The sequence below is a fragment of the Nicotiana tomentosiformis genome, chromosome 8, assembly GCF_000390325.3.
Source record: "Nicotiana tomentosiformis chromosome 8, ASM39032v3, whole genome shotgun sequence".
In the NCBI taxonomy this organism is placed as follows: Eukaryota; Viridiplantae; Streptophyta; class Magnoliopsida; order Solanales; family Solanaceae; genus Nicotiana; species Nicotiana tomentosiformis.
This window is the reverse complement of record NC_090819.1, coordinates 123,393,129-123,465,217: the sequence shown is the minus strand read 5'-3', so window position 1 is coordinate 123,465,217 and position 72,089 is coordinate 123,393,129. Positions and strand designations below refer to the sequence as shown.

The window sequence follows — 72,089 nt, the reverse complement described above, 5'->3', positions numbered from 1 at the left end:
TATCTATATGTACAGCTCCTGAAAAGAGACAGCGAGTCCCCTCTGCTTACAACCGATTCATCAAGTAATAATCATAAGCTTCTGCTTCTCTTTTACCAAGCAAACTTGTTAGACATTCTTCTTTTATTTAATAAAATACATATACTTAGATATCAAATACTAAAAATTATTTATTGTATTTATCTTGTCATATGAAGCTAGATATTGGTCTTTGAAAATTTCTGCAGGGAAGAGATCCAACGTATAAAAGCAGGGAATCCTGACATTAGCCACAGAGAAGCTTTTAGCGCCGCTGCAAAAAATGTATTACTGCGCTACTCACCGATTAATTTTCTAGACTAGGGTTCCTCCTCTTTTGTTTTTCATTTTATATTTGGTACGATATTCTATTATATTTTAAAAACAAGTTTTATTTTGGTCAAATCCGGTCAAATTATATAGCTAAACAGAAAAATTTGTCTCTAGTCCTATTTAGAGACGAATTAGTATCAGATTATCAAGAAATTATGTTAGCTACGAGCAATTTTGCAACAAGCTATAGCAACGAAGTTCGTAGCTAATTCCAGTTTTTTTTAATCCGATATACGAAGTTATTTATGGTTCTTTTCACATTGATTTAAGACATTTTTGGGTTGAATTTAATTCTATATTAATTCAACATCAAATCTTGATAACTAAGAACTAGGGTTTCTATGTTACTTGCATCAGAGTTTTCACATTATTCTTTTGTTAATGACGCAGTGGGCCCACTTTCCACACATTCAATTTGGTCTCATGCCTGATCAGACTGTTAAGAGGGCCAATGTGCGCCAACAGGTATGTTAACATGCAACTTCTTCATTTTTTTAGCTTTTTTTCCAATTGTATATTCAGTGAATTATGTTCACATTCTTTTTTTTTTTCCTTTTGGTTTTTGGTTTTTTGTTTTGTTCATAGGATGGAGAAGATGTTCTTATGAAAGATGGTTTGTTTACTTCAGCCAACGTTAGTGTCTCACCTTACTGATATCAGAATCAAAGGGAATAGGTTTTGAGATGCAGAAGCTATACCTATAGCAGCTAGAGCCAAGTCTAACCCTTTTGGTTTCGTTGTAGCCTACCAATTAATGTGACTCTCTACTAGCGAGTTGAATGTGTATTTCTAGACTTTCTTTCTCTTATCTTTTTGTTGAAGTGTACTTTTGGCTTCAATATCTCAACTTTTGCTTGAACAGTATGCTCTTTCTTTCTTAATAATCACTTTTTGCTTTTGCACTATACGTTTGCACAGCCTAGAAATTAATGCTCCATTTCTGAAATAGTTCTATCCAATAAGTTTGTATTCTTGTGTTGTATTAAAGGATAATCACAAAAGATCAAAGAAAAACAAACTTGGGAAATAGTAGCATATAGCTAGAATAAACTTTAAACGAACGTTTTTCATTTTAAGCACTACTACTGTACGTGTTGTTTTAGATATTCAATGAAAATGTCGAACTCAATCAGATGATTGTGGTTAATAGTATTGAGATACCAAAGAGATAGCTATCAGATTCTGTAGGTTTAAATTCAAACTTTAGTTGCTGCATATTGTAATTTGAAGTTATTATTAATTGTGAGAGGATAGACATAGCTCATATAATAATCCTCGTTGGACTCAACATAAATGAAGTAATTCTTGTGAAAACGTTTTAGAAAATCCGTTAAAGACTTGTTAAATAAAATAAATGTTAATCTTAAATTAAATAAACAAATAAAGACCCCTCCCTAAGCCGTGCTTGTATTTTTTATTGCACACGATTTTTCCTATTGTATTTTCGTTGTATGAGGATAGGCAATTTTTTATTGCAACGGCGCCAAAATTTGATCACGCCCAACTATGCATTATAAAAAGGACTAAGCGGTCGTTGCAAATATATTCCGGCTAATAAGTCTGTAGTCGAATCCCACAGGGAATTAACCTATCAAACACAACTACTAGCCTCGCACGAACTCACGCAATCAATCTTCATAAATATTTAAGTAACAATTTGGATGTTTACTAACTAATTATTACGTAATGAAAATGCAACAATTAATAACTAACTACTAACGGGTTGTAGACAAGTTGTGGAATGATCTAAGGTTGTGAATTCTCCTATTGTCGGAATCTTTTCCGCTACGTTTTCTATAAATTTGCTTAAGTCTTCTCTATCGATCATGAGCACTCTGACTGTTGTAACTCTCTTCCGAGTAATTACCATAATTTACTAGACATATTATCCCGAATTACGCTAGCTGGCATTAAGTATGGCTCACTTGGATCGCACCAAGGTTTCGTTATCCCTAATCCCACCTTTAAACCCTTCGTATTGATCCCTCATATACGTTAGGAGTGATGTTGTTCAATAATTACCTAAATATGCACTCTCTTCCGAGTAATACACACTAAATAGGCACAGTTGATTGAGGGGCCTTCAATCAACAACAATAATAATATAGTTGAACAAATAGAGAAAATACTACGGCAAATCTATATTAACGTAACAGGAAAATCATCCTCCAATAGGTTCCATCAAAACCCTAGATTAGAAGATTAGCTACTCATACTCATAGTAACAATATCTCAGATGTTTTGTATAATCAAGTTACAAAGTAAAGATGAAACGATGTAGAAATCAATGATTCTAACTCCCAACGGTTGTTTCACGGGCTATCCTTGCCTCCGGTTGCCAAAACTCGTCCAAAGTGGCGTTTTTAGGTCTATTTATATGTGTTCGAAAAAACTTAAATGACATAGGCCAATTCCTTGTCAAACTAGGAGACGAAATAAGCCTTCAAAGTTCGGAGTGTGCGCGCCTCGGACCTCGCCTCGCAAGTCTTCACGCGAGCATGACCTCGCATCAGACCTGGCGTCACCAGCCTTAACGCGAGGTGGACCTCGCCTCCTGCCTCGCCTAGCCTGCTCCCATGCAAGCTAAAAGCCTCGCCCATCCAGCTCCCATGCGAGCTATGAAGCTTGCTTCGCCAGCCTTCTCATTTATCCGTTGCTCACTTCTTTCTTTCTTCTTTTCAACTATTTTCGAGCACGCTTTAGACTTTAATTATTCCTTTTGCTCTACTTTCATCTCCAATTCACATATATATAAAATAGACTCCATTACGCGTAAATAAAGTGTAGTTTATCATTAAAGCATACAAAATGCAAGGCAAATAATGTACTAAAATATAGAATTATAGCCACATATCAATACCCCACACTTAAACATTGCTCGTCCTCGAGCAATCAAACTATACTTATAGACACAATCTTTTAAGCAATTCCCTTAACCCATCACACCAATAATCTTTAAAATAGTCTAAGCACAAAGGTGTAACATCCTCACCTCAAGATTTGACTCATAAATACCATGCCTTATTCACAATTCACTTACTTACTCTAACATAGAGGTCAATGACATTTCCTTTCCTTTATGAATCACATTCCCTCACCCAACAAAAAGCTTAGTTCCACACACAATGAATTTTAAGAACGTAGGAACTCAATATAGAAAAAATTTACTTGCTCTCAGAAATAATATTCATATGCCACAAATGATGCACCATAGGCTTGCCCGTAGTGAAATACTCTACTAATCGAGCTCATTTAGTCTAGGATCAAGTAGGACTTTAATTGGTTGTACTGTAGGCTGCGGGTCGGGTAGGATACATTTGGATATGAGTACCTACACCTCCCTTAAGCACTTTAATACATATACTTTAATACTACAGCCCATACTTATGTTAAACCAAAATTCCACCATCACTTCAATTTATATTACCCCATACTTCTTTAAGCACAAGTATATCACTAGCCACCACCATCAAGAATTATTTTTTTCATACAATACAGCTATTTATTTTTCTTTTTCTTTCAATTCAAGTGGCTTTTATTGACATATTTTTTTTTCTTTTCAAACGGTGCACCTTTCTCCTTATTTTATTTGTTTCACTCAAAAGCCAAATCACCACCCCACACTTTAAATTTTACATAATTCATCACAATTCAAGTGCTCATGAGAGGTGACAAGGTTCAAATATATGGTCGATTCACACAAAGAGGTACGGCTTGTAATGTGGTTACCAAAGAAACAGAATTATAGGCTCAAAGGGGTTAACTACGTTATATGACATTCAGGCGGGTAAACTCTATATATCTAGCTCAACAAAGAAATACCTATATCACTTTCCAGACTGAACAAGACTACCATCTCGCTTTGCACATACGCGGAGAAAGTTCTAGACATCAAATGTAATGCACTTAATACATACAAACCTCACACAGATATGGCACATAACTCACTCATGATTGATTTTATCACGACACTCCAGTTAGAGCAATCAAGCAAATTTAAGAATCTACGATTTAAGGTGCTTATACCAGAGTCAAAAATTGAGCATAAGCGTCACAACTAGAGTACTAACTATTCTCAAGGCATAACAAAGTTAAGAGATATCGCTGCAATTCAATTCATAGCCCAGTGATTTCTACTCCTAAAAATTAAAACTAACTACACCTAGTTCAACGAAAAGCCCTTGGAAAAGAACCGCGGCCCAAAATATACCAAGGGGTAATTACTATACTACCTACAAGAAAATTTTTTTGGTTTGTTTTTCTTTAGACTTAGTTCCCTCAAGAAAACTGTCTAGGAGATCCATCGTCGGGAAGAGTCCAATTTTTCTATTTTTTTCCTATATATTGTTTTTTTTTCTTCTTCTAACTAACAACAAATAACTAAAAATAAATAACTAAAACAATTAACTAAACTACTAACTAAAACAATTAACTAACACAAAGACAACACTTACTAAAAACAAATTACAAAAACAAAACTAATATTTACAAGTCCCCACCCCACACTTAATACATGCAATGTCCTCCGTGCATACACAACTGACAAAACAAGAAAAACAAATTAGTAGGGTGTAGGAAAAACTCACTGGTCAAGGTGCGTCATCGCCCTCATCCTCTGAGGCTGCCCACTCTTCATCTTATGCTTCCTCCTCCTCCTCATCATCATCCTCATCATCTGACTGCTCTGGCTCGGCCTCGGACTGCTCAGGTATGTTGACATCCTCATCATCTGGGAGTTTGTGTCCATCACCTAGCCCAACCAAATGCTAAGCATGAGCGTTGAGCGGGAACCGCTCCTCCAATATGTCAATCTCCGCTATAGTGGCCGGTCGTTCCCCTATCCGCAGCTGCAAATCCATCATCCCATATAGATGGGCCATAAAACTATCATCACGAGCATTGCTCCCGGCACCTGTCAATGATGGCATGGCTGTCTCATCCTTCACCCGGATGCTAGTAATATCCATTTGTCGTAGGGGCTGATCAATGATTTGGTCGAACGCTGGCTCCTCCTCAGCCTCTTCATGTCTTAAGAATTGAGTCAACATATTTGCAAAAGGCATTCGATCAATCTTCTTGCTCGTTCTTACTAGAGACATCTGGTAGCAGATCAAATGACCCACATTTACCCTCTAACCCGTCATGAGGAAATATAGCACACACGTCCTCTCACGGCTAATGAGCTTGTCATGATTGCACGGTAAGAGCGGTGCATTAATCAATTTCAACCAAACTTGAGCCTCCGCCCTCATCTTCTTTTTGGAGAACTTCCTGTGCCGATTTATTTTCTTATCACGGATCCACGTTGTCGTAGAATTGACACCACATAACGTGTGTCTCAGCTCTCTATATGTAGGACGGCGAATAAAGTAGTCCAATGGCTCCACGGGAACATTCGGAGTACCTAAAAAGTTACATATGGTTGTGGCTGAAAAGTTTATCAACCGTCCACGAATCGGCACCAGTTGTTCAGTATCCTTTGGATCAAACCCAGCATACAATTCCCGAACCAGATTGAGATTTATATCCCTTGTATTTTTGAACACATAACTCAACCCCAACTCCTTGATGCCTCTCCAAATCGCTTGGTACTTGGCTTGCAGTCGACGCTCATGAATAGCAGCTTCTGGATGTACATGTTTTGGCCTACAACGCCTGTACCAATCCTTAGTATGTGGGGGTATGTTGTTGAATCAAAACTCCCATTGTCCTTGAGGTTGTGGATGAGTGGATTCTATAGATGCCATGGCTTGCAGTCCTTCACCTTGACTGGAAGTAGCTTCCCCATCTTTTCTATTCTTCGGGGGAGGCACAGAGGTAGCCTTAGCTTTAGACGAAGCAGTGGATGTGGCTTTGCCTTTACCGGTGTCTTTTCTTGGAGGCATATTCATTCCTACACAAGTAAGCATTAATCAGTTTAAGTTGTATTGCAACATTGCACACATGGTCTTGCTACCCCACACTTAAGAGTTTAACATATGATTTTCAACAATTTCCGAGGTTACTCAAATTTCACCTCATATTTACTTAGCATAAGAAATCAAGCAAGGACACATGGGTACTACTTCCAATTTCGAAGCATTAGGCTACCGGTGAGCCACCCCACACTTAAGATTTTAAAGTGATGCACAACTACATAGCACTGGTCTTACAATCCCGGAGACTCGGGCTCCCATAGGGACAGAGAATGCCTTTGAGGAATACTGACAAACACTTAGCATGCACTAGTGCCATGGGAGTTCTTGTAGGGATGAGGGATTGCCTCACCCTCTCAACTCGGCTTGGGAGTTCCGTCCTACCAATTTTTCACACAAAAACAACACCATTCCTATGGGATTCATGGGGTTGGGACACACAAACACATTGTTACAATGAAGAACAACCCCATAATTTGTGCCTAATGTCATGCATTCACCCACTCGAAATTGCCAAAGAATAGAGATAGAAATCATACCTTAGATGTTAAGATGAGGGATTTCCCTTGAATTGATGTTGTAGGTGAAGGAAAGAGCAGAAGATTGCTTGTCTTCAATGGTTTTGTGAGGGATGGGGCTTTGTAGTGTTCTTTTTGCGTGAGTGTGTGAGCAGTGAATCTTTGGGCAGTGAAGTTTTGAGCGCGTGTATGTAATGAGGTTTTGGGCTTTAGGTTAGGTTTTAAGGGAGGGGGTTAAAAGAAACAAATGAACGAGGATTAAAATAAACTAAGCTTTTCACTTACCTAGCGACGCGAGGTCACTGCTTCGACGTACCCCTCGAGAGGCGAGCTCAAACGCTAGATACACCTCGATGTACCCCTCGCGAGGTGAGCTCCACCGTGATCTTGGGGGCTTGCGGCGCGAGGTATGCCGCTTGGTCCATCAGGACTTATCCCTTGCGACACCAGATGTAACGTGAGCTGCAACTCGCAAAGCCCATGCGAGGCGAGCTATTTCGCCAGCTACATGTCGACTTAACCCTTATGAGGCGAGCCCCCCGCCAGGTTTCCTTCAGGCGACGATTAATGTCCTTCTCGACTTGCCCAAAATCACCTGCAACTTGTTAGTACCTAAAAACGAAAAGAAAATTCTAACTACACTAAAAATCAACTACGAATTGGGTTGCCTCCCAACGAGCGCCTTAGTTAACATCGCGGCATGACGAATACAACATTACAAAGGGTTGCCTCCCATGAAGCGCATGATTTAACATTGCGGCATGACGCAGGTAATTGTACTTAAGGCTCGCTCAACCTTAGTGGCTCGAGCAGATGAGTCACCGACACTACTTTCGCATCATCCATGCCCAAATAATGTTTTAACCTGTGCCCATTGACTCTAAACGTGCAAGAGTCATTTTCCGCAGCAATCTCTACGGCACCAGTGGTGAGAATCTCTACCACACGAAATGGTCCTGACCATCTTCACTTTAATTTGCCCGGAAATAACCTCAATCTTGAATTGTATAGCAATACCATTTCTCTGGGTTTAAAACTCCGCTCAAGAATATTTTTATCATTCATCATCTTCATTCTCTCCTTGTATAGTCTTGTGCTCTCAAAAGTGTGGTAGCGAAACTTATCAAGCTCGTGCAACTCTGTGACTCTACTTATACCCGCATCTTCTATATCGAGATTCAGCTGCCTCAATGCCCATAAAGCTCTATGCTCCAGACTGAACAAGACTACCATTTCGCTTTGCACACACGCGGGGCAAATTCTAGACATCAAATGCAATGCACTGAATATATATAAACCTCACACAGACATGGCACATAACTCACTCATGATGGGTTTTATCACGACACTCCAGTCAGAGCAGTCAAACAAATTTAAGAATCTACGATTTAAGGTGCTTATACCAGAGTCAAAAATTGAGCCTAAGCGTCACAACTAGAGTACTAACTATTCTCAAGGCATAACTAAGTTAATAGATATCGCTGTAATTCAATTCATAGCCCAGTGATTTTTACTCCTAAAAATTAAAACTAACTACACCCGGTTCAACGAAAATCCCTTGGAAAAGAATCGCGACCCAAAAAACAACAAGGGGGAATTACTACACTACCTATAAGAAAATCATTTTGGTTTGTTTTTCTTTTGACTTACTTCCCTCAAAAAAACTGTCTAAGAGATCCATCATCGGGAAGAGTCCAATTTTCCTATTATTTTTTCTATATATTGTTTTTTTTTTTCTAACTAACAACAAATAACTAAAAATAAATAACTAAAACAATTAACTAAACTACTAACTAAAACAATTAACTAAAACAAAGACAACACTTACTAAAAACAAATTACAAAAACAAAACTAATATTTACAAGTCCCCACCCCACACTTATTGCATGCAATGTCCTTAGTGTATACACAACTAACAAAATAAGAAAAACAAATGAGTAGGGTGTATGAAAAACTCCCTGGTCAAGTTGCGTCATCGCCCTCATCCTCTGAGGCTGGCCACTCTTCATCTTGTGCTTCCTCCTCATCATCATAATCATCCTCATCATCTGACTGCTCTGGCTCGGCCTCTGACTGCTCAGGTATGTTGACATCCTCGTCATCTGGGAGTCTGTGTCCATCTCTGTCACGACCCAACTGGAGGGTCATGACTAGCACCCGGGCCATACTTGCCGAGCACCAACGTATATTTTATCTAACCTTCCTTATTATCTTTAAGGGCCGACAAGATCAATATAAATAGTAGACATGGATCATGAACATACAACAATGAAAGATAATGTCATGAACATACATAACATGGGATGACAAGACTGTCAAGAAACTATATATAAGGTACGAGCTATCATGATGCCATGAAAGACTATACAACAAAAATCAGTCGAAAAGGCATTCTAAACCATACATAAGTCGACACCTGTCTATGAGCCTCTAAAGGAACATAAGTGCTACAACATTGCTAGAACAGGGCCCCGACATACCCATAATGTCTATAACAAAAATGCATACCAAGACCACGGCAAGTCCGGAGAAGGGATCTCGCCAATAACCGCTGAACTGGACAGCCTACTGTGGTGGGGGAGCTACGTCTACCTATCTATCAGGACCTGCAGCACGACATGCAGCGTCCACAAATAAAAAGGACGTCAGTACGAATAAAGTACTGAGTATGTGAGGCAAGAAAGCATAAGTAAGAACAGTAATATAAACAGGGATAGAGAATATACAACCTGTGACATCTGGGTACCTCTGAGGGCTACTGACATGAAATACATGATACATACATATATATACATAAACTTTTAAAACATATGCCTTTGTGGGCATCACCATCATCATATCGTACCCGGCCATAATAGGCTCGGTAAAATGTACCCGGCCATCATAGGGCTCGGTAGAATCGTACCCGGCCACGTGGAGCTCGGTAAAACCCAACTGATCAGTGGTTGCACAATAGGTGCCGTACCCGGCCGACTATAGCGCAGCTCGGTAGAGTAAAATAGATACATATATATATATGATGCATGCTGGACTCATTGGAATCACATTTTGAACCTTTCCCATGTCATTTCTTCTATATTCTTGTTCCTCCATAATACTTTCACGGAAGCTACATCCTTTGTTCTCAGCTTGCGGACTTGTCGATCTAATATAGCCACTGGCACTTCATCATATGATAGATCCTTTGTAACTTGTACATCTTTGATAGGGACGACCCGAGAAGGGTCTCCAATACATTTCCTCAACATAGATACATGGAATACCGGGTGGACAAATTCCAATTCAGATGGCAATTCTAACTCGTAAGCAACCTGTCCAATTCGTCGAAGAATTTTGTACGGCCCAATATACCGCGGACTCAACTTACCCTTCTTCCCAAAATGCATAACACCCTTCATCGGCGAGATCTTCAGGAAAACCCAATCACCAACCTCAAATTCCAGATCACGACGTCGGACGTCGAAATAAGACTTTTGCCTGCTTTGTGCCGTCCTCAATCGCTCTTGTATCACTTTCACCTTCTCAATGGCTTGGTGAATCAAATCTGGCCCATATAATTCTGTCTCACCGACTTCGAACCATCCAACTGGTGATCTACATCTCCTCCCGTACAGTGCCTCATACGGGGCCATTTTAATACTGGAATGGTAGCTATTATTGTAGGCAAATTCTATAAGTGCCAGATGGTCATCCCAATTCCCCTTGAAATCTAGAACACATGCTCGTAGCATATCTTCAAGCGTCTGGATGGTACGTTCAGCCTGTCCGTCAGTCTGCGGATGGAATGCAGTGCTGAGATTTACTTGTGTGCCTAAACCCTTCTGAAAAGACCTCCAAAAGTTAGCCGTAAATTGAGCTCCTCGGTCTGATATAATAGATACCGGCACACCATGAAGCCTAACAATCTCCTTGATATACAACTTCGCATAATCTTCAGCCGTGTAAGTTGTCTTAACTGGCAGAAAATGGGCAGATTTTGTAAGTCGATCAACTATCACCCAGATGGAGTCAAACTTATGATAAGAGCGAGGTAATCCAATAATGAAGTCCATATTAATCACCTCCCATTTCCAGGTCGGAATCTCTATATTCTGAATCAATCCACTAGGTTTCTGATGCTCGATCTTTACTTGTTGACAATTAGGACACTGGGCTACAAATTCTGCAATAGACTTCTTCATGTTATCCCACCAATACTGCTCCTTAACGTCATGATACATCTTTGTCGAGCCAGGATGGATAGAATATCGGGACTGGTGAATCTCAATCATAATCTTCTCTCGCAACCCTGCCACACTAGGTACACATAATCGGCCCTGGTATCTCAGTGTCCCATCTCCTCCGATCTTGAAAGCTGTAATCTTACACTGCTGAATTCCCTCTCTCAATCTTACTAAGGTAGGATCTTCATATTGCCGTGCTTTTACCTCGGCTACCAAAGATGATTCTGCTGTATTCTATACAGTAACACCTCCGTCATCAGAGTCCAACAATCTGATTCTCATATTGGCCAGCTGGTGAAGCTCTTTGGTCAACCCTTGTCTACCTGCCTCAATATGTATTAAGCTTCCCATTGACTTACGGCTGAGAGCGTCTGCCACAACATTAGCTTTACCGGGATGGTACAATATCTCGACATCGTAGTCTTTCAGTAATTCAAGCCACCTACGCTGCCTCAAATTCAACTCCTTCTGCTTGAAGATGTATTGTAAACTCTTGTGATCTGTGTAGATGTCAACATGGACGCCGTATAAGTAGTGCCGCCATATCTTCAAAGCATATATTACTGCAGCCAATTCCAAATCATGAGTCGGGTAATTCTTTTCATGCTTCTTCAATTGTCTTGATGCATAAGCAATCACCTTCCCACGTTGCATCAATACGCACCCCAAACCTATACCTGAGGCATCACAATATACCACATAACCTTCTGTTCCTTCTGGGAGAGTGAGCACTGGCGCGGATGTCAATCGATTCTTTAGCTCCTGAAAACTATGTTCACAAGCATCAGACCACTGGAACTTGGTAGCTTTCTGTGTTAACTTAGTCAATGGTGCTGATATAGAGGAAAACCCTTCTACAAACCGCCTATAATATCCTGCTAGCCCCAGGAAGCTGCGGACTTCTGACGGTGTTGTAGGTCTCGGCCAATTCTTCACTGCATCGATCTTCTGAGTGTCGACACTAATACCCTCATCAGATATCACATGGCCAAGGAATGCTACTGAGTTCAGCCAGAATTCACATTTAGAGAGCTTAGCATATAACTTATGATCCTGAAGGGTCTGTAATACTATCCGCAAGTGGCCCGCATGTTCTGCCTCCGAACGAGAATACACCAGAATGTCATCAATGAATACGATCACGAACACATCAAGATAGGGCCTGAATACACTATTCATGAGATCCATAAAAGCTGCTGGGGCATTTGTTAGCCCGAACGACATCACCAAGAACTCAAAATGCCCATATCTTGTCCGGAAGGCCGTCTTTGGAATATCCTTCTCCTTAACCCTCACCTGATGATACCCTGAACGCAAGTCAATCTTGGAGAAATACTTGGCACCCTGGAGTTGGTCAAACAGGTCATCAATTCTTGGAAGTGGATACTTGTTCTTTATTGTAAACTTATTCAACTGTCGATAATCGATACACATCCTTAACGACCCATCTTTCTTCCGCACGAACAAGACTGGCGCACCCCAAGGTGAAGTGCTAGGCCTAATGAAACCCTTATCCAGCAAGTCCTTCAACTGTGCCTTCAACTCTCGCAACTCTGCCGGGGCCATCCTGTATGGAGGGATAGAGATCGGTTGAGTGTCAGGCAATGCATCAATGCTAAACTCAATCTCCCTTTCAGGAGGAAGGCCTGGGAGTTCATCTGGGAAAACATCTGGAAATTCATTGACCACGGGGATTAATTGTAGAGTAGGCGGCTTCGCCTCCGCATCCCTAACGCGAACAAGATGATAAATGTAACCTTTTGAGATCATCTTCCTTGCCTTAAGATAGGAAATAAACCTACCTTTCGGCGTAGCAATGTTCCCCTTCCATTCAATGGCGGGTTCACAAGGAAACTGAAACCTAACCATCTTCGTACGACAGTCAACATTTGCATAGCATGAGGCCAACCAGTCCATTCCCATTATCACATCGAAATCAACCATTTCTAACTCAAATAAATTTGCCGAGGTTTGACGACTACAAATCATCACAGTGCAACCTTTATATACCCTTCTAGCAATCACAGAATCTCCTATCGGAGTGGATACCGCAAGTGGTTTACTTATCAATTCAGGTTCAATGCCAAACTTATTAGCCACAAAGGGTGTAACATATGATAAGGTAGATCCTGGATCAATTAGCGCATATACATCATAAGAAAACACAGACAATATACCTGTAACAACATCCGGAGATGACTCGAGATCTTGTCGACCTATTAGAGCATAGGTTCGATTTTGAGCACCACTCGAACTCGGCACTGAACCTCTACCTCTACCACGACCTGTCGACTGTTGAAAACCTTGTGCTGGAGGTCGAACTGATGAGGAAGAACCAGACATAGATCCAGTCGGTTGAGCAATACCACCACCTCCTCTGTTAGGACAATCCTGCATCATCTGGCCACGCTGTCCGCAAGAATAGCACGCATCGGAACCTCGACGGCACAGTCCAAAGTGGGCCTTGCCGTACTGATCACAACGAGGTGTTGGGGGTCTCGTCTGACTAGTATCTCTATGAAATTGTGAGCCCGATGCCCTCAAACTCTGACCTAAACCAGAATAGGTAAATCGATCATACCGAGGCCTCTGAAACTTTGGAGGAGCACTAGCTACAGGTGGCGCCGAACTCCTCGAAGATTGGGGCCTGATACTGCCTCTGAACTCATCAGAATACCCTGCAAATCTCGCCCTCTTATGCTGGCCCCTATCCTGCTCCCTATCTGCCCTTTGCTGGCGCTTACGATCCTCTAGGGTCTGGGCATAAGCCTGAATACGGGAAATATCCATGCCCTCTACCAAGGAGGCTGTTGTGCACTCATTTATCAGATGTGGTCCCAACCCGTTCACGAACAGATGTACCCTATCACTCATCTCGGCCACCATATGGGGAGCATACCTTGCTAAAGAATCAAACTGTATACTATACTCTCGTACACTCATATTACCCTGTCGAAGGTTTAAGAACTTATCAGCTCAAGCTCGTCGTATCTCAACTGGCAAGTAGTGACGAAGAAAGGCCTCAGAAAATTCCTTCCACACGGCTGGAGGAGCGTTCGGACCCCTAGATCTCTCCCAACTATCATACCAGAAAACCGCTAAATCCTGTAACCGATAAGAAGCCAACTCTACTGCCTCCGTATCACTAGCATGCATAACCCGCAATGTACGATGAATCTGATCAATAAATGTTTGTGGGTCCTCCTTGGGGTCTGATCCGGTAAACACTGGAGGGTCTAGATTAATAAAATCACGAACTCTCGCACTAACCGGTTTATCAGCAGCACCGGTATTCTGCCTCTGAGCCTGAGCAGCTACCAAGCTAGTCAACAATTGCACCGCACTGCGCATATCGTGGTCTGTAGTGCTAGACGGAGGAACTGGATGTACTGGGTGCCTCCTAATATCCTCTGGAGGAGACGGAGAGGTATGAGACGGCATCTCACTCTGAGCCTCACTTTGGCCTGCTCTGGCTGGAGGCACCTGAATGTTACCCTCTCCCACAGCTGTATCAAGCCGTTTACTAATTGCTTGCTTCCTAGTCGAAGGCATCGCTGAAAGAAAACAAGGTGAATATTAGATATGAACACTTACTACTCAACTCTACGCACGATCTAGATTCAGGAAGAAGGTAACAACCCTAGATGTCACGTAGCCTCCTGATTATAAATGTGGCGCGCTACACATCCATAATCAAAACTCTACTAGACACGGCTCATAGACATCCCCTAGGACAGACTTGCTCTGATACCAAGTTTGTCACGACCCAACTGGAGGGTCATGACTAGCACCCGGGCCATACTTGCCGAGCACCAACGTACATTTTATCTAACCTTCCTTATTATCTTTAAGGGCCGACAAGATCAATATAAATAGTAGACATGGATCATGAACATCCAACAATGAAAGATAATGTCATGAACATACATAACATGGGACGACAAGACTGTCAAGAAACTATATATAAGGTACGAGCTATCATGATGCCATGAAAGACTATACAACAAAAATCAGCCGAAAAGGCATTCTAAACCATACATAAGTCGACACCTGTCTATGAGCCTCTAAAGGAACATAAGTGCTACAACATTGCTGGAACAGGGCCCCGACATACCCATATTGTCTATAACAAAAATGCATACCAAGACCACGACAAGTCCGGAGAAGGGATCTCGCCAATAACCGCTGAACTGGACAGCCTACTGTGGTGGGGGAGCTACGTCTACCTATCTATCAGGACCTGCAGCACGACATGCAGCGTCCACAAATAAAAAGGATGTCAGTACGAATAAAGTACTGAGTATGTGAGGCAAGAAAGCATAAGTAAGAACAGTAATGCAAACAGGGATAGAGAATATACAACTTGTGACATCTGGGTACCTCTGAGGGCTACTGACATGAAATACATGATACATACATATATATACATAAACTTTTAAAACATACGCCTTTGTGGGCATCACCATCATCATATCGTACCCAGCCATAATAGGCTCGGTAAAATGTACCCAGCCATCATAGGGCTCGGTAGAATCGTACCCGGCCACGTGGAGCTCGGTAAAACCCAACTGATCAGTGGTTGCACAATAGGTGCCGTACCCGGCCGACTATAGCGCAGCTCGGTAGAGTAAAATAGATACATATATATATGATGCATGCTGGACTCATTGGAATCACATTTTGAACCTTTCGGAGTGACATAAGGTTGGTATCCTTCGTACACGTTATTAGGATTAACTCTTCATCAAGAATCTTATAAGAATCAGGAGCTACCAACAACATTGATAATATAAGAATAAGAGAAGTAACATCAATATCAATCGTTTCATAAGAAGGGCAGCAATGTAAGTACTGCTAGCTTCTAAGAGTAGAGTATCTTTGGGAGCTCGTTCATTACATTTTGTACAATCGGAGTCGTGCAAAAGAATGAAGGGGATAGCCTCACATACCTTGTATATACTGCCCAACCTCAAGATATGCAAATGTCACGACTCCTTAGTCTACAATAAGACAAATGACACTATCATTATCGTTTAAGCGTCGTAACTATTATGTATCGACCACAACCTATTTTACGATGAAACGGACAGCACCTCCCCTATTTATATGACTTCCCACAAGTCAATACAATCACCAAACAGCCCAAACAACATCATTAATAATCATATTGAGCCTCCAAAACAGTCCACCAACCAACAACATTACTACCAAGCCTTTCGATATATATTTCACAAGTTCTAGCTTCAACGACTTAGCTGCAACTTGGATAATCTTAAATATATATAGAGTAAGAGGTTCCTTACCTTTAAACATAAAGAAAAACTCCAATTTGACCTTAATTTTCCACGAAATATCCCTTCAATTCTGCCACAAGAACAAGGAAGCGAAACTAGCAATTAATTCGGGTTTTTCGGCACTAGAATTACTTTAGAAGACTTGAAATCACCTAGGGTTGATAGTAAAAACTTGAAGGTGTATTTACAGGACATAAAACACTTAAAACAACCTCCCACACGAGCTGGAACAACACAAAAATCAGCAACAACAAGAAGAACAAGAAACTTACTAGCGCCACGGGATTCCCGACATTTGATTTGTGTTGTTTGCCCTTTGTTTGGGTCTTGGATCATGAGAGAACCTTGAGAGACTGTTTTTAGGGTTATAAGGTCTGAATATACTGAAAAATAATGACTTAAAACGGGGTTGAGGTATCTTATATATGTCCATATGTCTTAAACCGCCTTTGTGGGCCCCATAGAGAGCAGCTTGGCGCACTCTCGCAAAAACGCGAATATCTCTCTATTCCGAGATCGTATCAACGAACGGTTTATTGCGTTGGAAACTAGACTCATAGATCTTCAATTTGATAGGTATATCACCCCATAATTCCAAGCACATTGGGAGAAAAATGCAGTAACATTTGACCTAAAGTTTAAGTAAAATTATAAACCTAAGTTGCGACAACTTTTATCGACTTTTGTTTCATAACTCGCTTGACTTCAAGACTTATGATGCGGATATTATATGATTCAAATACATTAAAACAAGACCTCTTGGGACAATTAATCACCTCTAGTGTTACCCGAAAATACGGGTTACAACATCCTTGATTCGTTTAACTTCAAATACTTGTTAACCACTCTTATACACCCTTGTATCATTTAAGACCAATAGGATTAACTTCTTATCATCTCAAAGATAATCTCTTCTTGGATTTACGTCGACTAACTTATGGCGTGATCTATGGTATGCGAATTTGGGTTGTAACAATCTCCTAGCCTAACCAGTTGCTGAGCATGAGCGTTGAGCGGGAACCGCTCCTCCAATATGTCCATCTCCGCTATAGTGGCCGGACACCTATCCACAGCTGCAAATCTATCATCCCTTATAGATGGGCCATAAAACTATCATCATGAGCATTGCGCCCGACACCTATCAATGATGGCATGGCAGTCTCATCCTTCACCCGAATACTAGTAACGTCTGTTTGTCGTAGGGGCTGATCAATGATGTGGTCGAATGCTGGCTCCTCCTCTACCTCTTCATGTCTTAAGAACTGAGTCAACATATTTGCAAAAGGCATTTGATCAATCTTCTTACTCGTTCTTACTAGACACATCTAGTAGCGGATAAAATGACCCACATTCACCCTCTGACCCGTTATGAGGAAATATAGTACACACGTCCTCTCACGGTTAATGAGCTTGTCATTATTGCACGGTAGGAGACGTGCATTAATAAGTTTCAACCAAACTTGAGCCTCCGCCCTCATCTTCTTTTTGGGGAACTTCCTGTGCCGATTTGTTTTCTTATCAAGGATCCACGCTGCTGTAGAATTGACACCACATAATGTGTGTCTCATCTCTCTTTATGTAAGACGGAGAATGAAGTAGTCCAATGGCTCCACAGGAACATCCAGAGTACCTAAAAAGTTACATATGGTTGTGGCTGAAAATTTTATCAATCGTCCACGAATCAGCACCAGCTGTTCAGTATCCTTTGGATCAAACCCAACATAAAATTCCCAAACCAGATTGAGATTTATATCCCCTATATTTTTTAACACATAACTCAACCCCAACTCCTTGATGCCTCTCCAAATCGCTTAGTACTTGGCTTGCAGGCAACGCTCATGAATAGCAGCTTCTGGATGTGCATGTTTTGGCCTACAGCGCATGTACCAATCCTTAGTGTGTGGGGGTATGTTGTTGAGTCCAAACTCTCACTGTCCTTGAGGTTGTGGACGAGGGGATTCTATAGCTGCCACAGCTTGCAGTCCTTCACCTTGACTGGAATTAGCTTCCCCCTCTTTTCTATTCTTCGGGGGAGGCACAGAGGTAGCTTTAGCTTTAGACGAAGCAGTGGATGTGGATTTGCCTTTACCGGTGTCTTTTCTTGGAGGCATATTTGTTCATACACAAGTAAGCATTAATCAGTTTAAGTTGTATTGCAACATTGCACACATGGTCTTGCCACCCCACACTTAAGAGTTTAACACATGATTTTCAATAATTTTCGAGGTTACTCAGACTTCACCTCATATTTACTTAGCATGAGAATCAAGCAAGTACACATGGGAACTTCCTCCAATTTCGAATCATTAGGCTACCGGTGAGCCACCCCACACTTCAGATTTTAATATGGTGCACGACTACATAGCACTAGTCTTATAATCCCGGAGACTCGGGCTCCCATGGGGACAGAGAATGCCTTTGAGGCATACTGACAAACACTTAGCATGAACTAGTGCCATGGGAGTCCATATAGGGATGAGGGATTGCCTCATCCTCCCAACTCGGCTTGGGAGTTCCGTGCTACCACTTTTTCACACAAAAATAACACCATTCCTATGGGATTCATGGGGTTGGGACACACAAACACATTGTTACAATGAAGAACAGCCCCACAATTTGTGCCCAATGTCATGCATTCACCCACTCGAAATTGCCAAAGAATAGAGATAGAAATCATACCTTAGATGTTTAAGATGAGAGATTGCCCTTGAATTGATGTTGCAGGCGAAGGAAAGAGCAGAAGATTTCTTGTCTTCAATGGGTTTGTGAGGGAGGGGGCTTTGTAGTGTTCTTCTTGCGTGAGTGTGTGAGCAGTGAATCTTTGGGCAGTGAAGTTTTGAGCGTGTGTGTGTAATAAGGTTTTGGGATTTAGGTTAGGTTTTAAGGGAGGGGGTTAAAAGAAATAAAGGAATGGGGATTAAAATAAAACCAAGTTTTTCACTTACCTGGCGATGCGAGCTCGCTGCTTTGACTTACCCCTCGCGAGGCGAGCTCAAACGCCAGATACACATTGTTGTACCCCTCGCGAGGCGAGATCCACCGCGATCCTGGGGGCTTCCGGCGTGAGGTATGTCGCTTGGTCCATCAGGCCTTATCCCTTGCGATGCCAGATGTAACACGAGCTGTAACTCGCCCAAGCCCATGCGAGGTGAGCTATTTCGCCAGCTACACCTCTACTTAACCTTCGCGAGGCGAGCTCCCCCGCCAGGTTTCCTTCAGGCGACGATTAATGTCCTGCTCGACTTGCCCAAAATCACCTGCAACTTGTTAGTACCTAAAAACGAAAGGAAAATTCTAACTACACTAAAAATCAACTATGAATTGGGTTTCCTCCCAACGAGTGCCTTAGTTAACATCGCGGCATGACGAATACAACAGTACAATGGGTTGCCTCCCATGAAGTTCCTGATTTAACATCGCGGAACGACGCAGGTAATTGTACTTAAGGCTCGCTCAACCTTGGTGGCTCGAGCAGATGAGTCACCGACACTACTTTTGTATCATCCATGCCCAAATAATATTTTAACTTGTGCCCATTGACTCTAAACATGCGAGAGTCATTTTCCGCAGCAGTCTCTGCGGCACCAGTGGTGTGAATCTCTACCACACGAAATGGTCCTGACCATCTTGACCTTAATTTGCAAGGAAATAACCTCAATCTTGAATTGTATAGCAATACCATATCTCCGGGTTTAAAACTCCGCTCAAGAATATTTTTATCATGCATCATCTTCATTCTCTCCTTGTATAGTCTTGTGCTCTCAAAAGCGTGGTAGCGAAACTCATCAAGCTCATGCAACTCTGTGACTCTACTTGTACCCGCATCTTCTATATCGAGATTCAGCTGCCTCAATTCCCATAAAGCTCTATGCTAAAACTTCACTGGTAAGTAACACGCCTTCCCAAACACCAATTTATACGGCGACATGCCAATTGGAGTTTTGAAAGCGGTACGATAGGCCCAGAGTGCATCATCTAACTTTCTCGCCCAATCCGTTCTTGTAGCATTCACAGTCTTTGTCAAAATGCTCTTTATCTCTCTGTTCGAAACTTCCACTTGCCCACTCGTTTGTGGATGATATGGGATGGCAACCTTGTGGCGTACATCATACTTTTCTAACAACTTTGCAAAGACTCGATTACAGAAGTGAGTGCCTCCGTCACTGATTATTGCCCCTGGAATGCCAAATCGGGTGAATATATTCTTTCTCAAAAAACCAATTACCCCTTTTGCATCATGTATAGGGAGCGATGCAGCCTCCACCCATTTTGACACGTAATCCACAGCTACGAGTATGTACTTGTTGCCATATGAGCTGACGAAAGGCCCCATGAAATCGATTCCCTATACATCAAACACGTATACCTCCTGAATTGGGTTCAGAGGCATCTCATGTCGGTGGGAAATATTCTTGGTTCGTTGGCATTCATCACAACCCTTCACCCATAAGTGTGCATATTTGAACAATGTCGGCTAGTAGAAGCCCGACTCCAGCACTTTCGCAGATGTCCTTACTCCCCCGAAATGGCCACCATATGGTGACACGTGACAAGCCTGCAAAAAAAGAAGATTGGTCTATCTCGGGAATAGATCTCTGGATCATGTTATTAACACAAATCCTGAACAGATAAGGCTCATCCCAATAATATATGTGACAGTCACGAAAGAACTTTTTCTTTTGAACAGAGGAAAGGTCATAGGGAACAATACCGCTTGCCAGGTAGTTTGTAATGTCTGCATACCATGGCGCTACCTCAAGACTCGTGGATAGTAGTTGTTCATCTGGGAAAGTCTCCACAATCTCTTCCACCTCAACCTTCTTTTCGGCTCCTTCCAGCCTAGATAAGTGATCAGCCACTTGGTTCTCCGTTCCCTTTCGGTCACGGATTTCCAAGTCAAATTCTTGCAGCAGTAGCACCCATCGAATCATGCGCGGCTTTGACTCCTTCTTATCAATTAGGTACCTGAGAGCAGCATAGTTAGTATAAACAATTACCTTCGAGCCTATCAGGTATGACCTGAATTTGTCAAATGCGAACACCACTGCTAGCATCTCCTTCTCAGTCACTGTGTAATTTAGTTGGGCACAACTCAAAGTTCTACTTGAGTAATATATTGGATGCATGACTTTGCCTTTGCGTTGCCCAAGCACTGCTCCCATAGCATAGTCGTTTGCATCACACATCAACTCAAATGGTTGCTCCCAGTCAGGTGCAACTATGATAGGTATTGTCACCATCCTCCTCTTCAATTCCTCAAAAGCGACCCTGCAATCATCAGAAAACACAAAAAGGTAATATTTTTCAAGCAATTTACACAAGGGGTTAGCAATTTTGGAAAAATCATTTATAAACCGTCTATAGAACCTGGCATGGCCAAGGAAACTTCTTATTGCTTTGACGGAAGTGGGTGGTGGAAGCTTTTCTATCACATCAACCTTTGCACGATCTACCTCAATGCCCTTACTCAACACTAGGTGCCCCAAAACTATACCTTGATGTACAATGAAATGGCACTTTTCCCAGTTGAGCACCAGATTAGTCTCCACACATCTTTTCAGTACTCTTTTCAAATTCTTTAGGCAATCATCGAATGAGTCTCCCATCACTGAGAAATCATCCATAAAGACCTTCATTATGTCCTCTACCATATCTGTGAAGATGGCCATCATGCACCTTTGGAATATGGCGGGTGCATTGCATAGGCCGAACGGCATTCTTCGGAAAGCGTAGACGCCATATGGACAGGTGAATAACATTTTCTCTCTATATTCTGGAGCAATGGAGATCTGATTATAACCCGAGTATCCATCCAAAAAGTAAAAGTGGGACCTCCCGGCTAGTCTATCTAGCATTTGATCAATGAACGGCAAGGGAAAGTGGTCTTTTCGGGTGGACTTGTTCAATCTTCTATAGTCCATACAAATTCATCATCCCGTGGTTGTTCTTGTTGATATCAACTCGTTGTTCTCGTTTTGTACTACAGTCAACCCACCTTTCTTAGGCACACATTGGACTGGGCTGATCCAGTTGCTGTCGAAGATGGGGAAAATGATCCCCGCATCTAACCACGTTATCACCTCCTTTTTCACAACTTCCTTCATGTTGGGGTTCAGCCTTCTTTGATGTTCTCTGGAAGGTTTGTGGCCATCTTCCAGTAGAATCTTATGCATATAGAAGGCTGGGCTGATACCCTTAATGTCTGTAATGGTCCAACTAATTGCAGTTTTGAACTCACTCAATACCTGCAAAAGCTGTTCTTTCTGCACATCTAACAAACCAGATGAGATAATAATAGGTAAAGTTGAGTTAGGTTCCAAGAAATCATACTTGAGGTGAGGTGGTAGCGGCTTTATTTCCAACTTTGGTGGCTCTTCTATCGATGGCTTAGCTGGAGGAATTTTTCTTTCTTCTAAGTGCAAAGGCTCAAATTCGAGCTCTCTTTTCCAAAACCCTTGGCCTTCAAGAGCCAGCACCCAGTCCGCCAAATCCTTTCCATTTACTTCATCTAAGTTCATGAGACAGGCTGCTAGAGGGTCTTTAGCATTCAAGGTCTCATCTTCCTCCTCCAAAATTATATCCACGACTTCTATTAGAGAGCAGTTAGCAAATTTACTTGGTCGTCGCATATATTTCTGCACGTTGAATATTATTTCTTCATCATTTAGTCTCATTTATAGCTCTCCAGTTTCACAATCAATTAAAGCTCTCTTAGTGGTCAAGAATGGTCTTCCCAAAATTATGGGAATCTCTTCGTCAACCCAGCAGTCTAGAATGACAAAATCTGTTGGGAACACAAACTTCCCAACCTATACTAATACATCATCAAGGATACTAGAGGGCCTCTTCACTGTCCGGTCAGCTAGCTGTAGTAACATGGACATGGGTCTAGCTCTTCCAATGCCTAACTTTTTGTAGATAGCCAAGGGAATCAAGTTTATGCTTGCCCCCAAATCACCCAATGCTTTAGCAAAAGCATAATTGCCTATCGTGCATGGGATTGTGAAACTCTCTGGGTCTAACAACTTCTCAGCTATGGGTCTCGTCATGACTACACTATCAGTCTGTCAATGTAACAGTGGACAGGTCTTGGAAGTTGATTTTGCGAGACATTAAATCTTTCATCATTTTGGCATACCCAGGCATCTCCCGCAACGCATCAATAAGTGGAATGTTCACCTGTATTTGTTTCAACATCTTCATGTTGCTCGTCCTTTTTATATTTGGCCAATCTCTACGGGAATGGTGATGGAGGTCACTTCTGTCCTGTGATTTGAGTTTTATCTTGATCAGGCACTACTTCTACTATCGTTTCTTGTGCTACCTCAGTCTCCTTCGCAACCTCTTTTCCTTTGCTTGTGCTCTCTTGTGCATGTTGTACCGTCACCTCAGTTAACCCTGTTGAATCATCTATCTCAATGGGTACTGGCACAAGTGTTTCAGTAGGTCAGTTTTTGCGAACAATCTCTTGCTCCAAATCTAGGTCTCTACCATTTCGTAGACTCACTGCAATAAGTTGTTTCGGGCCCTGATATTTTGGATTGACTTGTGTGTCTGCAGGTAACGTCCCTTGGGGATGATTGTTTAGAGCCATAGAAATCTGTCCTAATTGAATCTCAATACCCTTTGTCGCTGATTCATGGGAGTCTACTCTCTCTTGCATTTTTCCAGTGGACCCAATCAGTTGTTGCAGCATTCTATTGCTGCTGTACAGCATTCCCTTAAGTTCAGTAAACCCATCATCTTGTCTTATAATCTATTGTTGTTGAGGCTGTTGATAATCCAGCTGCTGATTTTGCTGGTTGTAACCATGTTGCCTTTGGTAAGGCACTACTTGACCCCATGGTCGCATAGCTCCATGATTGTTGTTGTTATTGTACTGCTGTTGTGCTGGCTTATAATGTTGATTTTTTTGTTATTGTACTGCTGTTGTGCTGGCTTATAATGTTGATTTTGCTGCCCCTAATTCTGACCACCTTGCCTCTGTCCCCCACAATTGGCCACATTGTTCATATCTTCCTAGTAGTGCTGGTTGTCACCTTCCGCACTTCACGAGCATAAATAAGGTTGGTTAATGCATGGTGTACATAATCCCCCATTAGTTGTGCCAACTATGTGTACCTGCTGCTTCTGGCCTGATTCATCGATCTTTTTGGTGAGGATATTAATTTGCGTCATTAGAGTGGCCATATTTTCAGCTATGGAGTTGTTTGGGTCCAAAGCCATTGAGTGAGCTACAGGAGTGATCATAGAGTCTCTTGTCATCCATCTTGAGTTTTGGGCCATCTTATCAAGTAGGATCATGCATTCTCTGAATGGTTTGCTCAAAAATGCTCCACCTGCTGAAGCATCAACATTGGCCTTTAAGCCGTCTGCCAGTCCCATGTAAAACCTCTACCCCAACATCTGATCTGGAATGCCATGATAAGGATATTTAACCAGTATACCCTTGAACCTCTCCCACGTTTCTTGTAGTGTTTCTGTTGGTTTCTGCCTGAAGCTCAATATATCATCAATTTGTTTGGTAGTCTTATTGGGTGGGTAGAACTTATTCAAAACTTGCTTGACTAATTCCTCCCAAGTAGTGATGGAGTTAATGGGGAGTGAATTAAGCCAAGTCTGAGCTTCTTCTGTCACCGAGAATGAGAACAACAACAACTTTATTGCTTCCGGTATCACATTAGGTTACATTTGCGTGACACATATCGACAGAAAATTCTTCAGATGTTGCTGAGGATCTTCAATGTATGACCCTAAGAACAGTCCCTTGTTCTGCAACAAATGTAGCATGTTGTTTGTGATTTGAAATGATTCTGCTTGTATCTGAGGGACTGCAATTGCGGTTGCCAGATTGTCGGCGGTGGGTTGTGCCCAATCATATAATGTTGCTTCTGGTACAAGAGGCAACACACCCTGATTGTTTGGGTCATTCTCATTGTTTCTGTTGTTTGGAATTTCTACTCCATCATCCATGTCTGGTTTGATTTGTTCTGTTAAGTTTTGTTGTTGTTTTCCCTTCTTGTTTGCACGATTCAGTGCCTTGAAAACTTTCTCAGGATCTGATAATGCTTCAAACAATTCACCAGTTCTTGAGGAGTTTTTAGGCATGCACATGTAGCACCCAAGACTACAAATGTTAGAATTTCAATGTATTTGGTTTAACATGAAGAAAATTGACTACACTAAGAATTCTAGCAATTCTTTTAGCTGCAATTAATAACATTGTTAAGTCCCCGATAACGGCGCCAAAATTTGATCACGCCCAACTATGCCTTATAAAAGGGACTAAGCGGTCGTTGTAAATATATTCCGGATAATAAGTCCGGAGTCGAATCCCACAGGGAATTAACGTATCAAACATAGCTACTAGCCTCGCACGAACTCACGCAATCAATCTTCATAAATATTTAAGTAACAATTTGGATGTTTACTAACTAATTATTACGTAATGAAAATGCAACAATTAATAACTAACTACTAACGGTTTGTAGACAAGTTGTGGGATGATCTAAGGTTGTTATTTCCCCTATTGTCGGAATCCTTTCCGCTATATTTTCTATAAATTTTCCTAAGTCTTCTCTATCGATCATGAGCACTCTACTTTCGTAACTCTCTCCCGAGTAATTACCACAATTTACTAGAAATATTCTCCCGAATTATGCTAGTTGGCATTAAGTATGGCTCACTCAGATCGAACCAAGGTTTCGTTATCCCTAATCCTACCTTTAAACCTTTCGTATTGATCCGTCATATACGTTAGGAGTGATGTTGTTCAACAATTACCTAAATATGCATTCTCTCCCGAGTAATACATACTAAATAGGCACAGTTGATTGAGGGCCCTTCAATCAACAATAATAATAATATAGTTGAATAAATAGAGAAAATACTATGGCAAATATATATTAACATAACAGGAAAATCATCCTCCAATAGGTTCTATCAAAACCCAAGATTAGCTACTCATACTCATAGTAACAATATCCCAGATGTTTTGCATAATTAAATTACAAAGTAAAGATGAAAGGATGTAGAAATCAATGACTCTAACTCCCAACGGTTGTTTCACGAGCTATCCTTGCCTCCGGTTGCCAAAACTCGTCCAAAGTGGCATTTTTAGGTCTATTTATATGTGTAGGAAAAAATCTAAACGACATAGGCCAATTCCTAGTCAAACCAGGAGACGAAATAAGCCTTCAAAGTTCGGAGTGTGCGCGCCTCGGACCTCGCCTCGCGAGGCTTCACTCTAGCATGACCTCGCGTCAGACCTGGCGTCGCCAGCCTTAACGCGAGGTGGACCTCGCCTCCTGCCTCGCCTAGCCTACTCCCACGCGATCTAAAAGCCTCGCCCAGCCAGCTCCCATGCGAGCTATTAAGCTTGCTTCGCCAGCCTTCTCATTTATCCGTTGCTCACTTCTTTCTTTCTTCTTTTCAACTGTTTTTGAGCACGCTTTAGACTTTAATTATTCCTTTTGCTCTACTTTCATATTCAATTCATCTACATATAGAATAGACTCCATTACGCGCAAATAAAGTGAAGTTTATCATTAAAGCATAAAAAATACAAGGCAAAAAATAATGTACTAAAATATAGAATTATAGCCACACATCACATGTGTATACTTCAGTTCCTTTCTTATAGAAGTTAGAAAGACTTTAATATATTGATTCACAATTTTTTGAACCGTATGCATCAAAAGGCTCATGTACGGTTCCTAAAGAATACTATTTTACCCTAATCAACCGATTTGTTGAAAAATATTACATTTTTAGGCCAAGATATTGCTAGCAAGCGGTCTATCAATGATGTGCACATGACCATTGCTATTATTTAGTGAGGTTCCAAAAGTGTTTTGTTATATTATTAGTCAATAGGATTTGCGAGCGTAAATTGTTATCTTATATGCATGATATTTTGCTCTCTTTAAAGCTTACAATGATCTATCCATGTCTCATGAAAGTGATCCAATGATTAACTCATATATATTGTTTGATGGAGTCTTCTCGAATGGATTCATCTGAATCTGATATTTTCGACATGAAACAAACATACATAGATTAATAAATAAATAGTAAAAAATTTAACAACTTGGTATTGTATTTTGTACCCATAAGTTTTGAAAGTACAATGAATTCAATGGTGAGAACCTAGAGGTTAAATACCTTAAATTTAAATTTCATATCTGTCACTAAGGTTTATTGTTCCAAAATGCGTGACACTTTCTATTGGTTTTCAAAATTCAAATTCAACTCTTTGCTGTGTTGAGCCACTTTGGTCTTCTCACGAAATTAAGCAAGTCATAAAATTAAATAAATAGGCAAAAGGGAAGTTCAGTCCGAATCTAAATCCTAAAGTTGAGCTAAGGTTGCTGGGTGATTCAAAAAATATATAATGTCTCGGATATAAAATATGTAAGTACATACAAAAGAGGTTTATAAAATTATTAAAATATACTGTACAATACTTAGTGTTAGAAAACGAAGGGGTATTATCACTTTTAGCCAGCACCAGAAACTATTTATATTTGGTAGCCGAAAAAGTGTATAAAATTTGTATAATTTTTGTATATAACATATAGAATATATATATCGTTTATTATTTTGAGAGCGGCTATACAATATCATTTTCCCGAAAGCAAACGAACTCGGTTTTATTCCCATGCAGTTGTTGCTTGGATTGTTGCTTTAGTGGACCCGGCTTTTGACAATAATGCTGGAACAGACTTCGTGGCCCAGTTATCCATATTTTTTGAATAGGGAAACTACTAGCTATGTCCAATTATAAGTATCTCATTATAAAAATTGGCCAATTTATAAAATATTACTAATATTAGCCAATTAGCTATTTGTAGCTAAAAAGGTCAAATATTTGCTTTCTTTTGAGTGGGTATTATTAGAATAGATTGGGTACATCTTAAGGAGCTTGAATATCAGTTTTGGGATGATTTGGTCGAGTTTTGAGCTGGTTTGAATTGAAAATTCGAAGTAAAAAATGAACATGAAAAAAAATAATATGTGTATCATTTGTGTATCACATATGTATCATATTTGTATCAATTGTGTATCACATGTATATCCAAGTATACCTGTGTGTGAGATACATGTTTGTTACATGTATCGCAGAAGAATTTTTTGAACTCGATTTAATTACGAATTTTGATACCAAACCACTCAAATTCACCTCCAATCTTCCTCAAATTTTGTATATTGACTTATCTATATATTTTCAATGAATTTCAACTATACCCATTGAAAAGGTCCCCTTTTTGCTTAGATTTTTGGAATATAGTATATATTTTTTTTTTGTATTTCATCACCATATTTGCTACCTCATCCATGAAATTTTCTTTCCGTCTTGCATCTAATGTTGCTAATCACGCTTTAAAATATGCAAGGAGATTTTTGCGTGTAATGTTTTGAGAGAAAGAACCTTATTTATTTGGTTTTTTAAATTTTATATGTTTTTGACTAGTTTTGGTAAGTCTATGACTAATGACTAGAGGTTGGTAAGTTGAGACTTATTTGGGACATTTCTGTAAGTTTTCCTTTTGAATAACCAACTAGTTACTCTCTTGGCCCAATGTCTACTGCACTCCTACAAACAGAAATGGGCAAAATACAATATTGGTCGGTTAGTCGGTCAGAATAATTACATTCGCTAGTCAAAAAGTATATACAATATATATATATATATATATATATATATATATATATATATATATATATATATATATATATATATATATATATATATATTATCGGCTATTATTTTTGGAAGTGACTAAAAATATACATTTCTCAACAAGAATTCGGACTAAAAAGTGTCCATCTCTATGACTATAGCTAGAGTGTAAACAGATAAATTATTTATTGGGGACTTCCCACTTAAAACCCTTGTGGTTTTTGCATTTGGTGGACAAATCCCTTATCATAAAATGTCAAAAGACATATCTGTGATAACATCTCCCATATCCCAAAAGAAGAAAGATAATTGTGTACGGGTAAAATCGGGGGCAATGTCCACCTCGATTTCCCGATGAAAGAACGAGGGGGGAACACGGACCCAAGTGATTGTAATCGAGACAAAGTTGTAATTGGATGCGGTAAAGCAACGCACTCTGGACCGAGTACGACTTCTGGACCTCGGGAGACGCGGTGGACGATTATGCACGAGTTATAGGGGTCGCAATATTCGCTCTCAACCGGATATCACGACGCGAATCTCGCTCGATGTTGATTATGGATCAACAATTACCGGGAGAAGAATATTTTTACCTTTTTAAGACTTGTACTAGGACTTAAGCTCCCCTACTCTATAAAGGGAAACTTTTTCTTTAGTTTGATACATTGTAACACATAATTCAAGGAAATAAAAGCTTATTTTTATCTTCTACTACTGTTAAGAACTTTGCTCTCTTATACTGATCTTCATTCATGTCATGACCCGAAATTCTCACTTTCGGAACCGTGATGGCGCCTAATATTTCACTTGCTAGGCAAGCCAACGTTAGAGAACCGTTAAGTCAATTATTATTCAATTCAATAGATACAGTCAATTAAACCAAAATAAAATAAAATCGAGTGCGGAATAACATAAAGATCATAATATCTGATACAATTCGGATCTGGAGTCACAACTCACGAGCTTTTAAGATTTTCTACAAACAGAGTCGGAACGAAATACAAATGTTCTGAATGAAAAAAACATTAAAATAAGGAAACTAGAAAGGGACTCTAAGGTCTGCGGAGGCCAGCAAATCTACCTTGTGTCTCCGATAAGCAAGTCCGGACTGCCGAGTTTCGCGATCAGCTAGGGCCAATACCAAAATCTGCACAAGAAGTGCAGAGTGTAGTATGAGTACAACCGACCCCATGTACTCATAAGTGTCGAGCCTAATTTCGACGAAATAGTGACGAGGCTATGACAAGACACCCACAAAATAAACATATGCAGATAACAGTATATGTACAAGAAAACCACAATAACAGCTAAACATGTACTATTGGGAGGGGGCATGCTAAAGGGGATACAAAATACGAGAAATACAATGAAAATGATAACTAGAACAGACAATATGCCTTTAACTAGTAAAAACAATGAAGCACAATGAAGAAAATCTCACGGCATCATCATTCGTGCTTTTAATCTCAACCTCACAATGTAAATCAATGGATACGGCACGGCATCACCCTTCGTGCATTAACACTCACAATATGGCACGGCATCACCCTTCGTGCATTAACACTCACAATATGGCACGGCATCAACCTTCGTGCATTAATACTCTCCCTTACCACATTACGATGAACAGGTAAGAGCAGGGAGATAGAATCAACAAGAACAAGCCTTATTTCAACAATGGTTCCATAATACCAATCTCAACTTTGGAATCAATACTCAATTATCACAAAAGCCTGTAAACACGATAAGAATGGTCAATTTAGTAAGTAACTAGTCTAAGAATGGATAACAAGATCAAAGTAAGCAATAAACTACAAAAAATAAGTCCTACCTGCATGCTTTAACCCGACAACAACGCATAACTACTCGTCGCCTCACATATACGTTGTACCCAACATCTAAACATGTAGCAAATAGACAATTAAGTCCTAATCCCTCAAGTCAATGTTAACCACGACACTTACCTGGCTCCAAAGGTCTACTCAAAGCTCAATCATAGCTTTGCCTTTCAAACAAGCCTCCGAACCAATAGAATCTAGCAAATTACCAACCAAACAATTCAAATTAAGCCTTAGGAACTACCCACGATTGCAAAGAATTCAGTTTAGGTCATTATTGAAAAAGTCAACAAAAGTCAACTCTCGGGCCCGCTTGGTCCAAACCCAAAATTCGGACCAAAACCCGTTTACCCATTCACCCCCGATCCCGGTTATGTAATTTATTTTCGAATCCGGCCTCAATTTGAGGTCTAAATCCCCATTTTATAAAAATCCTTAATTCTATCCAAACCCCCAATTTCTACCATGAAAACACTAGATTTTAGGTTAAAAACTTATGAAATGTAATGAAAGGTTGAAGGAAAATAGGTTAGAATCACTTACCAATGGATTGGGGAAGAGGAGTTCTTTGAAAAATCGCCTCTAGGGTTTTCTAGCTTTGAAAACTTGAAGAATGAACAAAAATCCTGTCTAACTCCTATTTGTTTAGTTGCAGATGTCGCATTTGCGACCAGTGGTTCGCAATTGCGAACCCCCGCAAATGCGAAGAACACCACGCAAATGCGAAGTCTGCGCAACTCTGCTTTTATTGCATTTGCGATGAAATATTCGCAAATGTGAACTCTGGCCTCCCTGCAATTGCGACCTCCTGATCGCAAATGCGAACTCTTGCTGACCCAGGTACTCTTCGCAAATGTGAAGAATTTGCTCTCAAATGCGAGCGTGACAAGATTTAGGATGTTCGCAATTGCGATTGCGAGATCAGAGACCAGTACCAGAAATTGCAGAACACCAGCTGAGTTCTAAGTCTAAACTACTCTGTAGCCTATTCGAAACTCACCCAAGCACTCGGGATTCTAAACCAAATATGCACACAAGTCTAAAAACATCATACGAACTTGCTCGCGTGATCAAATCGCCAAAATAACACCTAGAACTACGAATTTAGCATCAAATCAAATAAAATTTTCAAGAAAACTCATGAACTTCTAATTTCACAACCGGACGTACGAATCACGTCAAACCAACTCCGTTTCTCACCAAATTTGACAAACAAGTCATAAATATAATATTGGACCTATACCGGGTTCCGAATCCAAAATTTTGACCCGATATTTAAAAAGTAAAATATTGGTAAAACATTTCAAAGTCATTAAGCCTTTAACTTTCAAATTTCAACAAAGTGCGATAACTCGAGATAGGGACTTCCGAATTCGATTCCGGGCGTACGTCCAAGTCCCAAATCATGATACGAACCCACCGGGACCATCAAAACATGAATACGGATCCGTTTGCTCAAAACGTTGACCAAAGTCAACTCAAATAGATTTTAAGGAAATATTTCATATTTTCTCAGTTTTTAACATAAAAGCTTTTTGGAAAAACACTCTGACTGCACACGCAAATCAAGGAAGGCTAAAATGAGGAATTTAAGGCTTCAAAGCGCAGAATTAGGTTCTAAATCATAAGATGGCCTATCGAGTCATCACATTCTTCACCTTTAAAATAATTATTCGTCCTCGAACGGACATAGAAAGGTACCTGGGCTGGTGAAAAGGTAGGGATATCTACTCCACGTGTCCAACTCGGACTCCCAACTAGCTTCCTCAACGGGATGACCTCTCCACTGCACTCGAACTGAAGGATAACTCTTCGGCCTCAATTGACGAGCCTGCCGGGCTAGAATAGCCACTAGCTCCTCCTCATAAGTCAAATCCTTGTCCAACTAGACAGAGCTGAAATCTAACACGTGGGACAGATCGCCGTGATACTTCCAGAGAATGGACACATGGAATACAGAATGAACTGTTAATAAGCTGGGTGGCAATGCGAGCTTGTAAGCCACCTCACCCATTCTCTGAAGAATCTCAAAAATTTTGATATACCTAGGGTTCAACTTGCCCTTCTTTCCGAATCTTATTACACCCTTCATGGGTGATACCCGGAGAATACTCTCTCTCCGACCATGAATGCAATGTCACGAACTCTACGGTCGACATAACTCTTCTGCCCGGGCTGAGCTGTGCGAAGTCGATCCTGAATAATCTTGACCTTATCTAAGGCAACCTGTACTAAATCTGTACCCAATAACTGAGCCTCCCCCGTCTTGAACCATCCAACTGGCGATCGGCACCGCCTACCGTATAATGCCTCATAGGGAGCCATCTGGGTGCTTGATTGGTAGCTGTTATTGTAAGAAAACTCCGCAAGTGGCAAGAACTGATCCCATGATCCTTCGAAGTCTATAACACATGCGCGGAGCATATCCTCCAATATCTGAATAGTGCGCTCGGACTGTCCGTCTGTCTGAGGATGAAACGATGTGCTCAACTCAACCTGCGTGCCCAACTCATGTTGTACTGCTCTCCAAAAGTGTGAAGTGAACTGCGTACCTCGATCAGAAATGATAGACAGGAGCACACCGTGAAGACGGAGGATCTCGTGGATATAAATCTCTGCCAACCGCTCTGAAGAATAGGTAACTGCCACAGGAATAAAGTGCACTGACTTGGTCAGCCTGTCCACAATGACCCAAACTGCATCGAACTTCTTCTGAGTCTGTGGGAGTCCAACAATGAAATCCATAGTGATACGCTCCCACTTCCACTCAGGAATCTCTAACTTCTGAAGCAAACCACCAGGTGTCTGATGCTCATACTTTACTTGCTGACAATTTAGACACTGAGCTACATATGCAACTATGTCCTTCTTCATTCTCCTCCACCAATAATGCTGCCGAGTCCTGAAACATCTTGGCGGTGTCCAGATGAATAGAATACCGAGAACTGTGAGCCTCCTCAAGAAATAACTCACGAAGTCCATCCACATTAGGCACGCAAACACGACCTTGCATCCTCAAAACTCCATCATCTCCTACTGTAACCTGCTTGGCATCACCGTGCCACACTATGTCCCTAAGGACAAGAAAATTAGGGTCATCATACTGCCGCTCTCTGATGCACTCAAACTAGGAAGACCGAGCGATTGTAGAAGCTAGAACACGACTTGGCTCAAAAACATCCAAAATCATGAACAGATTGGCCAAGGCCTGAACATCTAATGCAAGCGGTCTCTCACCGACTGGAATGTACGCAAGGCTTCCCTTACTCACTGACTTTCTACTCAAAGCATCGGCCACCACATTGGCCTTCCCGGTATGATACGAGATGGTGATATCATAGTCCTTCAATAGCTCCAACCACCTCCTATTCCTCAAATTGAGTTCCTTTTGTTTGAACAAATACTGCAAGTTCCGATGATCCGTGAATACCTACTACGACACGCCGTAAAGATAGTGCCTCCAAATCTTCAGCGCATGAACAATGGCTGCCAGCTCTAAGTAATGAACAAGGTAATTCTTCTCGTGAACCTTCAACTGCCGTGACGCATATACAATTACCCTGCCATCCTGCATCAATACCGCACCAAGTCCAATACGAGATGCATCACAATATACTGTATAAGATTCTGAACCTATGGGCAACACCAACACTGGCATCATAGTCAAAGCAGTCTTGAGCTTCTGAAAGCTCGCCTCACACTCGTCTGAACATCTGAACCGGGTACCCTTCTGGGTCAACCTGGTCAATATGGTTGCTATAGATGAAAACCCTTCCACAAACCGACGATAATAACCCGCCAATCCCAAGAAACTCCGGATCTCCGGGGATGAAGTGGGCCTAGGCCAGTTTTGAACTACCTCAATCTTCTTAGGATCCACCTAAATGCCCTCTGCTGATACAGCATGCCCCAAGAAGGCGACTGAGTCCAACCAAAACTCGCATTTTGAAAACTTAGCATATAACTGGTTGTCTCTCAGAGTTTGAAGTACAATCCGAAGATGTTGTTCATGCTCCTCTCGACTGCGGGAGTAGATCAAGATATCATCAGTAAACACAATCACAAAGGAATCCAGATAGGGCTTAAACACTCGGTTCATCAAATCCATAAATATTGCCGGGGCATTTGTCAACCCAAATGACATCACTAGAAACTCATAATGCCCATACCGAGTTCAAAATGCTGTCTTAGGGACGTCAGATGCCCTAATCCTCAACTGATGGTAGCCAGACCTCAAATCGATCTTTGAAAACACCTTGGCACCCTGAAGCTGGTCAAATAAGTCATCAATTCTCGGCAACGGATACTTGTTCTTGATAGTGACTCTGTTCAATTGCCGGTAATCTATGCACATCCTCATCGATCCATCTTTCTTCTTCACAAACAACACGGGCGCACCCCAGGGTGAGACACTAGGTCTAATAAAGCCCTTATCAAGCAAATCTTGCAACTGCTCCTTCAACTCTTTCAACTCTAGTGGGGCCATACGGTATGGCAGAATAGAAATAGACTGAGCGCCCGGAGCCAAATCAATACAGAATTTAATATCCCTGTCGGGTGGCATCCCCGGCAAGTCTGCAGGAAACACCTCTGGAAACTCACGGACAACTGGTACTGAATCCATGGAAGGAACCTCTGCACTAGAATCGCGGACATAAGTTAAATAAGTTAGACACCCCCTCTCGACCAACCGCCGAGCCTTCATGTACGAGATAACCCTACTGGTAGAATGGCCAGGAGTCCCTCTCCACTCTAATCGAGGAAATCCCGACAAAACTAAGGTCACCGTCTTGGCGTGACAATCCAATATAGCATGATAAGGTGACAGCCAATCCATACCCAAGATAACATCGAAATCCACCATATCGAGAAGTAGAAAATCTACGCTAGTCTCAAGACTCCTAATGGTAACCACACACGAACGATAAACGCAGTCTATAACAATATCATCTCCCACAGGTGTGGACATATACACAGGAACACTCAAAGAATCACGAGGCACAACCAAATATGAAGCAAAAAAGGATGACACATAGGAGTAAGTAGAACCCGGATCAAATAGAACTGAAGCATCTCTACTGCAAACCAAAACAGCACATGTGATAATAGCGTCAGATGACTCAGCCCCGAGCCTGGCTGGAAAAGCATAGCATCGGGGCTGGGCACCACAACTCTGGACTACATCTCTAGGACGGGCCCTATCTGGATGGCCTCCACCTCTAGCGGCCTGACCTCCACCTCTAATGGCCTGACCTCCTTCTCTAGTTGCCTGACCCCTACCTCTAGCTGGCTGAGCGGGCGGTGAAGCACCTAGTGTCGGGACCATGGCATGAGAACCCTGATGCTGTGAGCTTCTCGATGCACGAGGGCAAAATCTAGCAATGTGCCTCGGATCACCACAAGTATAACAGGACCTCGGGTGTTGTGACTACTGACCCTGGAACTGGGAAAAGGGAAGTTCAGTCTGCATCTAAATCCTAAAGTTCAGTTAAGGTTGCTGGGTGATTCAAAAAATATATAATGTCTCGGATATAAATATGTAAGTACATACAAAAGAGGTTTATAAAAATATTAAAATATACTATACAATACTTAGTGTTAGAAAACGAATGGGTATTATCACTTTTAGCCCGCACCAAAAATTACTTACATTTGATAGCCGAAAAAGTGTATAAAATTTGTATAATTTTTGTATATAACATATAGAATGTGTGTGTATATATATATATATATATATATATATATATATTGAGAGCGACTATACAGTATCATTTTCTCGAAAGCAAACGAACTCAGTTTTATTCCCATGCAGTTGTTGCTTGGATTGTTGCTTTAGTGGACCTGGCTTTTGACTATCATGCTGGAACAGACTTCGTGGCCTAGTTATCCACATTTTTTGAATAGGGAAACTACTAGTTATGTCCAATTATAAGTAGCTCATTATAAAAATTGGCCAATTTATAAAATATTACTAATATTAGCCAATTAGCTATTTGTAGCTAAAAAGGTCAAATATTTGCTTTCTTTTGAGTGGGTATTATTAGAATAGATTGGGTACATCTTAAGGAGATTGAATATCAGTTTTGGGATGATTTGGTCGAGTTTTGAGCTGGTTTGAATTGAAAATTCGAAGTAAAAAATGAACATGAAAAAAAATAATATGTGTATCACACTGTGTATTATTTGTGTATCACATATGTATCATATTTGTATCAATTGTGTATCACATGTATATCCAAGTATACCTGTGTGTGAGATACATGTTTGATACATGTGTCGCAGAAGAATTTTTTGAACTGGATTTAATTGCGAATTTTGATACCAAACCACTCAAAATCACCTCCAATCTTCCTCAAATTTTGTATATTGACTTATCTATATATTTTCAATGAATTTCAACTATACCCATTGAAAAGGTCCCTTTTTGCTTAGATTTTTGGAATATAGTATATATATATTTTTTTGTATTTCATCACCTTATTTGCTACCTCATCCATGAAATTTTCTTTCCGTCTTGCATCTAATATTGCTAATCACGCTTTAAAATATGGAAGGAGATTTTTGCGTGTGATTTTTTGAGAGAAAGAACCTTATTTATTTGGTTTTTTAAATTTTATATGTGTTTGACTAGTTTTGATAAGTCTATGACTAATGACTAGAGGTTGGTAAGTTGAGACTTATTTGGGACATTTCTATAAGTTTCCCTTTTGAATAACCAACTAGTTACTCTCTCGGCCCAATGTCTATTGCACTCCTACAAACAAAAATGGGCAAAATACAATATTGATCGGTTAATCGGTGAAAATAATTACATTCGCTAGCCAAAAAGTATATAATATATATATATATATATTATCGGCTATTATTTTTGGAAGCGACTAAAAATATACATTTCTCAACAAGAATTCGGACTAAAAAGTGTCCATCTCTATGACTATAGCTAGAGAGTAAATAGATAAATTATTTATTGGGGACTTCAATATACATGGCACTTAAAACCCTTGTGGTTTTTGCATTTGGTGGACAAATCCCTTATCATAAAATGTCAAAATATATATCTGTGATAACATCTCCCATCTCCCAAAAGAAGAAAGAAAATTATGTACGGGTAAAATCAAGGGCAATGTCCACCCCGATTCTCCGATGAAAGAACGAAGGGGGTAATTGGACGCGGTAAAGCGATGCACCCTGGACCGAGTACGACTTCTGGACCTCTGAAGACGCGGTGGACGATTATGAACGAGTGATAGGGGCCACAATATTCGTCCTCAACCGGATATCACGACGCGAATCTCGCTCGATGTTGATTATCGATCAACAATTACGAGGAGACAAATATTTTTACCTTTTTTAGACTTGTACTAGAAATCAAACTCTCCTACTCTATAAAGGGGAAATTTTTCTTTAGTGTGATACATTGTAACACGTAATTCAAGGCAATAAAAGCTTATTTTTATCTTCGGCTACTGTTAAGAACTTTGCTCTCTTATACTGTTCTTTATTCATGTCACGACCCGGAATTCCCATCTTCAGAACCGTGATGGCGCCTAACATTTCACTTGCTAGGCAAGCCAACGTTAGAGAACAGTTAAGTCAATTATTATTCAATTCAATAGATCAAGTCAATTAAACAAAAATAAAATAAAACCGAGTGCGGAATAACATAAAGCTCATAATATCTGATACAATTCGGATCTGGAGTCACAACTCACGAGCTTCTAAGATTTTCTACAAACAGAGTCTAAACGAAATACAATTGTTCTAAATGAAAAGAAACAGTAAAATAAGGAAACTAGAAAGGGACTCCAAGGTCTACGAATGCCAGCACCTCTACCTTGAGTCTCCGATAAGCAAGTCCGGACTGTCGAGTCTCGCGATAAGCTAGGGCCGGTACCAAAATCTGCACAAGAAGGGTAGAGTATAGTATGAGTACAACCGACCCCATGTACTCGTAAGTGTCGAGCCTAACCTCGACGAAGTAGTGACGAGGCTATGACAAGACACCCACATAATAAACCTATTTAGATAACAGTATATGTACAAGAAAACAACAATAACAACTAAACATGTAAAATTGGGAGGGGGCATGCTAAAGGGGATACAAGATACGAGAAATAGAGCGGAAATGATAACCAGAACAGTCAATATGCCTTTAACTAGTAAAAATAATTAAGCATAATGAAGAAAATTGCACGGCATCACCCTTCGTGCTTTTACTCTCAACCTCACAATGTAAATCAATGGATACGGCACGGTCTCACCCTTCGTGCATTAACTCTCATAACATGGCACGACATCACCCTTCGTGCATTAACACTCACAATATGGCACGGCATCACCCTTCATGCATTAACACTCACAATATGGCACGACATCACCCTTCATGCATTAACATTCACAATATGGCACGGCATCACCCTTCGTGCATTAACACTCTCCCTTACCACATAACGATGAACAGGTAATAGCAGGGAGATAGAATCAACAAGAACAAGCCTTATTTCAACAATGGTTCCACAATACCAATCTCAACTTTGGAATCAATACTCAATTATCACAAAATCCCGTAAACACGATAAGAACGATCAATTTAGTAAGTAACTAGTCTAAGCATGGATAACAAGATCAAAGTAAGCAATAAACTACAAAGAACAAGTTCCACCCGCATGCTTTAACCCGATAACAACGCATAAGTACTCGTCACCTCACATATACATTGTACCCAACATCTAAACATGTAGCAAATAGATAATTAAGTCTTAATCCCTCAAGTCAAGGTTAACTACGAGACTTACCTCGCTCCAAAGGTCCACTCAAAGCTCAATCACAGCTTTGTCTTTCAAACAAGCCTCCGAATCAATAGAATCTAGCAAATTACCAACCAAACGATTCAAATTAAGCCTTAGGAACTACCCACGATTACAAAGAATTCAATTTAGGTCATTATTGAAAAAGTCACCAAAAGCCAACTTTCAGGCCGCTTGGTCCAAACCTGAAATTCGGGCAAAAACCTCGTTTACCCATTCACCCCCGAGACCGGTTATGTAATTTATTTTGGAATCCGGCCTCAATTTGAGGTCTAAATCCCCATTTTATAAAAATCCTTAATTCTACCCAAACCCTCAATTTCCACCATGAAAATACTAGATTTTAGGTTAAATGTAATGAAAATACTAGATTCTACCCAAATCTTTCATTATGAAATGTAATGAAAGATTGAAGGAAAATAGGTTAGAATCACTTACCAATGGATTGGGGAAGAGGAGTTCTTTGAAAAATCGCCTCTAGGTTTTTCTAGTTTTGAAAATTTGAAGAATGAACAAAAATCCTATCTAACTCATATTTGTTCAGTTGTAGATGTCGCATTTCCGACCAGGGGTTCGCAATTACGAACCCCCGCAAATGCGAAGAATACCTCACAAATGCGAAGTCTGCACACCTCTGCTTTCATCACATTTGCGATGAAATGTTCGCAAATGCGAACTCTAGCCTCCTCGCAATTGCGACCTCCTGATCGCAAATGCGAACTCTTGCTGACCCAGGTACTATTCGCAAATGCGAAGAATTTGCTCGCAAATGCGAGCCTGGTAGGATTTGGGATGTTCGCAATTGCAAACACTGATCTCGCAATTGCGAGATCAGAGACCAGTACCAGAAATTGCAGAACACCAGCTGAGTTCTAAGTCTAAACCACTCTGTAGCCTAACTGAAACTCACCCGAACCCTTGGGACTCTAAACCAAATATGCACACAAGTCTAAAAATATCATACGAACTTGTCGCGTGATCAAATCGCCAAAATAACACCTAGAACTACGAATTTAGCATCAAATCAAAGGAAATTTTCAAGAAAACTCATGAACTTCTAATTTCACAACCGGACGTCCGAATCACGTCAAACCAACTCTATTTCTCACCAAATTTGACAAACAAGTCATAAATATAGTATTTGACTTATACCGGGTTCCTGAACCAAAATACGGAACCTATATCCAAAAAGTCAAACATTGGTCAAACATTTCAAAGTCATTAAGCTTTTAACTTTCAAATTTCAACAAAGTGCGATAACTCAAGCTAGGGACTTTCGAATTCAATTTCGGGCATACCTCAAGTCCCAAATCACGATGCGGACCCACCGGGACCGTCAAAATATGAATCCGGATCCGTTTGTTCAAAACGTTGACCGAAGTCAACTCAAATGGATTTTAAGGCAAAATTTTCATATTTTCTCAGTTTTTAACATAAAAGCTTTTCGGAAAACACCCGGACTGTGCATGCAAATCAAGAAAGGCTAAAATAAGGTATTTAAGGCTTCAAAGCGCAAAATTAGGTTCTAAATCATAAGATGGCCTATCGGGTAAGCTCGAACCGAAGGTCCAATCGAGGATGAAGTCACTATTCAATCTAAGATCAAGCTTAATTATAACATTGCGACTGGTTTGATCATTTATTTTGCCTTTAATTAAATTCATCTGCTATTCTTAATTATTCATATTGAATTAAGCCACACATCCTTAAAATCGCATATAAATTTAATTTTCACCAAATTTTGGGGTAAATGGTTTGGCGCCCACCATGGGCTAAGGATAATAGTGGTGATATTATACGAATCCCCATAACACACCCTATTTTACGCTTGATCTTTGAAATCTTAATTTCAGGTCAGTCCAAAAATGTCTAACTCTCAGTCTGCTCACTTGAACGTTGACACTAAATCTGGTAATCACGACGAAAATAATAATTTGTTGCCCAGGAATGATGTGCTTCTTGCCGATCCCAACAGTGTCCCTGCTGCCGACCCGGTCAATGCCAACTCGCAGGTGGCCATAAACATCAATTTACCAACTGATCCCGAAAACAGTGTTCGCGGGGGACCACGACCAACAGCTCGAGAAGCGCCCAAAGGCGAAGGTGATAGGGTGAGCGTACGATTGATTTTCGAGATATTACAGGCTCAACAAGTGGCAATAGCATAGCTACAGAGTCAAAACCACGCCCTCAACAAGGTCAAACCAGAACAATCCCAGGAAAGCACCCGAAGAAATGAATAAATTACCGAAAGACCGGGTGAAGTCGAGCCCGGGGTGAGTCTTGAGGTAATGAAAATGCTCGAAGCGTTGCCGAAACGGGTGGAATTAGGTGAGAAAAGGATTGAGGCTAATGACAAAAAGGTGAAAACATACAATTCTAGGGTCGATCAGATCCAGGGAGCACCCCCGATATTGAAGGGGCCGGAATCCAAGAAATTTATCCAGAAGCCTTTTTCCTCCGAACGCGGCACCAAAGCCAATCCAAAAGAGGTTTCGCAAGCCCGATATCCCCAAATACAATGGGACCACGGATCCAAATAAATATGCGACCTTCTATACATGCACGATCAAGGGGAACAGCTTGGAAGACAATGAGATCGAGTCAGTGTTATTGAAGAAGTTTGGGTTGACTTTGTCCAAGGAAGGAATGATATGGTATCACAAATTGCCCATAAATTCTATTTATTCGTTTTCTATGCTTGCAGATGCTTTCGTAAAGGCCCATGCCGGGGCCATCAAGATCGAGACCAGAAAGTCAGATAGATCTCTTCAAGGTCACACAAAGGGATAACGAGATGCTTAGGGAGTTCGTGTCAAGATTCCAGATGGAACTGATGGACCTACCACCAGTTGCAGATGATTGGGCAGATCAGGCATTCACTTAGGGACTCAACCCCCAAAGTTCTTTGGCCTCTCAACAGCTAAAACACAATTTGTGGAGTACTCGGTGGTAACCTGGGCCGATGTCCACAATAGGTACCAGTCGAAGATCAGGGTCGAGGACGACCAACTAGGGGCACCTTTTGGATTTGTTTACCCCATCAGGGCCTATGATAGATCCAAGAGAGCCATTGATCATGAGCCAAGATCGGTTCGAGATCGGTATCAATCATACAGCGCATACCGAATGGGAAATGAATATTGGCGTCACCCCACAAAGAACAAGAAGAGAAGCGATCGAGGGCCCAGTGGCCGAGGTCTGATGACCAAAAATGGGCTCGACAGACCGCTCGCGAGTAGGGAAGCACCAAGATTATCGGAGTACAACTTCAACGTGGACGCTACCAGCATCGTGTCAGCCATAGGGCGCATCAAAGAGACTAAGTGGCCCTGACTATTTTAGTCCAACCCTACTGAGAGAGATCCTAATTTGATTTGTAAGTATCACAGCACTCATGGTCACAGGACCGAATATTGCCGACAGTTTAGAGAAGAAGTTACCCGATTATCCAACAACGGGTACCTCCGAGAATTCCTAAGCGAGCGAGCCAAAAATCACTTCAGGAATAGGGACCCCAACAAACAGGTCGAACTAGAGGAACCTCAGCACGTGATCACCATAATAATCGGAGGGGTCGATGTTCCCCAGGACCAATGATGAAACGCACTAAAGTATCTATCATAAGGGAAAAATGCACTCGAGATTATATTCCGGACGGAGCCATTTTGTTCAGCGACAAAAATGTCGAGGGCATCGTACAGTCTCACAGCGATGCACTGGTAATATCCGTACTTATCAATAAATCTTGAGTTAAACGTATGTTGATTGATTAAGGTAGCTCGGCCAACATAATCATATCAAGGGTCATAGAGTAGTTTGGGTTACTGAACCAAATCGTATCGGCAGTCTAGGTATTGAACGGATTTAACATGGAATGTGAAACCACGAAATGAGAGATAACCTTACCAGTAAACACCGCCGGGACAATCCAAGAAATAAAGTTCTACGTGATCGAAGGGGACATGAGGTACAATGATCTATTCGAAAGGTCGTGGGTTCACAACATGAGGGCGATACCCTCGACCTTGCATCAGGCGTTGAAATTTCCCACACAATGGTGAGTCAAAACGGTCTACGGAGTACAGCCATCCGCAAGGGAGATGTTTGCCGTCGACGAGGTAATCCCGGTGCCCGCGGTTTTGATGTCAAGGAACACGGGATCGACCAAAAAGAAAGAGATTAAATAGCAATCACTGATACAGCCTCGATCGAACCGGAAAAACGGAAAGATCGAGGAGAAGACGAGGAGGACGATTATGGCGTCCCGAGATTATTCATAGCTCCTAATGACACTGATGCCACCAAATTAACGGTTGAAGAGTTGGAACAAGTCATATTAATCGAGCATCTATCGGATCGAAAGGTATACCTGGGCACAGGATTAACCCCCGGGCTCATGGAAAAACTTATTAATTTTCTTAAAGCTAACGCCGATTTTTTTGCTTGGTCCCATCTTGACATGACAAGGATCCCATTGAAGGTAACACCGACTTATGGGACGTTCCGTTGACCCAACAACTCGGTCGTAATGTACGAAGGAAGGAACCGGGGTTCACTTTTCATTTCCCGTCGATTTGATAAATATACCGTCCGAAAAATGAGGGGACTATCTATGTACGGGTAAAATCGAGGGCAATGTCCACCCCAATTCCCCAATGAAAGAACGAAGAGGGGAACACGGACCCGGGTGATTATAATCGGGGCTAGAGACCCGTCGAGATCCGGGAAGGATGAACGATATGTCCGACATCGGACACGGTAAAGTGACGAACCCTGGACCGAATATGACTTCTAGACCTCGGGAGATGCGGTGGACGGTTATGCAGGTCAGATAGGGGGCCGCAATAATCGCCCACAAACAGATATCACAGCGCGAATCTCGCTTGATGTCGATTAAGAAGAAGATTTTTACCTTTTTTAGACTTGTACTATGACTGAAACTCTCCTACTATATAAAGGAAAAAAATTTCTTTAGTCTGACATATTGTAACATGCAATTCAAGACAATAAAAGTTTATTTTTATCTTCTAGCAACTGTTAAGAACTTTGCTCTCTTATACTATTCTTCATTCACGACTAGGCTCGAACCGAGGGTCCAATCGAGGAAGAAGTCGCTGTTCAATCTAAAATCAAGCTTAATTATAACATTGCGATTGGTTTGATCGTTTATTTTTCCTTTAATTAAATTCATCTGCTATTCTTAATTATTCGTGTTGAATTAAGCCACGCATCCTTAAAACCGCATATAAATTTAATTGTTACCTAATTTTGGGGTAAACAAAAATCAAATTAGAATTAGTTAACTGCCCATATATAAATAAAGTCATGTTAGGTATGCTTAATTCTCGTTTTACATCTTCCTTTTCGTAGTTAACTTCTCGGAAGAAATGAAGAAAAGGGGAAATTCAGTGAACTCTTGGCTTCTCCTTGAGATTGTTGTACTAAGTTTGACTTAAGCAAATGGGACATTTATATGATTATGCTACATTTCAACAACTAAAATAATTTTCAAAAGTCATGATTTGATATTCTTCAAATTATTTTGTTTACAGTTGATTTATTCCCATTGAAATGACTAGTCATACATGCTGCACATGATTTTATTTGCAGTGGTCTTACCAGATAGTTTTCATTTTTTTAGGTTGTTTACATGTTTAGCCTAATCTATAACTAAGTTAGTGTTGGCCTACTTTGTAGTTCTTAGGTTTAGGTTATTTAGATTAAGTCAGTAGTAAAGTTGTGTCGAGTCTGTTCATTTTAATATGTACATTAGTTACCAAATTCTATTAAGGTTCATAAGTACACTGTTGTTTTATTTATGGACAAAGTCCTTTTTTGTGGTGTTTCATTTATGAGTTATGACAATCTAGACACTTCACGTGAATTCATGTGATGGTTTTGGCCCGAAGTTTGACTTCGATGAGACGAAGAACAATTTTCTTTAAAACTTTAAGGCTATATTGCATTTAGGAAAGACATCAAATTCAATTTTATGCCGTTACCTCTTTTAGTAATGAGTCTAATTAATGACTAATTATGAACATTAATGGAGTAGCTCTTATGTTTGTCAGTTTATGCTCTCCCCATTTTATACGAACCTTAGATTAGGATTTCTTAAGTATTCTTTAAACTGCATAGGCTAACTTTTTCTTTTTTTTCAAACCTTAGTCGTAAGTAAATATGCTTTTAAAAAAAATTAAAAGAAAAAGAGTAGTCGTAAGTAAATATTACACCTCACCCCAAAGTCACCAGCAGGGATAGGGATAAAAATAACAGGAAAGGAGATTCATAGTCTGTGCTTCTATTAGGGTAAAAGCATTATTTTAGCAAAGTTAGGTGTTTGGTCAAGATTTTAGAAGGAAAAGAAAGTTGATTTTGAATAGAGGCAGAAGCAGTTTTGAGAAGAGAAAAAAATAGATTCTCCCTAAAATACTTTTGAGAAAAATACATTTAAAGTACTTTTTAAAAATTTGGTCAAACACTAATTATTACTCAAAAATATTTTTTAAATCGGTAAGCCAAATACAAAATGCTTCTTACCAAAAATAATCTTTTGAAAAACACTTTTCAAAATGAGGATAATTGAATTTTGCATATAAGTCCAGGCTGGTACTTTGCAATCGAATATTCAGAATATCAGGCCCTTTATATCCTTTTCCAGAATTTCCACTTTTTTAGAGAGTACAGTGTTCTTTTCTCCCAAGAAGCATATGCTAGCCTATAAAATATTCTAACTATTCTCAAAATTTGTGAATTATTTGGCTGGTACTTTTTTTCCTGTTTCTTGCTTTTTCTAAAGTAATTTAGCTAATGTTTCATCTTCAATTTGAGTTAGTAAATGGTAAACATCAACATTTTGAATCAATCCAGAATTTGAGTTTGAAATTACTCAAAATGCAGCCTTTCAGTTTGTACCCAGTTTAGAATCAATATAACTGTTTTATACTTTAAGGGCAAAAAAAATGTCATTACTGTATGAAAAAGGACATGAACTACCAAGTGTTTGTTAAAAGTTTTTTAGTATAGCACAAAGATTTTCTGTTATGAGGAGGGACTAAGATGATCAAAGATTAAGTGGATATAATTTTTATGCAGTAAAATGAAAAAAGTGGGAAGACTCAAAGAAACAAAGTGAAATGTACTAAAATTAATGAATAGTAGCCATTACATATATTATAGGCAATTTAAAAGAATGTATGAAATTTCAATAAACTAAACAACCATCCGGGGGAGCAGCAATTGACGCAACCGGAAAATAAATGAAAATTACAAGTTAAAACAATTAATAATGGCCTTTATCAACATAACTACAACTAGACTCCTACAAACACAATCACAATACCCTTCACAGGGAAAAGCCGGGCTCCCGAATTTTAACACAACATCAAGCATCAGTGGAAAAGTTCCCTAATGGAACACAGAAAAGATTGCAGATACCAGCAGCAGCATCGTGAAAATGAATTTCGACCCGTTGCCTCTAATGGATGTTGCAGATGATATATCTTGAGGCCTGAGGAATAAATGAACAACATTAGACAGGTATTCTGAGGTATTGTGCTTAAACATTTAGGTGAAGATAGTTGGATTACTTACTTTTGCAGTTTGCTAAGTTGACCACAGAAGAGTGCATTGTCTGGCATTGGCATCTCAGTCTTGTTAGAGGGCTCTGAATTAACAACCCTGATGTATGTTTCTTGGCCTAGAAACCATGAGTCGAGGTTTTCTGTTCTCAGGTTCCAAATTCCAACATTGTCAAGGGAGACCAAGATTGCTGTCCATGCTCCAGGGAAAACCTGAGCAGCATACGAAAGATAAGAGAATTGTCATGATATGGAGTCTTTGAAGACATGAAATGAAAATTAGGAACTACAGCCAAGCACAAAATTTCTGAAATAACAGGCAGCAATAATAGTATATTCATGTCCCTAAGGTGGAGCAATACTAGATGTGCCAGTTGACACTAGAAGTTTATTAAGCTGGTAAAGGTCTCTTTGACTGGCACAAAACATGTCGCAGAAGCTTAGCATGCTTGTACTTTACAGCACAATTACAGTGACAACCAGAAGCAAACTGAGTTCTGATTTCTCGTTTAAAATCAGCAGCCATGTTGCAACAATAACAACAACAACAAACCCTGCGTAATCCCATAAATAGGGTATGGGGAGGGTAGTGTATACGCAGACCTTACCCCTATAGACCCTCGGCTCAGCAGCCATGTTGCAATGCAAACAAATTACAAAGTGGTTATCTTATCACTGGCACATACAAGTAAGAAAAGAATTGAACTCATCAGATCGTAAGCAGTGTTCATTGAGATGGCAACCAAAATATAGTGAGTTTGTCCAAGGCATGCATCCACAATTCAACATGCTACAGCAAATATTAGTCTTAACAACATGCTATACCTTTTCTTTTTGATAACATACTTCATACGCTTAGTATCAACCTTATTTCACCTGTCTAATAGACTACTCACAATTTTCTTGGCACCAAAATGAATTGTAAGCCTGTACTAACTTATCAAGAATTCAGAGAAATTCGCAAGATATAACAACGATTACCTGTGTTGTGGTTCGAGCTATTCCATCCCATTTGTTGTAAGTGCCCCTACTACTATTTGACCATACACCATAATCCATCCTGCAAGTTGGTATTAATGAAAAATCAAGTTTAGAGAAAAGAGTTTTCCAGTAAGGTTTGAAATACAATGAACACTGAGAGGAGGCCAGATCATACCCGACCACAAAAAAGGCGTATCCACTCATGTGGTATGTATGCACCTTGGTATCGTTGTTCTGTAATATTACTTCCATAAATCCCCTGTAGGTACCATTTATAACAGAGGTTTCCATCTTAGGAGGTCCTGTTAGTGGTGCCGTAGGGAAGTCTAGCTTATATACACCCTTCAATTTGTACTTGTCAGCAAGTCTGATTGGTGTTTTAGGATTAACAAACGAAATCCCATTAAGTGTTGTTCTTCTTTTTCCATCTACCATCGTTGGCGGCTTATTTTGGATCACGTATATCTCTGTCACATTAATTGAGCCATATCTGAAAGAGCCTTGGGGATTTGGGCGAGCTCCGCTTGCCGTTACATTCCACCTGCATAGCATCACCATAACACCTATTACTTACAACTTTCTGATACAAGTTGATAAGTGCATTTGGGGAGAGAAACAAACCTAATAGATCTAGCCTGGTTCATGGAGTAAGTTTTGTCGAATTCATCTTGAGGTGGTTCGGGAAGAGGACCATGTGCCTTTCCTTTTGAGTTTGTGTATTTTAAAATGCCAACACCAGTGACTCTTTGCCATTGTGATTGGTTGACAAATCTGGCGCTTGCAACAATATAGTAATCAGAACTTGCGTTCTGATCCATGGTTATCAAAAAGGAGTATGATTGTCCAACATGTATGTCTAAGCTAGTATAGTTTTGCTGCACAGTATATGATCCCTCTGCTTCTGCCAAAAGTAAGTTATGATTCTGAATTCTGAAGTTCAAGCTGGTTGATATCCCTACATTGCTTACACGAATCCGGTAGGTTTTGCCTGCAGAATCATAATATTAGTATTACAAAACAACAGAGAAGAGAAGTGTATGGCACTATAGATAATTAACAAGACAATGTAGCAGCACAAATGAGGACTTACATTTCTAGACAGAGGCGAAGTCAGGAATTCTAATAATGGGATAGAAAAATGCAAAATGGTATACCTAGAAACTTCTCTTATTACAAGGAATAAATATATATATACACACACATATATGCATGTATAAGTTTGTTTTCACCCTACTTGCTCGGTATAGTTTTTGGACGAAGAGGATTCAATTGAACCTCCCTTCTTACCTTTAGCTCCACCGCTTGTCCCAGATAATCAATTAATTTCTACATATGGATGCATTATTTCGCAGAATCAGTTAATTCACTTTCCTTCTCTACACTATTGAACCACAAAAGCATAAGCCTTTGCAAGAAGGTGAAATGAAACTCTAAAGTGTCTAGAGGAAGTTTTACCGCGGAAATGTTAAAGAGGGAAGTTTTTGTCAAAGCAGATAAAATCCATGTAACAAATAACATGAATTACGCCGATGACAACATAAATCTTACTCCTCTTTAACAAGTAGTAGTCACATTCTAGCACAATGTAGCTTACCCGGGTGGACGGTGATAGTTTCATAGTCAATGCCATCAGGCACAATAGTATCATTGTATCTATAAGGACCTTTTCCATTAATTAAAACACCATCTGGCTTTCCCAAATCTTTCCCGGCAAGAAGAGTGTTCCTCAAAGCCTACATCGATCCAACAAGAAGCAAAAGGTACACATTATACACTAAAACTATACAAAAAATTTAACTTCAACAAAAGCTTTACACGATAAACTCATCGCGTAAACACTAACCGTGTGATTTCTGGTGTACCAATCACCAATCATAATAGTGATATCATCATATGGAAAATCAAAAGGGATTGGAATTTCACCCCTGTTGTTAATAGTAATTCCACCAAAACCACCTGATGCTCTCTGAAAATGGAGTGAAGGGAAGTAAAAGAAACTTCCAATTTGGTCCTTGACCTGAAATTGGTAAGTCCAATTCCATCTTGAAGGGATAGGACAGTTTGTTCCTGGTAACCCATCTTGCCAAGTTGTCTTCTTCTGTTGAACACCAGACCTGTATAATTACAACAAAATTTTTTAACATAAAAAAACCACTAACATTCAAAAGAGTGTACTCAGCGGGAAAAATTAAACTTACCAATGCAGGAGAAGTTCTTCATCTAATTTGTTCTTTACATTAACAACAACATTGTCATTAGTGGTCACATTCATTGTTGGTCCAGGAAATTTTCCATTTATAGCAATAACCTGAAAAAGATTGGGTAAATATAGCTCAAGAAACTTAAAATCTAGGCATTAAGCTTCAAAATACATTAACTCTAAGCATAAAGTTGGAAACTTTGACATCACATATACCATAGATCTGAAACCAATTTAGAAGAAACACTACGAAAAATATTAACATATGTACGGAAAAAATAAGAGATCTGAAAAAACAAACCTGTTGGGGCACACCAAGTGGAGAAGCTTCAATGTAGGAGACTTCAAAGTTAAAAAACTTAAATGGATCTCCAGCAAAACATAACCCCATAAACAAGAAAATGCACACAAGGGTGATTTGGAAAGACCGAGTACAAGAAGCCATTGGTTTCAAAGTAAGTAAAAATCAATACTTTCAAAGTGTTTTATGAAGAAAAAAAATGCTCCCTTTTTTTGTGCAGTTACATTATAAGATAGAGAGCAAAGAAAAAATGAGCAGAAAGAGAGCAAGAAAGCAGCTAAGAGAGAAAGACAAGAAAGAGAAAGTGTAGTAGTAGTAGTACTAGTGGTTTTTTTATAATAGTAGTAAAAGGAGGGTGGCAACGGTTCAATTTACTTTTTATGGGGTACAGTTTTCTTGGTCATAGGTGAGAGAGAAAAGAAAAGGAATGGTGGTGCTAGCTTGGATTTTAGAGAGGGTGAGCTGAAAGTTTTATGTCGGTCCAAAATGCTAATACTACTAAATTGTTATAATTATTAGGGTGCACATGACCAAATGCATGGATTGAGGGAAATAGTGTAATTAAGAAAAGGAATGCGTGTCTTTGCGTGTAATGTGTGTGTGAGATATGGAAATGAGCCAATGACAGATAATAAGATATACTATATAAGAAAAATAAAAATAAAATAAAATCTTTCACAAGGGAATGAAATTACTAAAATGAAAATATGGGCATAAATATTTTATAAATAATTAGATTATTGACCAAATATCTTTACGACCACTTAAACTTGGTTTCAGTTTTCATTTTGATACTTTGACTAAACGTATTACTTATTGAACACTTTAACCCAAATCAAAGTATGCTTATTGAACACAAAAGTTAACATGGTAAAAGAGTTGTATTTCGACCCCTCTTAGGCGCGTGAATTTTGATGGTTTTGAAATCATGTTTTTCTTTTCTTTTTTGTTTAAATTAAAATTGACTTTTTTTGTAAAGGCCACCCATAATTACCTTATCTCCACCATTGTCACCTCTGTAAGTATGCATCTCCATTATTGCTCTATTTTTGCTTCTGAACTGTGACAAAAGAAGGACAGAAGAATATTTTTTTCTCCAACAATAAATTTGGGCAAAATAAATATGTCAATGACTGATTTTCTCCAAATTCTATCCATTATTTTTCAACTTTTCCAGATTTCGCTCACCATCTTCTTCAGCTTTGCCATCTTCTTCAGCTTTGCCATCTTCTTTCAACCCAGATCTGAAAATTTTTATTGTTACAGCAAAGAAATTCAAAAACAAAAATGATTTGCCCGACTATCAGTTTTAAATTTGATCCCGACGAGCGAAGGGCCGATGAACGAAAGGAAAAGAAGAAGGGAGGAGGGAGAAAGAGGATGACCAACGATGGAAGTGGAGAAGATGAACAACCACGAGTAAGATCCAACGGCTTTTTTACAACCAAAAAAATAACATCATGGCTTCTTTCTTTTTTTTCTGATGTGGCTTGTTTTAATGATCTGGCATCTTTTCATTGATTATATTTCCACATAAGCGCGTTTGAGCTTCACACATTTATTTTATTTTTTGGGACTAAGTTTTTTGTGTTCGATAGGCATACTTTGATTTGGGTTAAAGTGTTCAATAGGTGATAGGCTTAGTTAAAGTGTCAAAATAAAAACTGAAGTTAAGTTTAAGTGCGGTATAGGTATTTGGCCTAGATTATATAAGTCATAAGTTAGATTTGAGGAAGTGAAAAAGATTTTATGTACCTTGTTTGATTCATAACTGGAATGCACCATTATGAATTGTTTCAGCTAGATCTATAGCTTTAGCTTGTTTGCCAAAGTTTCTTTAACGCCAAAAGTTATTATTATTTTTTTAAGTTGAAATGTTTGGCCAAAATTTTAAAAAAAATATTTTTTTGAGTAGAAGCATAAGTAGTTTTGGAGAAATAGAAAAAGTAGTTTCTCATTGAGAGTACTTGAAAAGTACTTTTGACAAAATTACACTTAAAAATACTTTTTAAAAGTTTGATCAAACATTAATGGCTGCTCAAAAAAGTATTTTTTATTTTAATTAGCCAAATACTTTCTCACCAAAAGTACATGTGAAAGAAAATACTTTTCAAAATAAGTTGATTTTAGAAGTTTGACCAAATATGTTACTACTTTGTTAGCATACAAATACAACATACAATACTAATCAATGACACAAACACTTTGAGTGATATGACTGTTTTTTTCTTCATAAGTTGAAAATTAAGGCGCTATAAAAAATTGACTTAGAAAAGCAAGATACTAGTAACAAAAATGTACAATACGTATGCTCGGTACAAGTAATAATTCGCGATGTACAATATGAACGTAGCCCATATAACGTGGTGATGTTTTCCTTGACATTGTCATCTGCTTTGTCCAATTTACATAGGTCATTGACTCATTGGAGTTTTCAACAACTGCATTATATTACTTCATCACATGTTCAAATATACATAAGACATTGCAGCCAGAGGCATAATCACACTATACAAAGGTAATCAAGCGAACATCTTCGATGAATAATTATATTGTGTATAATATTTTATATGACTATATATTATATTGTAAATATTCTTAATACATTTAAGTAAGATAATTTAATGGTCGAGAGTGTTCAAACTTCAAAGTGAGGTGTTGTTCATGAATTTAAATCCTTGTCTAAATATTTTTTATTTGCTCATTTTGTTGGCCAAAACAAGACGAAGATCACTGTATGTGATCTATTTGACTCTTTTTTAATCCAACAAAAATTCTTATAAATAAATATTAAAATTTAAAATGAGTGTAAAAACAAACAACTAATCTTAAAAGTTATTTCTTAAATAACTGTTATTATTTAAATGTCATGCTCTACAAAAGTTTCCTCAACAAAAGATCTCTATATACTACTGACCCCTTAACTCTCTCCTTCCTTTGGCTTTATGTTTATTTTTATTAGTAGAATCTCTTTTATTGTCTTGTTTTATGTTAATTTTAATTTATAAAATTAAGTTCTATTACAAGTATTTTAATTGTTTAGCTAAATATTGCATAGTTTGATTTTAAAAAATTCGGTGCACCCATTCATCGAAAAAAATTATCGACTTCCATAAAGTTCGAAGACCCTTGGCGAGATTTCTTGCGACGTCACTGATTATATCATTATTTATGACCCAACTTGAGAAAATAGAATCCCATATAACCAATATAAAAGTGAAATGGAGAATTTAGCTAAATTATGAGCTAACACATTCTATACGTCATTGGGGTTCAAACTAGTGAACTTTTGGTCACTAATGAAAACAGCGTTTATTCGTGGAATATGATCAAATTTTAAAAAAAAATTGAAAAAAAATTAAAGTTCCACTCACAAAACTTTAACCTTTTATAAATAAAATGTATGTCCAAACACAATTTTAACTTTTAAAAATTATTTTTCTATACAACTTTAAATTATTTTTTTCAAGTTTTAATTAAATTTATGTCTAAACGCTAACTTAATATCTAAAATGTCCTTTTGCAAAATTCCCTTCCCCATTAAGTAATTTTTTCAAACGCACATAAAAGAAGGTTTTAGTTTTCATGGGATGAGGTGGGGTAAGGGGGTTTGGGGACGACAGCCAATGGACAGTTCAGAGTGATACATTACCACACGCCTACTCCTTTAATTGAGAACCAAATTGTGTCTTCCACCAACCTCCATTATTCTTTTCCTTTTTTCGTCCCTCATAGTACCAAGTTTTCTACCATTAATACTAGACCCTTCCAGAGCATATTACCAATAATTAGTTGCTACATTTTTTGCGTAATTTGTAGGAGTCTCAATTATTATATTAGGTACTTATTATTCTAGCGACATTAAAATTTGAACAAAAGTTATTATGTTTGAACCAATTGCTCCTCCCACTAGTATAAGATTGGATAACTCGATGTCTCTATCCACCAAAATTTAAATAATTACTTAGTAATATTTTTTGTCACTGCTAAAGTAATTAATTGCTACATTTTGATCAATCTTCTACTGAATACACTTATTTTGCTGCTCCTTTTTACTATAAGTGGATCCGAAACAACAGCTCTTAATTGGTTTCATAATGGCATCATCTACTTATAGGGTAGTACTAATTACTAGGCTTTAACTTCAAATTATCATCTCTCAAATAGTAGTACTCCATTTATATACATACACTGGGTTTTCATCCTCCTTCCAGTAAATAACAACTTGTTTGTTTTTTTCGTATCTATATTAATCTGAAATTAAATTTTCTTTTCAACCTAAATAATGTGAATCCGCTTATATTTTCCGAAAGTTGGTCTTTAATGATGACTTGCGCAAGTTAATATGCAAAAGGTTTGTTCCTAATACTGAGAAAGTTATGTTTTATGAATGTATATAACGTGAACAATTAATATTGGTTACCTTTTCTTCTCTACATCGATTGTGTCTATAATTTATTAATTAATCCCAAACATCTCTAAAATTCACTAAAGACAAAACCATTAGAATGATTTAAGATAAGGAAAGATGAAACTTTACTCTAAATAAGGAGAGGATCTATCGAGAATATAATCGTAAAATATACTCTTTCTATCTTAATTCATATTATACTCTTTTCAGTTCAGACGTTTCAAGATAGTTAACCCCATTAAATATTTTAGACAACTTTTACTACTTTTTAAAACTTTAATTTATTTAATTATTTAAATATAAACTTTTATGGAGTATTATTTTAAATTAGTACTAATCAGACACTATTATTACACCGAGAGCTCGTTTGGTACAATGGATAAGGAATAATTAATTGCGAAATTAAATTTAAGAAGAGTTTATCACATGTTTGGTTGGTAGAAAACTGCGGTATAATTAATCCCGGGATTATAGTATATTTTATTCCCATTGAAAGGTGGAATAATTAGTCCCGGGATAACTAATCCTGAGATAATTAATCCTGGGTAATTTCTTTCCAACCAAACTACCCATGATAGTAGGGGTGTTCGTCGATCGGTACGGTACGATATTTATATATTTCAGTTCGGTATTTTCGGTATTCGATTTCTTAAAATCCTATACCAATACCGTACCTAATTAAATTCGGTATGGTTCGATTTTTCTCCTTTCGATTTCGATTTATTCGATTCGGCAACTTCGGTTTATTATGTTTGAATACTAACTAGTGCATAGAGCCATAGACTCTAATATTCTTAATTAAAGTACTCAAAAATACAAAACTAAAAATATTTGTTAACAAAAGTTTTGTCCAAAACCAGCAAATATCGACCCATAAAGAGAAAACTGTACATAAAAAGAATAAATTGGATTATTAGAAATGTCTTGTCACTTGTTTAGAGCTAATTGATGAACTTAGAGAATAAAAGAAAAGTAAAATTTTAGATTTTTTTATATTTATGTTATAATTGATAATATGTGTTTTGTCTAATATAATAGGAGTATATATTTCGGTATTTTATTTTAAAATATCAAATACTATATCTAATACCAATTTTTTTTAAACTTAAATCAAATATCATACCAAATACTAAAATATCGAATATCAAAAATTAAAATTTTTAATTTCGGTAAAGTAATTCAGTATTTACCAAATTATACACTGTTCTAGTGGGATGAAATATATAGAAATTGCAACTTGTATAGAAACACCATTACTTTTTATGTGTGGAGCGTCGTACAAGAAACTTTCTCAGGAAAGCTCCACATGATTGCCAGCAGGGTATCCAGGCACCGTGTGGGGCCCTTTTTCGATGGATTCACCCATTAATGGCTATGGTTGCACCTATTTGCGGATCTTCTCTTTCTTTCTATTTTCTTCTTTCTCAACGGTATCTAAGGAAAAAAGAATACCTTCATTGTCTTAAAGACATTTTTTATAGCTGCATTCCGATTAAGTTAAGGTTTGTTGACACAAAATTTGCCTACCGATATTTCTTTTTATTTCTACGGCTAGAGAAATTTTATTTATTCCACCACAATTCTGGTGATGGAATATATAAAAAGTGGCATTGTCTTCGACTAACCAATGGTTTTTAGAACATAATCATCAGCTCTTATTCCTCCCCATGTGATCTTTTGCTGAAAAACAATCATTGTCCATGCTCCCACGAAATGATATCTTTCATTCTTTGGAAAATTCTTTTTCTTTTCTCCTGAAATTTGGATTCAAAGACAAGGTTTATGTTACACTATACAATTCTTTCATAGGATTTTTAAAAAAACAAGAAGAACAAATGACTCCGGAGAGTGAGAAAAGAGAGCGCAATGGACGTCAAAAGGACGAATAGGGTAATTAACGCAAAATGAAAGCAACTTTGAAACTGACACACATTGAACACGTAATACGTAGTATTTCGTCAATGTTTATAAGTCTCATTATACTAATGCGATTTAAAAGTTCGCATACGGAAACTGCTACTTCTAGGTTCTTTTAACTTAAACGGATCAACATCAATGAAATGAGCTATACATTTTATAAGAAAATCAATTGATCTGATTAAAGATTCGCCAACTTGACTTTTGGTGAAAATTAGGTTTCAAAAGTAAGTTATCCTTTTCGTTTGCAACCAATGAAGAACTATGGTGGGATGATTGAATTTTTTTTTATGAGGTTTTGGTTTGAGGCTTGAAAATGGCATTATCCGCAAACGACGGTTCAAAACATGTGGTGGCCGACCAACAACGGACGAACATTTAATGCCATTTAGATGTGACTGACGAAGTGTTTCGCTCATTTTGTCGTTTCTAGCGCAAAGTATCGAGACAAGGATCGAAGGCTCATGTCGTTTCTCGTCGTTTACTCTCCAAAAAACGAGGGGATTATCTGTATACGGTAAAAACTGAGCTTATCTATTGCATGACAAATCGGGGATAAAACATAATGATTTGAGGATCGACCATGGGGTTCCATCGAACCCAGGCACGAGGTTAGAACATGCGTCTTCAAGATTATCGAGTCTGTAACCCCGGAATTGACCGCGACTCCGAATTAGCTCGAGAAAACATTACCGAACCAAAATAACGGAAGGCCGAAACATCCATAACCGGTCGGATATCACGGCGGGAATCTCGGCACGTATCAATGAAACCGATTAATTAGCAAATCATGAGATTTTTTACCTTATATAGAATTGTACCTAAAGTAGGACTCATCTACTATATAAAGGGGGTCTGATTATTTGTAAAGTATATTGTAACACGCATCTCAAAGCAATAAACTGTTATTTCTAGTCATTATTATCTCATCACTCTATCCCGGCACCGATTGCAGCATCTTTGACTCGAGGGTGACCAACCTTTAAGGCCAAAATTGTTCAACCTGTATGGTTTGCATTTACTTTTTTTATCATTAATTCTAATTTAAATCTGATTTCTCATTTTTGTATCAAGTTAGATCACGTATCCTTAAAAGCGCGTATAAATTCAGTTGTTATTCGATTTTGAGGGTAAATAGTTTAGCGTCCACCGTGGGTCTAAGGATAATATTGGTTATTTGATACAAATCTCTATAACACACACTGCTTTACACTTGCTCTTTGAAGTGTTTTTGATTCCAGGCTAAAATACAAAAATGTCAAATTCTCAATTAGCACCTTTGCATGTTGACAACGAGTCCGGTCACCAAGGTGAAAATAACAACATAGCGCCTAGTAACGAGATACCACTTGCTGATCCCGCTGGAATTCCAATCGCGGATCCGATTGACGCTAATTCATATGTGGCTATCGATGCAAACTTACCTACCAACCCCAAAAATAACATTCGTGGTGGATCCCGATCGGCAACTCGAAACATGCAAAACGTTGAAGGAGACATGATCAGTCTATGAGTGATCTTCGAAATATTAGAGGCTCAACAGGAGGCAATAGCTTAGTTACAGAACCAAAGCCGTGCACCGAGCAGGGTTGAGCCTCATCTTCCCCGGGAAGGCACCTGTAGGGATAAACCGGTCATTGAAAGGTCGAACGAACACGAATCGGGGGCTAACCCCGAGATCATAAAAATGCTCGAGGAGCTGACAAAACGAATCGGGGGAGAAGAAGATCGAGGTTAACGACAAAAAGGTAAAAACTTACAATTCCAGGGTAGACCAAATCCCAGGAGCACCTCTAATATTGAAGGGCCTGGATTCTAGGAAGTTCGTGCAAAAACCTTTTCCACCGAGCGCGACTCCGAAGCCGATCCCCAAGAAATTTTGTATGCCTAAAATACCCAAGTTTAATGGAACGACCGACCCAAACGAGCATGTAACCTCTTATACATGTGTTATCAAAGGAATGTCCTGGAGGACGATGAGATCGAGTCTGTTTTGTTGAAAATATTTGGGGAGACCTTGTCGAAGGGAGCTATGATATAGTATCACAATTTACCTCCTAATTCTATTAATTCATTTGCTATGCTTGCAGATTATTTCGTAAAAGCAAGTGATGCTCGCAGGTGCCATCAAGGTCGAGACTAGGAAATCAGACCTTTTCAAAGTCAAAAAGAAGGATAACGAGATGCTCAGAGAGTTCGTGTCCCAGTTTCAAATGGAACGAATAGATCTGTCATCGGTCGCTGATGATTGTGTTGTTTAGGCTTTCACTCAAGGACTTAATATTCAAAGCTCGGTGGGTTCACAGCAGCTGAAACAGAACTTAATAGAATACCCGGCTGTTACATGGGCTGAGGTGCATAACCGGTATCAATCGAAAATCAGAGTCAAAGATGATCAACTCAGGGGCCCTACGGGGTCTGTCTATCCCGTCATAACCCTCGACAGAGTCAAGAGAGATATCGATTGCGAACCGAGGCCAAACAAGGATCGATTTCAGCCGTATAACGGAGATCGGAGAAGCAGTGGGTCCAGGCGAAACTCTATGAATGAAAGGAGAAATGACCAAGGTCAAAGCAGTCGGGGACGTATGACCAAAAATGTCTTCGACAGGTTCAAAGACGCACCGAGGCTATCGGAATATAACTTCAATGTCGATGCTGCCGCCATTGTATCAGCTAACGGACGTATCAAAGATACTAAATGGCCTAGACCTCTACAGTCCGATCCAACCCAAAGGGACCCTAACCAGATGTGCAAATATCATGGCACTCACGGTCACAGAACGGAAGATTGCCGACAGTTGAGGGATGAAGTGGCCCGTCTATTCAACTATGGGCACCTTCGGGAGTTCTTAAGCGACCAAGCTAAGAATCATTTCAGGAACAGGGATTCTAACATACAGGCAGAACAAGAAGAACCTCAACACGTTATTAATATGATCATCGGAGGGGTTGATATCCCACATGGGCCGATGTTGAAATGCACCAAAGTATCCATCACTAGGGAGAAGCGAACTCGAGACTACATACCGGAGGGAACTTTATCTTTCAACGACGAGGATACGGAAGGAATCGTGCAACCCCACAATGATGCACTGGTAAGATCTGTACTCGTAAATAAAATTCGGGTTAAACGTGTATTATTTAATCCAGGTAGCTCAGCCAACATCATTCGATCAAGGGTGTGGATCAGCTCGGTTTACAAGACCAAATCGTGCTCGCAGTTCGAGTGCTGAACGGATTCAATATGGCATGTGAAACCACTAAGGGCGAAATAACGCTACCCGTAAACACTGCCGGGACCATCCAGGAGACTAAATTTTATGTGATCGAAGAGGGCATGAGGTATAACGCTTTATTCGGGAGGCCATGAATCCACAACATGAGGCTGGTGCCATCGACACTACACCAGGCACTAAAATTCCCAACACCTAACGGAGTTAAAACTGTCTAAGGAGAACAGCCGATTGTAAAGGAAATATTCGAGGTCGAGGATGTGATACCGGCATCTACAGTTTCAACATTAAAGGGCCCAAACCAGATGGTAAAAAAGGGGCCAAATAGCAATCACTGATACCATCTTCGATAGATTCTGACAAACAAAAGGAAGTCAAGGATGATGATTATGGGGTTCCCAGATCTTTTATAGCCCCCGATGATTCCGACTCCACTAAATCGACAGTCGAGAAGCTGGAACAAGTCATATTGCGAGAAAGCTTGCCCGATCAAAAAGTATACCTGGGTACGAGGCTAAGCTCCGAGCTCAGGGAAAAACTTATTCAAATTCTTATAACTAACGAAGATTGTTTCGCTTGGTCCCACCTTGATATGACAAGAATTCCACCGGAGATAACCACTCACAAGCTAAGCCTGGATCCGAACTTTTACCCGGTTAAATAAAAAACAATACCCAGTACGAGATCAAGCATGCGAAAATCAAGGATGAAGTATCTAAACTTCTTAAAATAGGGTATATTTGGGAGGTTAAATACCCGGATTGGTTAGCAAACGCAGTGGTAGTCCCTAAAAAGGGGAATAAACTAAGTGTGTGTGTAGACTACAAATATTTGAATAAGGCATGCCCCAAACACTCTTTTCCTTTGCCCAGCATCGACCGTATGATCGATGCCATGGCCGGCCACAAGATTCTCAATTTTATCGACGCCTATTCCCGGTACAACCAAATACGGATAGACCTGGGTGATGAGGAAAAAACTTCCTTCATCACTAAATACAGTACATACTGTTATAATGTAATGTCATTTGGATTAAAAAATGCCGGTGCTACTTACCAACGCCTAGTAAATCGGATGTTCAAGGAACAAATAAGAAAATCAATTGAGGTTTACATTGACGACATGTTATTTAAGTCTCTGCGAGCAGAGAACCATTTAAAACATTTGCAAGAAACCTTCAGCATACTGAAGCAGTACAATATGAAGCTGAACCCAATAAAATATGCGTTTGGAGTTGGGTCGGGTAAGTTCCTCGATTTTATGGTATCCAATCGGGGAATCGAGATCAATCTCGAAAAAATCAAAGCCATCGATGATATCACGGTCGTGGACAACGTAAAGGTCGTGCAAAGGTTAACCGGGCGAATAGCTGCCCTGGGACGATTTATTTCGAGGTCGTCCGATAAGAGCCACCGATTATTCGCACTGTTGAAGAATAAGAACAACTTCTCGTGGACCCCAAAATGCCAACAAACTTTGGAGGAACTCAAGAGGTATTTATCGAGCCTGTCCCTGCTTCACACACCAAAGACGAACGAACCATTGTACTTGTACTTGGCGGTCTCGGAGATACCGGTAAGTGGAGTCCTAGTTCGGGAAGAGCAAGGTATGTAATTTCCAATTTACTATGTTAGTAGGACCTTAGGTGAGGCCGAAACTAGGTACCCTCACCTGGAAAAACTGGCGCTCGCTTTATTAAGCGCCTCTAGGAAGCTAAAACCGTACTTCCAATGCCACCACATATGTGTCGTAACTACTTACCCATTGAGGAACGTTATGCATAAGTCCGAACTCTCGGGCCGATTGGCCAAATGGGCCATAGAAATAAGTGGGTATGATATTGAGTATCGACCTCGGACCTCCATTAAGTCTTAAATTTTGGCAGACTTTGTGGCCGACTTTACACCGACCCTAATACCCGAGGTCGAAAGAGAGTTATTGGTTAACTCAGAAACTTCCTCGGGAAACTGGACCCTATTCACGGATGGCGCCTCAAATGCAAAAGGTTCCGGACTTGGCATCGTACTAAAGCCACCAACAGGTAATATAATTAGGCAATCTATTAAGACTGTGAAATTGACTAACAACGAGGCTGAATATGATGCCATGATTGTAGGCCTTGAACTAGCCAAGAGCTTGGGGGCAGAGGTAATCGAAACCAAGTGTGACTCCTCCTTGTGGTAAACCAAGTCAATGGAACATTCGAGGTCAGAGAGGAACGAATGCAAAGATACTTGGACAAATTACAAGTGATATTACATAGGTTCTAATAATGGACTTTGCAATACGTACCTCAGGATCAAAACAGCGAGGTCGATGCCCTTGCTAACTTGGGATCGTCGGTCGAAGACGATGAGTTCAATTAGGGAGAAGCCATACAACTTATGAGATCGGTGGTGGAAAAAGACCACACCGAGATCAACTCGACGAGCCTAACTTAGGCCTGGAGGAATAAGTACGAGGAATATCTCAGATCCAGTAAACTGCCCTCGAATCCAAAAGAGTCGAGGGCCCTGCGTACAATGGCGATCTGATTTAGCCTGTCCGAAGATGGAACCTTGTTCAGAAGAACATTTGATGGACCACTTGTAATATGTCTAGGGCCGGGCGACACTGAGTATGTTTTGAGGGAAATCCATGAAGGTACCTGTAGAAATCATTCGGGTGCGGAATTGCTGGTTCAAAAAATAATCAGAGCCGGTTATTACTGGATCGACATAGAAAAAGACGCAAAGGAGTTCGTTCGAAAATGTGATGAATGCCAAAGACATGCTCCGATGATCCATCGACCCAGGGAGTTGCTGCATCGGTTTTGTTACCATGGCCATTCATGAAGTGGGGAATGGACATCGTTGGCCCCATCCGTGGGCACCCGATAAGGATCAATTTATATTGTTTATGACTGACTATTTTTCTAAGTGGGTGAAAGTCCAAGTGTACGAGAAGGTCAGGGAGAAGGAGGTCATCAATTTCATTTGGGACCATATCATATGCCGATTTGAAATGCCGGCCGAAATTGTATGCGATAATGGGAAACAGTTCATCGGAAGCAAAGTAACTAAATTCCTTGAATACCACAAGATCAAAAGGATCCTATCGACACCCTATCACCCTAGTGGGAATGGACAAGCTGAATCTACCAACAAAACCATACTCCAAAACCTTAAAAAAGGTTAACCGACGCCAAAAGAAGATTGAAGGAAATATTACTTGAAGTCATGTGGGCATACCGTACAACCTCGAAGTCCAGTACCGGAGCTACCCCTGTATTCTTTGGTTTATGGCGCCGAAGCTTTGATACCGGCCGAGGTCGGGAAACCGAGTATCAGATTATGAAATGCAACAAAGGAATTGAATGACAACGCTATGAGTACCAACCTGGAGCTATTAGATAAAAGGCGCGAAGCCGCCCTTGTCCGGTTAGTCGCCCAAAAACAACGGATCAAAAGATATTATAATCGAAGGGCCAACCTTCGACACTTTAATACCAGGAATTTGGTACTAAGAAAGGTCACGCTAAACACCCGAAACCCGAATGAAGGAAAATTGGGGCCGAACAGGGAAGGGCCGTACCAAATTATCGAGATCACCGAAAAAGGATCCTACAAGCTTAGAACAATGAATGGCGAGCAACTACCGAACAACTGAAATATAACTCACTTAAAGCGATATTACATCTAAGGTATGGCCCCGTTCTTTCCTTTATTTACATCTTAAACTAACCCTTGTAGGTAACCAATAAGGGATGGTACGAGATTTTAGGTCTGAAAGAGCACGTTACACTCTTTTTCCCTTGAGTCGGTTTTGTCCCATATGGGTTTTCCTGCAAGGTTTTTAACGAGGCAACAAGTAAATCGTGCTAACTTAGAATTGAAGGCCGGAAACGAACCGATGACGATGATCATAATAGCGTTCAAGGCCCTTCTTCGGTCATCCCCGAACACTGGGGGCATTACCCTCTGATATCGACTTTAGCATGGAAAGAGACTTCGGGATTTAAGGGTCTCGATCGATAGGATTCAATGTAAGGGCCAAACGGTCAAATTACCGTGCCCACATAGACTGCTCAAACCCTGACACAAAGCTTGTACACATACATTACTATTATGTACAAGAATAAAGAGAAGACTCTTCCTTGCAAATATTTTGTCTTTTAAAACTTTTTCCTTTGCATTTCTCAAAGAATTCCCTGCTTCCGATCCCCTAAAGGAAATGAGCCCATGAGCTGCCTTAGCCTGAGTTCGAATAATCACTCTCTCACTCGGGGACTGTCGTCCATAAAATAAACTCGGACGGTCCAAGCTATTAGACCTCATGGGTATAAAGACCTATTAGGCAACCCCCGAATTTTATAGGATAAGGCCACCCTCACTCGGGGACTACCATCTTAGGCAAACCCGGATAACTCGGGATAATTATATTAACACGGGACAACACCCCGAACTATAAAGTCTACGACCACATAAACATGGCTCGGAGACGTCCGAAGACAGTAACAAAAACAACAAGGCCTTGAAATTTCTTAACCGGTTCTAAAGGCTATCCTCGGCAAACTATAAACCTAAACTACTTTGGGGAAAAGTTTTCGATAACACCAAATCCCCACGATGCCTCAAAACGAAATAATGTTAAAGGCAAGGTTTGTCCGAACCTTCGAACACAACCTAATTGTTATCTTTGCAAATAAAAATAAACAAGGAAAAGAGAAAATTCGAAAGCTGTTGAAGGGAAAAGACCTTATATTCATAATCAAAAATTTCTTTTTACAAGGGTCGAATGGCTCCGATATAAAATTTTACAACGGCCAAAGCGGCCTTAAAAAAATAAAACAATCCTAAGTTGCCTAGTCTTCGTCGGGGGCCGCATCATCACCTTCAGGTTATCTGCTGCCTTAGGGCTCATCCGAATCTTCAGATCCCTCGAAATCCTTCTCCTGGGAATAAGCCAGCTTCCTGGCCTCGACTTTGGATACCTTGGCATTCTCGATTTTGGCCAACAGGTCAAAACCTTGAGCTCGAACTCCCTCGAGGGCCTCCCTTTGGGATTGCCACTTCATATGCTCAACCAAGTTTCTCACTTAATTCTAAGCCGTCTCGGCATCGGCCTTATGCTGGGCCACCCTCTTATTAGCCTTGGCCTTAACCACCGTAATCTCCAACTTGGTCACCTCAAGTTCCTTGGCCAGATTTTCTTGACCGGAGATCGCCGAGCTTAGTTGAGATTGGAGCTCTTTGATTTTTTTGGCGTGTACCAAGGCCTTTTCTTTTGCAGCCCAGATTTGGATCTCAGTCGAAGCCAGTTGTTCTCGGGCACTCTCCTTTTCCGAGGCCAGGTAGTCCATGTTTTTCTTCTATTTTTTGGCCTCAGCATTCACCGTGTCCACCTCCACCTAGAGCTGCTCGATCTGGTCAAGTTTCTTTTGAACCTGCGGGTTCGAGTCGTTAGCCACTGTGTCTAAATCATAGTCACTAACTTCAAATACTCGACGACATGCTCCTTCCGAGCCGCTTCTAACTCGGCCAGGAGCTTCTCACTAATGAGCTTGTAAGCATCCATCTTCTTAGTAAGCTCCCGGGTTTCGACCTCGTGTTGGTTCAACTCTTCCCGATATCAGAGAAAAGTTTAGTGATGAAGCACCAAGGCATGCGAACACAAAAAGAATGTTACGATTGTTTGCAATTTAATATAAATACATAATAAAAAGGCATTCGAAGTTACCCGATTCAACGCATGTTGAGCTTCGTTGAACAGACACGGGGACTCCACCTCATTTATTTTGGCATGATCCTTTAATGTCACCAGGCATCGAAGATAGCTGAAACCCCTACGGGGGCGTAGAAAACCCAGGCATCCTCCGGTATGGACATGATGATTGACCGCTTCCGGTCAGGATCTGAACTCGGGACCGGGAATCGATCTACTAATCTCGAACTCGAAGAAGATCTGCTGGCTCCTAAAGACGGTATCTTCTTTGGTACCGGTAAGTCTCCTAACCCGGTGACATACTCCAAGGTGGTAGAATCTAAGCCATCGAAGAAGTTGTTGAAGGAATTTGCCGCCTCTTGAGGCCCCTCATTTGGGTGTCCTTTTAGCACATGGGCCTCGTTTATCATGGAGTCGGTGATTGATAGTGACCCAGAAGGATCGATCACCCCAAGTGCATCCTTCAGGGCATTTCCATCAACCCGAGGAGTACCGGTCATGGTCTCCTTGTCGACCTCCCCAACTCGAGGCTAAATGGCCCCGTCCTTACCTGGTTTCAAGGTCTCGGCCACTGCCTCCTCATCGGCTACCCCGGTTTGAGGTAGCTCGGTACCGCTTCTCACGCGGGTCATCAGCTCAGAGGCTTCTTCTTCTTCTTCTTCTTCGGACTCATCCCTCAGTCGACTGAGTGAATCCGATGGGACCTCCCGGGCGCTGGCACTTTCCTTGGATTTGCACACAAGCCTCCTTTTTGGTTTTTTCATCTCCGAGTTCGGAGAACTCGGAGTCCTTTTCCTTTTCTTCTCATTATCCTGCCTCGAAACAGATGGCTCGGGGAGAATTTCTTCATCACCGGACGGGGGACTCATTTCGACATCTTTGGGAAGACCTACAAAGGAAAAAACAGTGAGAACGAATGCAGCTAAGAAAACTAAGTGTAAATTCACTCAGTAGAGAAATCTCACCATGAGTATGGGCCTCCCACCGGCCCTTCGAAAGTTCACGCCACGGGCGATCGAAATAGGGTTTTTGCGACACGATGCCCTCAACCCACTCCTTGAGTCGAGGAACTGCATCCGTCATCCGAGCAGCAGTTGCATCATAAAGAATCGATAAGAAGAAGGGCAAAAGAAAAATGATAAACAAAATCTTAAAGGCAAGGTTATACTTATAATTCAAGTGCCATTTCTCACGAAATGGCATGTCCTCAGCCGGGATTAAGTCCGAGATTTTCACTCAAACGAATCGGCCCAACCAGCCTCGGTCCCGATCCTCATCGATGCTCGATAATGGGGCCTTACTGGCCCGATGGGAAAGTTTTATTAGCCCCCCCCCTCCGTTAAATCCCGGAACTGTACAAACGCATGAGGTGATCGATGGTGAAGGGACACCCCTCGATCTTGTTTACAAAAAAACAGATGAGGATGACTATCCTTCAGAAGGAGGGATGAATTTGGCCTAGGGTCACCTCGTACCTCTTACAAAAGGCTATAATAACTGGATCTAAAAGACCCAGCGTGAAAAGGTAAGTGTAAACACTTAAAAAACCCTTCACGTGGGTGGTGATTGCTTCCTGGGCGTAGGAACCACTGCATGCTTACTGACCCAGTTGCAGTCCTCCTTGACCTTGTCGAGAACACCGTCGGTGACCGAACATATGTATCTTGAGACCGGTTCGCACTGGCCCGGTACCAAGGAGGTTTTCTCAACCTTAAAATCGGCTCCGATTGGACACCCCGTAGGGACAAACATCTTTAGAAGGGGTTCTGGTGTCGATCCCTCAGTAACTACAGGCAAAACGTTCTCAGTCGATTTCGAGGAAGAGAGAGTTTCTTTTTGGGGAACAAACTTAGAAGTCTTCGCCATTGTTTGATGAAGATGAAGAAGAAGGAGTTAAAGGGGTACAATTGAATAGTTCAGACAAAGGAGAAACCCTTACAAAGCTCTCAAGAAATTGGGGAAAACACTAGAAAATGCAAAGGTTCTTTAAGAACAAGAGTAGGAAAAGATTGAATATAACGTTTGAATAAATGAAGGATGAAGTATTTATAGTTTGCAAACGACGATTCAAAACCTGTGGTGGCCGACCAACAACTGACGAACATTTAATGCCATTTAGATGTGACTAACCAGATGTTTCGTTGATCATTTTGTCGTTTCTGGCGCAAAGTACCGAGACAAGGATCGAGGGCTGATATCGTTTCTCGTCGTTTACTCTCCGAAAAACGAGGGGACTATCTGTATACGGTAGAAACCGAGCTCATCTATTGCATAGCAGATCAGGGATGAAACGTAATGGATTGAAGATCGACCCTAGGCACGAGGTTAGAACATGCGTTTTCAAGATTTTTTTATCGAGTCTGTAACCCTGGAATTGACCACAACTCCGAATTAGCTCGAGAAAACATTACCGAACCAAAATAACGGAAGGCCGAAATATCCATAACCGGTCGGATATCACGGCAGGAATCTCAGCACGTATCAATGAAACCGATTAATTAGCAAATTATGAGATTTTTTACCTTATATAGAATTGTACCTAAAGTAGGACTCATCTAGTATATAAAGGGGGTCTGATTATTTGTAAAGTATATTGTAACACGCATCTCAAAGCAATAAACTGTTATTTCTAGTCATTATTATCTCATCACTCTATCCCGACACCGATTGCAGCATCTTTGACTCGAGGGTGACCAACTTTCAAGGTCAAAATTGTTCAACTGGTTTGTATTTACTTTTTTATCATTAATTTCAATTTGAATCTGATTTCTCATTTTTGTATCAAGTTAGATCACTATCCTTAAAACCACGTATAAATTAAATTGGTATCATATTTTGAGGGTAACAATAAGGGGGAGAACATATTGTGGCAGACAAGGAAAGAAGAGTGATAATTACAGAAACAAGTTTCTAAACGAATCCCATAATGGGCAGCAGTTACGGCAATTGTGCCTGTCTATTCTGTTATTAAAAGAGATGGTAACCAGAAGTTTATGAATAAAGTTTTCAGGTTATTAACTCCTAGTGCTAAGCTTCGGGTGTCTCAAGTATATGCATTCTATTTTTTTTATAACTTCAACTTAAAATATAATTCGAAATCAATATTTCATTTACGACTTGGTTCTTTATTTCAACTTCAATTGAAATAGAGAATTTGAAGTTGAAAACCTTATTTTGAGAAGTATTCAAGTGACAAAATGATTACCACTCATAATATTGTAAACTTTATTCCAATTATATTCATGTTCAAACACCAATACTTAAACTTTTTTTAAACACAATACTTTAAACTTTTTCTAACTTCAACTTCAGGTAATTTCTTTTTTCCTACTTCAACCAAACATTGTACAAACGCATACAAATTAGTGCTTTCAATTTGGATCAGTCAAGTATAAACTTGAAGGTCTCAAAATGAAATTCTTTAACTTTTATAACAAATATAGATTGGCAACTTGCAAAAAAATACTATAAATTAAGTGATTTATTATAGTCGGTTAAATTATGTGATAGCTAAAATTACATTAACAGCCAATAGTGGTTTGAGCTCATGTGAAGGGTTGCTTATCGGGCGGATCGGGCGATTATTTACGCCTAACGGTTCGGCCTATCGGTTATCGATATTTAAATGTATTAATCCACTAGCCATCCGATAAGATATCAGGCGGATTGGTATCGGTTTAGCTATTATCGGGCGGTTTATCGGTCTATTTATATATCTTCTATGTATGTTTACATATTTTTCTGGAGATGCATATGATATTCTTTGACTTTTAAAAAAATAATTATGCAATTAGATGTTTAGTGACTTGACTGGAATTGTCACTGATTCATCCACCGAATTAATGAGATGCATTATTACCTTAATTAACAGTTTAAAACAACTACAGAACTAACTAAATTCTATTTTTTACTTTGTGAGTTGGTTTAGGCTGATCCTCACTTAAGCTTAAGGAAATCCAAATAAAAATAAACTAGTGTTCGAAAAACAAATAACAACAGAGAAGAGGTAGCAGGCTAGCTTGCTAGTGTTCGAATTCTTACCAGATATATTAGAACTGAATCGAAATCGAATTAGAAAGTAAATTAATTTCCTGACAAAGTATGATGAGGAAAATGACATTCTTCTGCCACGAAATTCCTCTTTTAATCCCTAGAATAATTTTGATATTTTTCCAAATTTCTACATAGATTTGGTCTATTTTATCAATAGCAGAACTAAAAATTCGACTATCAAGTAAAGATTCGAAAATGAGAAGAAAGAAACTTATCGTCTGCTACTCTAGCTATGGCCATAACTGAGAGTCTGAGATCTAGTTATGAGATTAGAGCCTATGGAGGCAAGACCCTTGAGAAGAGAATGGGAGGAGAGAGCGAGAGGCAGCGGCTAGAGAATTTGGGAGGTCTAGATTTTAGGGTTTCTAAATTCTAAATTTCTAATAGAGTAAATTGTACTATACATCTTTTTCTCTATATTTAATACAACGGTGAGTGATGACCACTAAGACACTAACTGGGAAAAATAGAAAACAAAAGGCATGTATTTTGGCTACTAATACCAACACTTGTTAATGAAAAATTGGGAATTGATTCTCGACACTTGACAGAAACTATATCATTAGGATATATATATATATATATATATATATATATATTCTTAATGAGTTAACGGATTAGCCGTTAAGAAAATTGAATAATCCGTCCTAAATCGATAAGCCGTTAATAAAAATTTTTAATCCGTTCCCCGTTCGTTAAATCGTTAACCCAATACCAATAAGCCATTAAGTTTCGATTTCGATTTGGTTTTGATTTTTGTTCCGTTGTGAACAAGCCCTAACGTGAGGTTGAGTGGAGAAGAAAATAAGTCAAGTCAATGAAACCTGCATATATTGTGGAAACATGCTTCAAACAGTTTCATCCTCGAGATGCCCGTACTCTAAACAAAAACATAAAGGAAAATACTAGTTTATAATTGATTAATGATTAGTAAAGGAAAATACATGCGATCTATGATTAATGAAATTGATTAGGTGGTGAAATCAAGAGAAAACGATTCAAACCAATTAGTAACGACTAATGTCTTTTCACCAAACGATCAAGGAGTTGACATTTACAAACGAGCGATTATATTGTCTTAATTTTTTGTAAATTGAATGATTTGGGATTTTCTGGATTGGAAAAGTTACATTACTTTTTGAAGGTAAGAGATATTCATAAAATTAATTGAGTTTCGCATAAGGTGGTTCAAACATACAGCACTAATAAAAAAAAAGTTTCATTTCATTTTTGAGAAAGAAAGAGAAATTGCATTTCGATATGGCCATCTAAGCAACTTAACTAGTTTTATTAGATAAATGGTTTGAGTCAAAATGTTATTGATCCATTTTATATTGGCACAAAATCTTTCTTTTAATTTTTAAGTAAGAAAGTACAATCCAATATATATTCTCAATACTTTTCATAGTTTAAAACTAAAAGTGCATTTTACTCCACGGACCATTATAAAATCTTTAACTCAACTGGTTTGGCACTAAAGCGCAATTATTGGCGTATTTGATCATTCTTTGTGTATAATTTTTAAAATTTTCCGCGTGTTTGCTCATATATAATTGAAAATTTCTAGTAAGATCTTTTTAACCTTATAAATTATCGTTTGTTCTTTCAACACAGTTGATTTAAGTCAATTTTATTTTTTTCCTACGCGAGAAGAATTTCATGGTATGTTCTCAAATCTCAATTAGCCAACCAAACTCGTTGCCAACAAGAAGAGGAGAAATTAACCTAGTATCTCATCATATTTCAAATTGATATGAACTTTAAGCTGTTTCCCTTTTAATATATTGTCTTGTTTGTGTCTAATAATTCCACCACCTTCAGGTTAAAAGCTTCTTATTGTCGGAAATACTGAACACTAAACTCGAAACTTGGGACCCATTTCTAGTCGAGAAAAGGGGTCTTGTCTCCTCTCTGTACATATGGTTCTATTATTAGCTAATAGCATTTGATGATGCAGATTTGAGAGAATTCCTTGGAATAATGTGTAAACTGTCCATTTTGTTCTATTATTATTATTATTATTATTATTATTATTATTATTATTATTATTATTATTATTATTTAGCTCACAAGAT

The 72,089-nt window shown here is 39.6% G+C and overlaps 3 protein-coding genes, 1 long non-coding RNA gene and 1 other non-coding gene across 5 annotated transcripts in view; 3 read left to right on the top strand and 2 right to left on the bottom strand.

Moving 5' to 3' along the window:
• The window catches only part of LOC104095843 (axial regulator YABBY 1-like), a 2,822-nt gene extending 1,566 nt beyond the window's left edge, over positions 1 to 1,256 (top strand). Inside the window, exons 4-7 of the mRNA XM_009602065.3 lie at positions 16 to 64; positions 228 to 303; positions 742 to 816; positions 937 to 1,256. Coding sequence (XP_009600360.1) covers positions 16 to 64; positions 228 to 303; positions 742 to 816; positions 937 to 1,005 — 269 coding nt within the window. The 3' untranslated portion in view covers positions 1,006 to 1,256. The remainder of the gene's footprint in view (positions 1 to 15; positions 65 to 227; positions 304 to 741; positions 817 to 936) is intronic.
• An 18,917-nt stretch (positions 1,257 to 20,173) lies between these two features.
• On the bottom strand, positions 20,174 to 20,635 carry LOC138898087 (uncharacterized). The gene has a single exon (XM_070184122.1). The coding sequence runs from the start codon at positions 20,633 to 20,635 to the stop codon at positions 20,174 to 20,176; it is 462 nt and encodes a 153-aa protein (XP_070040223.1).
• Positions 20,636 to 24,718: 4,083 nt separating this feature from the next.
• On the top strand, positions 24,719 to 24,825 carry LOC117273456 (small nucleolar RNA R71). The gene has a single exon (XR_004503456.1). It is a non-coding gene; the product is annotated as a small nucleolar RNA R71 (small nucleolar RNA).
• A 21,930-nt stretch (positions 24,826 to 46,755) lies between these two features.
• On the bottom strand, positions 46,756 to 51,181 carry LOC104120468 (monocopper oxidase-like protein SKU5). The gene is made up of 9 exons (XM_009632220.4): positions 50,695 to 51,181; positions 50,392 to 50,501; positions 50,037 to 50,307; positions 49,788 to 49,926; positions 48,815 to 49,181; positions 48,369 to 48,734; positions 48,194 to 48,272; positions 47,226 to 47,425; positions 46,756 to 47,142 (listed from the first exon to the last, which is right to left on the bottom strand). Exons 1-9 carry the CDS (start codon positions 50,836 to 50,838, stop codon positions 47,040 to 47,042), a joined length of 1,779 nt encoding a protein of 592 aa, XP_009630515.1. The 5' UTR covers positions 50,839 to 51,181; the 3' UTR covers positions 46,756 to 47,039.
• A 313-nt stretch (positions 51,182 to 51,494) lies between these two features.
• LOC138896958 (uncharacterized) lies at positions 51,495 to 53,398 on the top strand. Its single transcript, XR_011410605.1, has 2 exons — positions 51,495 to 52,113; positions 53,108 to 53,398. It is a non-coding gene; the product is annotated as an uncharacterized lncRNA (long non-coding RNA).
• Positions 53,399 to 72,089: the final 18,691 nt, after the last annotated feature.

Excerpts from the sequence above, each read along its gene's own strand:
- LOC138898087 (XM_070184122.1), bottom strand. The coding sequence starts at position 20,635 with ATGGGGCCTTTCGTCAGCTCATATGGCAACAAGTACATACTCGTAGCT.
- LOC104120468 (XM_009632220.4), bottom strand. The coding sequence starts at position 50,838 with ATGGCTTCTTGTACTCGGTCTTTCCAAATCACCCTTGTGTGCATTTTC. Across the intron at positions 48,735-48,814 it reads AACCAGGCTAGATCTATTAG|GTGGAATGTAACGGCAAGCG; the intron begins GTTTGTTTCTCT and ends GATGCTATGCAG. Across the intron at positions 47,143-47,225 it reads CAACTTAGCAAACTGCAAAA|GCCTCAAGATATATCATCTG; the intron begins GTAAGTAATCCA and ends TTTATTCCTCAG.